Here is a 72,089-nt window from a genome sequence, read left to right as displayed (position 1 = left end):
CACGAGGAAAATCACGGTGTGGAGTCCAAAACAGTAACTAAGCATTTTCAGCCCTATTTACTTCAAGAATTGCCGCGTTCTAGAGACTTAAATTATTCTAACACTTTACCATTAGTTAGAGTTAAATTAATCAAATTAGTACTAACAAGTAGACTTACTAATTTTTATCCGTGTCATTTCTAGCACTGTAAGTACCATACTTAATTAACAACACATTCTCCACGATAATCACTATCGGAGCGCTTTTCAACCAATAATTTGCATTTTAACTTAGACATCACATGAGCACTAATACTTTTCATCCGCGACCATAACCATACGCATTTAGACTACAACTAGCAAATCATCGTGACTACGAGTTTAACCAAAACCATCTAACAAGTCTCCTAACCTGTTATTATCGCAATCCGAGACACAATATGTATATAACAATCACTTAACGTAATCGACTCTTTCTTAACAAATGTTGGCCAACACAGTATAAAACTTAGCAACTATTTTAGACATCTCAACTCAAAAACATGGGTTGGAGCAGATTAATCAGCTTTTACTAATCATTACTCAACTTAAATTTGTTAACACACAAGTCACCTAAAATAGCACATTTTTGGGGGTCTAACATAGAGGCATTAACACATGGCGTAAAACTCCATAAGACTACATTTGCTACTGAAGGACCTAAAGCATTTATGTGCATATGTTATCGGATTGTTCTTCAATTTTAACAAGGACCAACTTATGAACGCTACTCGCCTCCAATAATTATTGGGCCGCGATAACGCTCATATAAGACCTCTAATCAACCAACAAAATATTTATTTATCCAATAGAAATGGAATGCAATAATTGACAAAGCAAGACATCGATCTTATCATGCACATAAAAGCATCACAAGCATATTTACGGAACCTATCGGTTAACTTGATCGACACACTACACATGTTCTTCGCCCTTCAAAATTTATCGCACAACCGAATTCATCACACTTGCTAATGACACCAACAATACCTACTGATATATTATTCACATCATGAGCACAGCTACACGCCGCATACTAGTTTCTAACATAATCCTCATATAACTCGTAATTCAAACTACTCACTAACAATAAATCACGCACGACAGCTACCACATCGACAGGTTAATTTATTTGGACACCGCCTGCCTAGCGTACCACTAGTACCCCGCATTTTGACTCGACTTATAAACATAGAGGAAGCGATGACTACTTCGGCATGTCACCACCTCTCTATTCAAGCAAAGACAATTTCTACCTGCAACGATCGAACATTCATATCGAGCACACCTTATTTTACCTTGTCTCACATACAACCATATTGTGGCGTGTACTCGAGACATTACCGTTTAACTTAACGCCATCACTACTATAACGCATTTTGGCACACACAATCATCCACCGATTCGCCCTCCGCATAAATGAGACAGACATTTTTAATTCTCGTCGCCAAATCAGACAAGCACAACTCGACCGCCCTCCAGTTTTTCCTATGCAACCATGCCACCTTTTTCTCGTACATTCTTCTCTCATGAAAACTCCAATCTACACATGTTCATATCCACACACATAATTACAAGCGCATCCTAGGCATCGATCTCCTCCTTAAACTTTAAATCGAAAGACATGCACACATGTACATACACGATACCGACCAATTTTTTTACAAGTAGAACAAACCAAAAGGAAAATAACCTGAGCGAAAGGGGACTAGTCGCAGGGGGGCTGTCCACATGGCTCGACATTTCGCCGAACGGACCAGCGAAGCGCGACATCGACGGTTGCTGTGATAACGCAAGAGTTCATGAATTTGGCATTTCGTCGAACACCACGAATGCAAAAACAACAAGGATAGCGGGGTGTCTCACCGGGGGTCGACGACGTCGCGAGCGGGGCTACGCACAACACATTGTTTCCCACGGGTATTCCATTGAATAGCCAATGGGCATTGAGGAGAACAGAAAGGGGCGCCTTGCGCTGGCTGCTGCTGCGTTCTAGGTGCTGAAACATGGATGACGGCGAGCTCGCTGCGGCTACTGTTTTGTGGGGAAGAGAGGAGCAGGGAACTAGAGCTGGGCGGCATTGCTCCTACTGCTAGATCGAGAGGAACAGGGAATACGCAGGGGCGAACGCCGGTGGTGCCCTGTGCGCGAGGAGGAAGAAGGCCAGCAGAGAGTTCCGTGACGAGCAGCACCTATGGAAAGTGGAGGTCCGAGTGGGGGGGAAGAAAGGAGAGGGGCGGCTGGAGCCAAGGAAGGAGACGAAGGGGACCCAGACGCCATGACTGCTGGCCAGAGCAGAGGCGTCGGTCTGTAATGGATGGGTGCCGAGCCAGAGAAAAGCAGAGGTCCGGCCATGGCTGCTTCTGCCCCTGCGCAAGGGAGGCCAGGGAGGAGGGCGCCAGGGGAGGTGCTTGCTGCTCGCCATTGACAACAAAGAGAGGGAGGAAGGGCGCCATGAGAGGGAGGAAGGTTCCTGCGCCATGAACAGAGAGGAGGAGAGCTGTGCGTGAGGCTATCCGCAGCGGTTCCCTCTAAATTTCTCCCCCTATATCACTTTTTTGGGTCACATCATCAATAGTTTATCCCCTACTTTTTTTATCTCCCGCAGTGGTTCCCCCTAAATACTCCCCCTATACCCCACTACAACTATAAAATATCATTTTCTATACCTACTTTTCATCTACTATAAATTTTTCTTCTACTAATAATTGGAGACGGGCCCATAGCTACAGTGGAAGGGGAGAAGCCGGACGCGCGCTAAACCTGGAGGGAGAGAGAAGGGGAGCGCGCCGTGGGGAGCGCCGTAGGGGGCCACGCTGCAGGCTGCCGCGTGCCCCTGTAGCCGCCATGCAAGGGGAGGGGGCGCGACATGCGGCAGCCGCTGCGGTAGTCTGAAAGAGAAAAAAGGAGAAGATAGAGTGGCGGCTAGGGGGGTAGATGGAAAATTTCCAAATTTGCAAGGGAGAAGGTGTGGGGGATAGATATCCCCCGGGTCCACTAAAGAGTAAAAAACCTCACGGAAGGCCCAAGGGCCCAATAAATCATAAGGTCATCCTTTTGTGGGCCTGGGGAGAGACAACCAGCAGAGCAGATCGACATGAGGCCGGATTGATGTAAACCCAGAAGACCCATGATGTCGAGCGAGTGACCACAACAAAGATACGACTTTCCCGCGCTGGAGCCCCCATGCAACGGAGCCACGCGAAGATAAGTCGGCGAGAGTTACGCGGAGATAAACTCAAGAGGTTCACTATCTTTTAGCTACTTGTTGCTATCATATCCACATGTATTGCCCCACGGTCAAGTATATAAGGCCTAGGGGGCACCCCTTCAGAACGATCGACCCTATTACCTAGCCACCCACGCCAACTCTCTGTATTCTCAATCCAGGGAGCTCTCTTGTAACCGCATTCACCAAGCATACTCACCAGGACGTAGGGTGTTACGCATTTCTAAGCGGCCCGAACCTGTAAACCTTGTCCACTGTTCCTCGTGCAATCGGCACGAACCATTTTGCTATAGTCGTCGACACCGTCCTACTCCTAAAAACACCTTGAGGGGCAACCCCGGGTGTGCGGTCGGACCCAAAACACCGACAGCTGGCGCGCCAGGTAGGGGGTGTGTCGACGATCCAAGCTAGCTCAATGGCCGTCACCTTCTACAGCAAGATCTCCCTGCGCCCTGGATCCGTATTCTGCTTCGGAACAATCTCATCTGTAGCGGATGAAGAGGGAATTCTACACCGTATCGCGGATCCGCCGGAAAAGAAGTCTCCTCCAACAAACTCCGAAAATGCCAGAGAAGCGCAACCTCCAGCTCTCCGGAAAAAGATCGTCTCCGGATAGTCGGGGGCCGAGAGCTCGCTGACCCGGAGAACTCCACTGTCTACTTCTCCGACAACAGATTGGACACAGATCACGAGGAAGAAGGAAACCAGGGAGAAGCAAGTTGTTCTTTCCGTTCCTCCGCCCTCAAAGGAGAACGGAAAGAAGATCGCCACGATAGCAGCACCATTCTATCCCGACGTCCTCTTCATCGGGAGGGTGGAGTCACCTACCGTCTCCGACGACGAGCCGACTGCACCCGGAGAAGAACCGCCTCAACGAGAATCCCGCCGACGGAGGAACCGGCGCAGGAACGTTCGACGACATCACGCAGCCAGAGAACGGGATCCGGAGCAACCTGTCTCGCGAGACAAGGTCTCGGAGATAGGAGAAACTCCGGAAGAGCGCGTCTTCAGAGAACGAAGGAATTCCCGACGACGTGATCGCCGCCGGGCTCATGAACAAGCCGAGCAGAATGCAAGGCAACGCCGGGAGAATCCATTCTTCGGGCGCAACCTGAACCCTGACTTCGCCCGAGCCATGAACACGCCGAGCGAAGTCGGAGGAGTACTAGCTCGGATAGCTGATGGACTTCCTCGGACTCCTGACGCTGAGGGCTACCGACGACTGTTCACTCAGGCGGCCAACCATCTTCTACCGCTTGCTCACCCGCCGAACGATCTATGACACGCCATCAACAGTCGCCGAGACGCGCGAAGCTCCATCAATGCTTCGCGCGAACGGCGACATGAGAACGAGATTCGCCGCCGGGAGGAGTACGACAGGGATCATGGCATCCCGGCTCAGAGCCAGGCCACCAGAACTGAGTCGGCAACGGCTTCAACTGGCGGTACCACCCGGGGACGGCCGAGGAACCACAACTCCCCTCCCCGGGATAGACATCGTCCCCGACGACAGGAGGACACGTGCGGAGTGTCCGCTCTTACTCCGCGCCTTAGGGCCATTCAATGGCCTCCCAACTTCAAGGTATCCAATGTCGACAAATATGAACCTAAGCAGGATCCAGGGGGTTGGCTAGCCGTCTACACCACCGCTGCTCGAGCTACCGGGGCGTCCGAGGACGTGATGACCGCGTATTTACCCATCGTCCTTGGGCAAGACGCGCTGCAGTGGCTGCGACATCTACCCCGACACTGCATCGACGACTGGGGGGACTTCAGTCGACGCTTCACCGCCAACTTCCAGTCCCTCTCCGACAAGCCGGCGCAACCGTGGGACCTCAAATCCATCAAGCGCCGGGGGGATGAGACTCTCCGGTCGTACCTCAAAAGGTTCCAGACCATGAGAAACCGTATCCCCGAGGTCACGGAGGCGGCCGTGATCGAGGACTTCTACAGAGGATCCAACGACTCGGCTTTCGTCCGAGCCATACTACAGAAGGCGCCGACTACCTCCGAGGAGCTATTCCGGGAAGCCGACCTCTACATCACCGCCGACGAGCGGGCCTAGGACCTCATCGGAGGAACGAAGCCCGCACCGGCAGCACCACGACGCGACGTGAACCAGCAACCCGACAAACGATGGGAGAAGAGGCCTCGCGAAGAAGTACACGCCGCCGGACCACCTGCCTCTCGCGCCCGAGGAGGACCTCGCGGAGGCGAACGCACGCTGGACGACATCCTCGACACCCAGTGCCCGTACCACAAAGACATGCGCCACACTCTTCGTAACTGCCGGGACTTCAAGCACTCCATCGGGCACGACCGACCCTTCCAACCTCTACCTCCTCCTCCGCCGAGGGGAGGACCAGATGAACCACGACAACCCCATCAGCAGAAGGAGGGAGGAGGAGGAGGAGCTTTCCCGCGCGTGGACAGAGAGGTCAACGTCATCTTCGGCGGACACGAATCGCAGGAGAACAAACGACAACAAAAGCTCAACGACCGCCAAATACTGGTGGCGACCACCGGTCCTCTCGCCCCATACCGGTGGTCGGAGCACCCGATCACTTTCACTCGTGAGGATCAATGGCTTAACTTCGACCATCCAGGCAAATACCCGCTCCTCGTCGATCCGGTGATCCGAGAGAGCCGGGTGAAGAAGGTGCTAGTGGACGGGGGGAGCAGCATCAACGTCACCTTCCCCCCGAACATTCCAAGGCTTGGGAGTTCACCTCAAAGAGCTCCACGAGTCGGGCACTCCTTTCTTCGGCATCGTGCCGACGGAAGGGGAATACCCGCTGGGCCACATCTACATGCCGGTCACCTTCGGAACTCCGGAGAACTACAAAACCGAGTTCCTGAGGTTCGAAGTAGCGAACTTCGACTGCGGGTACAACGCCATCATCGGGAGGCCGGGGCTGGCCAAATTCATGGCCATCCCCCATTACACGTACATGGTACTGAAGATGCCAGGACCGCAAGGAATCATAACTGTGCGCGCTGACTTCCAAGGCGCCGCAGAATGTTTCCGAGTGGCCATCCAAGCAGCCCTCACCACCAAGCCGTCGGCGGTCTCCTCGACGCTGGCGAGCTCCAAGCCTGAAGAGGACCTCGCAGTACCGGCAAACGAAGCTCAGGCCGCGACCTCTATGCGGCCGACTGAAGAAACCAAAAGGATCAACCTAGGGTTCGCTGATGAGCGCAAGACTGCCATCATCAGCTCCAGCTTGGACGACAAATAGGAAAGCGCGCTCGTCTAGTTTCTGCAAGATAACCGAGATGTATTCGCATGGCAACCTGCGGATATGCCGGGAGTCCCAAGAGAACTGGCCGATCACAAACTGAAGGTCTATCCCCAGGCGAGGCCGATTCGGCAAAAGCTACGTCGCTTCACGCCCGACAAGAGAGAGGCCATTCGCGCCGAGTTAGCTCGCTTGGTCGCGGCTGGATTTATTAGAGAAGTATTACACCCTGAGTGGTTAGCCAACCCTGTTCTTGTACTCAAAAAGAATAAAGTGGATTGGCGCATGTGCGTCGACTATACTGACCTCAACAAACACTGTCCGAAGGATCCCTTTGGGCTCCCAAGGATAGATCAGGTGGTGGACTCCACCGCTGGATGTTCCGTGCTGTCTTTCTTAGATTGCTATTCCGGGTATCATCAGATTAGTTTGGCGAAGGAAGACGAGGAAAAAACGGCGTTCATCACTCCGTTTGGTGCTTTCTGTTATACCTCCATGTCGTTCGGCCTCAAAAACGCTGGAGCGACTTATCAGAGAGCCATTCAAACATGCTTAGCCGATCACTGGGGCAAGCGTGTGGAGGCCTACGTAGATGATGTGGTAATCAAAACGGAGAATTCGGAAGACTTCATCGAAGACTTACAGCTGGTTTTCAACAGTCTGAGACGGTATAGATGGAAGCTTAATCCCGAAAAATGTGTTTTCGGGGTACCAGCAGGAAAGTTGCTCGGGTTTATTGTCAGCCACCGAGGAATTGAGGCTAATCCGGATAAAATTGAAGCTATCATGAAGATGGAAGCTCCTCGATCACAAAAGAAGGTTCAGCGACTTACTGGATGTATGGCAGCTTTGAGCAGATTTATATCCAGGCTGGGGGAAAAAGGTTTGCCATTTTACAAGCTACTCAAGAAGGTGGATAAGTTTCAATGGACTTCAGAAGCACAAGAAGCTCTAGATGCGCTGAAAAAATTCTTGACAACACCACTAGTACTGAAGCCACCCCGGCGAGCTACGTCAACTCAACCGGCTGAAGATTTGCTACTGTATATCTCTTGCACGACTCACGTGGTAAGTACCGCGTTGGTAGTCGAGCGAGTAGAGGAAGGACATGCCTATCCAGTACAACATCCTGTTTACTTCATCAGTGAAGTTCTAGGCCCCTCAAAGAAAAAGTATCGTCAAGTTCAGAAGCTATTATACGCAGTACTTCTAACTGCCCGCAAGCTGCGTCACTACTTTGATGACCACAAAGTCATAGTAGTAACTGGTTTTCCAATAGGGGATATTCTTCACAACAAGGAAGCCATTGGCCGAATAGCCAAGTGGGCTTGCGAGCTGGGATCTCATGACATCGAGTTCCGACCTCGCACTGCCATCAAAACTCAAGCACCGGTTGATTTCGTATCAGAGTGGACTGAACAGCAAGTACCAGATAACCTAGAGACTGCAGAAGTATGGCGAATGTATTTTGATGGCTCGCTGAAGCTGCAGGGAGCAGGAGCAGGGATTCTCTTCACCGCACCTGGAGGCGAACACCTCAAGTACGCCCTCCAGTTGCTGTTCCCGGCCTCCAACAATGCAGCCGAGTATGAAGCTTTGAACCATGGATTGAACATTGCCATATCGTTGGGCGTCAAGAGATTGATGGTATATGGAGACTCTCTGGTAGTCATCAGCCAGATAAACAAGGAGTGGGATTGTTCAAGCGATTCGATGGGAAAATACTGCGCTGCCGTCCGAAAGCTGGAAGATAAATTCGAGGGTCTGGAATTTCATCATGTAGAAAGAGATCGGAACACAGCAGCCGATGTACTGTCCAAGCTAGGATCCAGTCGAATTCAGGTCCCACCCGGAGTCTTCGTGCAAGAAATTCTATAGCCGAGTATCTCAATGGATCAAACAGAAGAGTGCAACATCATAGATCAACTCGAGTCAGACTCTGATGACTGGAGAAGGCCGATCATTAAGTATATAAAGAATGAAGAAGAACCAGACGACAAGAACTCGGCAGAGCGCATCGCCAGACAGTCGGCTCACTATACACTCATTGGGGAGATATTATACAGAAGGGGTGCATCAGGCGTCCTCATGAAGTGCATTCTCTCGTCCACTGGAAAACAACTTCTGGAGGAGGTCCATGCTGGGCAATGTGGAATACATGCAGCCTCCAGAACACTAGTCGGGAAGGTCTTCAGGTCAGGATTCTATTGGCCAACAGCAAAGAATGATGCGGCCGAGTTAGTTCAGAGGTGCGAAGCTTGCCAATACTTGTCAAAGCAACAACATCTGCCAGCACAGCAACTGCAGACCATACCAGTAACTTGGCCTTTCGCATGATGAGGATTGGATATGATTGGACCTTTCAAGAAAGCTCAAGGGGGATACACTCATGTATTGGTGGCGATCGACAAATTCACTAAATGGATAGAGTTCAAGCCCATTGCTTCTTTAACCTCTGCTAAGGCCGTGGAATTCATACAAGGCATAATATTCAGATTCGGGATACCAAACAACATCATAACTGACTTAGGATCCAACTTCACAAGTTCAGAATTCTTCAACTTCTGCGAGCAAAAGAGCATTCAGATCAAGTATGCATCTGTAGCACATCCAAGAGCCAACGGGCAGGTGGAGCGAGCCAACGGGATGATATTGGAGGCACTCAGGAAAAAGGTCTTCGATAAGAATGAAAAATTCGCAGGAAAGTGGATAAGGGAATTGCCCTACGTCGTTTGGAGCCTAAGAACCCAACCTAGCCGAGCCCTGCATGGAAACACTCCTTTCTTCATGGTCTATGGGTCGGAGGCAGTGCTGCCCGCTGATCTCAAGTTTGGGGCGCCAAGGTTGATCTTCGAAAGCATAGCAGAAGCTGAGGCCACCAGGCTGGAGGACATTGATGTACTTGAAGAAGAACGGCTAAACGCGGTAATCAAATCAGCACGGTACCAGCAGACTCTAAGGCGCTATCACGACAAGGCTGTACGACAACGATTCTTCTCAGCAGGAGATCTCGTCCTCCACCGAATTCTAACGGGGGAGGGACGGCACAAGTTATCACCCTTATGGGAAGGACCCTTCATAGTAGCAGAAGTCACTCGGCCCGGATTGTATCGTCTCACTCAGATGGATGGCACAGAAGTTGGGAACTCCTGGAACATAGAACACCTCAGAAAGTTTTATCCCTAGCTGTATTTCAAAACTGCTGGGACGACAATGTACTCTGTAAAGCAGAAATATATCATCAATAAAAAAGAGGTTTCAAAGATACTCAGTTCATTTACGATTGACTTGCATTCTTACTTAACTCGGGGTGACCACTATGCCCTACTAACGGAGCAATCGACTTAAGTCGGCAACGACTTAAGGCGGTGCAACATGCTCACGCTTACTTAACTCGGGGTGACCACTATGCCGTACTAACGGAGCAATCGGCTTAAGTCGGCAACGACTTAAGGCGGTGCAACATGCTCACGCTTACTTAACTCGGGGTGACCACTATGCCCTACTAACGGAGCAATCGGCTTAAGTCGGCAACGACTTAAGGCGGTGCAACATGCTCACGCTTACTTAACTCGGGGTGACCACTATGCCCTACTAACGGAGCAATCGACTTAAGTCGGCAACGACTTAAGGCGGTGCAACATGCTCACGCTTACTTAACTCGAGGTGACCACTATGCCCTACTAATGGAGCAATCGGCTAAAGTCAGTGGCGACTTAAGCCGGTGCAACATGCTCATGCCTATGCAATTCAGGGGATGACTTCTATATCCCGCAAACAAATTTCATAATCATCGTGCGTCATTTCATTACTGCAGATTTACGAACTGATGAATTCTGATACAATAAAAGAGCAATTATATCATTCGAATGCTAAACTGATGTCCTCTAACAAATACTCGATCATGCTAACCGCGCGCTCAAAGCACGCAAAATGTCTCTCTATTTCGCAATGTCTTTTTCAGGAGCAACCGACGAAGAAGGGCGACTCGAGGAATCAGGGGCAGCATTCACATCAGCCCTTATGTCTTCAGGAACAACCACGCCGGGTCTTCTCATCAAGATTCGTCCCGCCCGAATAGCTTTGTCCATGGCTCTGTCGCGCTGGGCTTTGAGGGTAACAGAAGTTTCTTCGGCAACTTTAGCAGCCAGTCGAGCAGTCTCTAACTCCTGGACAACGGACTTCTTGGAAGCTCGGAGTTCCTTGATGGTGACATCCTTTGCTGATATCAGCTGCTTGAGGCGGATCATTTCGTCCGCGGATTCCTGCAGCTTACAACGTTGATTGTCCAATTCCTCCATTGTAAAGCGGTGACTCCTCTCCAAAATTGTCAGCGAGTTGCTAGAATCACGATACAATCTGTCAAGATTGTCACGAGAAGCAGCAAGGATACGCTTTTCTTCCTACGAGCAAAAATCAACTCCTTCAAAAACCAAGCAAGTAATAGGAACACAGCAAGGCAAAGCACAGTTTTGTAAATTACCTTTTCAGAATCGAGCTGAGCATGAAGAGAAGAACTCAGTGCATTGGCGTCATCCAAGGCAGCAGAGACTTGACCCAGTTCAGTTTGGCTCTGAGAATACTTCTCCTCAAAGTCAGCACACCGCTGAACCAACTCAGCCTGATCTCGGGAATGTTTTTCCTCAAGAATTGAAATCTGCCGAGTCATTCCTAGCAAGAGATAATCAAACAAAACGGGGTCAGAAGGTAAAGCAGTCCACAGCGAAGGCAAAGAGAAGCAAAAAGGCACTAACCAGCGTTGGTTGCCTCCAATTCAGAGACGCGATGTTGAAGTGACACTGGATTCCAACACGCAAGAGACGAAGCCACTTCTGGGACGGAAGCACCCTGCAATCTCAGCTGGCTAGCCATCCCATCCACCAAAGCCTGATGAGGAGAACAGATGAGTGTAATGACAGCAGTTCAGGCAATGTAAAAATCAAGCTAAAATACATCACCATACCTGGAGGTTGGAAAAGAACGAAGGGATCCCCAAATCAGGAGAGATCAGTTGATAACCAGGTGTAAGGCCACCACCCGAAGCAGCTTGCAACGAACCAGTAAGAATCAGCTCGGTGCCTTCAACAGAGCCAAACACCTGATCAGTGGGGACGCTGCCCTCTAAAGCGACTCCCTGGTCCAAGGTTTGAGCTACCACCATACAGCCAGAGTGTGGAGGAGACCCCGCATGAACGTCCATGGAAGTACAGGAAGGAGATCCTGCTCGGGCACCCTCGGGGGCTGGGTCATAGTTGGCACTGCCCGCTTGAGCCGGATCATCCCCGACAGCACCCTCGGGGGCTGGGCAGTGGCTTACACTCTTCACCCGAGCTAAGTCATCCCCGGCGACACCCTCGGGGGCTGGGCATGTGTCAGCACCATTCTTGAGAACCAAGCTCTCTGCAGTAACCACCTCTAGGGTTGACGGGCCCTCAGCTACTTCCATAGGACTAGGATGAACCAAGTCAGTCTCCCAGCCCTCGAGATCGCGCTCTAAGGTCGACGAGGCACGGGATGACCTCAACCCAGCATCGGGCACGTCAGCGCAAGCCTCCATTGCACCATCATCCACTGGCTCCGATAACAAGTCCTCTGGGACCATATCCTCCAGAGTCTGATCAAAGTTGGTCAGGGACAGTTCTTGCAGACCAATGAGGGCAGACAAAGCAGGAGAGGGAACTCCACTACTTTCACCACTAGCGATGAACTGCCGACTGTTTTTCCGAGTCAAAGGAATCTCATTTTCCTCTTCCTCATCATCCACATTGGCAACACAAACAGCAGCACCCCCATTGGGATCAGCAACAGATGGGGCACCCACTATGGGATCAACAGCGGATTGGGTACACCCATTGGGGTCAGCGTCAGTAAAACCAGTCGCAGGCACTTCTTCAATAGCAGGAACTGAGGTACCAGCGTCCTGATCAAAACTGGATACTCGCCGGAGGCGTCTTCTTTTCTTCTTCTGCTCATCAACAGAAGGATCAGGCTGATTGGTTCGGCAAGGGCGCCTCGGGCGAGCACTGACAGGCTTCTGAACATCCAAAGTCGTATCAGCCTCTGGGAGGGGCGCCACTACCAACGTCCCAGCAGGAGCAGCATCGGATGAATCCTCAGCTAGCAAATCAAGCATAGCGCTTATCTCTGCATCACTAGGGTTCAGGAGCACCTCAAAATGAACCTGCCGTTCGTCATCAGGAATCTCCCCAAGCGAAGCAACCAAAGCACTGACTTCTTCGGTAGAGGGTCGCACTCTAAGGCCCAAACTACCATCAGTAATGGGTGGATTCGACACGAAAAGGGTGAAGGCTTTGGGAGGAGGCAAGTTCCAGGCCGAGTACGCCACTGGAGCACCAACATTTGACACCTTGCCCCTGAGGATCATTTCAAGTCGACTCACCAAGTCTGCAGAAGGAATTCTCCTGTTGGTAACCCGAGTTGAGTCAGCTAGCCCTCGATACAGATAAGCTGGATAGGCCCTGTCTTTCAGTGGCTGAATATTCTTGAAAACAAAGTCAGTAACCATAGCTTCAGCAGTCAGACCCCTCTCTTTCAACAGTCCAACTTCAGCTAGCAACACACCTGCCTCAGCTACCTCCTGATCTGTGGGAGACTCGGTCCAGCTTGGAGTGCGAACATCCGGCTGTCTTCCCGACCGGGAGGGGAGAGAATTCCCATAATTCTCAACTATGAACCACTCTAGGCGCCATCCCTTAATGCTATCCTTGAGGGGGATCTCGAGATATTCAGTTTTCCTCCCGCGGCGCATCTCCAAGCTGGCACCCCCGACCAACTGATGTTGTCCCCCGGCCATCCCAGGGCGACAATGATACAAGTATTTCCACAAACCGAAATGTGGCAGCACACCAAGAAAGGCCTCGCATAAGTGAACGAAAATGGAGATTTGCAGAATTGAATTGGGGTTCAGATGGGTCAAGTTAATATGATAGAAATCAAGGAGGCCGCGGAAAAAGGGAGAAATGGGAAGGCCAAGGCCGCGGAGAAGGAAAGGGGCGTAAACAACGGACTCATGGGTATCCTCTGTCGGAACAGTAAACCCATGGCAAATCCGCCAAGAACAAAGTTCCCGCGGAGGAAGAACCCCGATGGATATGAGGTGGAGAAGTTCAGTTTCTGAAATGATGGACATATGGTTACCTGCGAAAGGCAACTGGCTGTTGGGGTCGATTGGAGGAATCACCACAGCAGACGAGCTCGCGGTCTTCCTCTTGGGTGCCATCTCGATTCTACCAGCGAGCAGAGTGGGAGGCGAATGGCAGAGAGGATTCGGAAGCGGGAAAGCAAGAACTAGGGCACGGAAAGCAAAGGCGGCTAAAAGCGCAGCTCTTATGGGATATTCTCGAGCCAGATACCGTTTCAAAAAGTGCCCAGTCATCACTCGGCGGTTATTTCCAAAACCCCAGCATGCCACGTGGAAACCCGTCAGTTATCTCCGGAACACCGGTGCGCCACCTCATCACTCGGCCATCGTCCTCAAAGTGGCTCGCGTGGCCTGCTATCACTCGGCGTCGCCTCCAAAACGCCGAGTTCGTGTTCAGTCGCTCGGCATTACCTCTAAAATACCGACGTCGCCTTCCAGTCGGTCGGCGTTGCCTCCAAAACACCAATTTCGCGTTCAGTCGCTCAACATTACCTCTAAAATGCTGACGTCGCTTTATAATCACTCAGCGTTGCCTCTAAAATGCTGATATAGTGTTCAGTCGCTCGGCGTTGCCTCTAAAACGCCGACATCACCTTTCAGTCGCTCGACATTAACTCTAAAATGCTGACGTCGCTTTCTAATCACTCGGCGTTGCCTCTAAAACGCTGATATAGTGTTCAGTCGCTCGGCGTTGCCTCTAAAACGCCGACATCGCCTTTCAGTCGCTCGGCATTAACTCTAAAATGCCGACGTCGCTTTCCAATCACTCGACGTTGCTTCTAACACACTGATACAGTCTTCAGTTGCTCGGTGTTACCTCTAAAACGCCGACACCGTCTACAAGTTACTCGGCAGCTATTTCTGAAAACATCAGTTTGATCCCCAAGTTATTCATCTACTGTCTCAAAGGAATCAGTTTTACAAACAAGCAAGACGAGTCATCAAGGAGAAGCCAACGTCATTCTTTAATTAAAAGGGAAGATAACAAACTTACAAATCAACTCTTTGCGAGTTGATACTTCCCTACTATTACTACATTACATTACTACTACTACTACACTATGCTATACTACTCTACATTACTATTACATTATTCTAACTATACTATACTAATATCTAAAAGACCAGTGACATCTAGCCACTGACCCTGTTGCTGCCGCCGTCGCCGCCCCTGGTGCTGCCCCTGCTGCTGCCGCCCTGGTTGTTGCCCCTGCTGCTGCCGCCCTGGTTGCTGCCCCTGCTGCCGCCGTCGTCACCGACCTTGCTGCCGCCGCCGCAGCCCCTGCCCCTGCCGCTGCCGTCACCGTCACCGTCGCCATCGTCGTCGTCGTCGCCGTCCTCGTCCTCGCCGCCGCCGTCCGAGTCCTCCTCATCCGAGGAGTACTCCGACTCATCCGAGCCCTCGAGCCCGGAGCGCTCGACGGCCCGGATGTACGTCCAGACCTCCGCCGCAAGCCCCTAGGAGTCGTCTGAGTCGTCAGACGACTCACGCAGGGGGACGGGAGCCGGAGACCCCTCAGACTCAGAGGAGAACTCCTCCTCTGAATACTCCGAGTCACCAAACTCCTCCGATGGAGGAGTCGGCTCACGCTTGCGCTTGTTGTTTTTGCCCATGGTGGAAGCAGAAGGGAAAGAAGAGAGGGAAGCAGAAGAAGAACAGCGAAGGATGTGGAAAAGCCAAAGGGACAACGACGTTATTTATAGAAGGAGAAGGTAACCGCTCACCTCCAACCGCAGTCACTGAACAGTCGCAAAGCATTCAATAAGCACTTCAACCCGTCTGAAGACACGTCAGGCGGCTGACGCCGTTTCACGCAACACAACACCCATTGGGACTCCAGTCAACAGCATGGAGGATATGATTACACTCGCCGTCACATCACATTACTACTCAGAAGCATCCGGCTAAAACACTCAGCGTACCAAGCCATCCCTTGCCCACACCCATTGGGGGGACGCCCAGGAATTATCAGTATATTTTTCAAAACGGTCACATCTGTGCAGGGCACACAGTGAATACCTCAAGACAAAAATGAGATATCAGTAAGGATCATAGGAAAGCCAAATATAGCCAGCGAAGTACAAAATATGGCCAACAGAAGCGACGCGAAGACTAGACAGAGAACGTCCATCAGATGTCCCATCAGTCGCAGTGCAAATAAATTGCACTACCCAGCAAGATATGGATGGATCGCGAACTCGGGTGCTAAAGACAAAATATATGCTGACCTCTGAAGCAAAATATTGATGACATAATGCTGACCTCCAAAGCATAATGCAAATAGCTTCATGCTAATTTCTACAAACGAAAAGGATAATTTTCAGCAAAGAGGCACGAAAGGAAGACCTTCGAATGGATTATCCTTAAAAATCCATTTGAAGGTCGGGGGCTACACCCATTGTGTGCACCTCCGGTGCACCCCATGGATTATCATTCCAAGCCAAGATAGTGCCGACTTCTAAGGCGTGGGACAAGATTAAAAGGCCAGCCCTCAACCAAAATGCAGGAGCACAAGTGGAAATAATTTCTGGGGAAGACCTTCGAGTAGATTATTTTCTAAAATCTACTCGAAGCTCGGGGGCAATGAAGTTCAGAATCCTACAAATTGAAATGCCGACCTCTAAGGCACGAGCACGAAACTAAGCTTCGGTCAACGAGTGATCGAAGCAGGAGAAGACAACAGGAAGTCATTTTCTTCAAATCACCTGCAAGCTGGACCTGGGATCTTTGGGCTGATTACCTCTAAATTAACCCAAAGATCGGGGGCTTGTGGGGGATAGATATCCCCCGGGTCCACTAAAGAGTAAAAAACCTCACGGAAGGCCCAAGGGCCCAATAAATCATAAGGTCATCCTTTTGTGGGCCTGGGGAGAGACAACCAGCAGAGCAAATCGACATGAGGCCGGATTGATGTAAACCCGGAAGACCCATGACGTCGAGCGAGTGACCACAACAAAGATACGACTTTCCCGCGCTGGAGCCCCCATGCAACGGAGCCACGCGAAGATAAGTCGGCGAGAGTTACGCGGAGATAAACTCAAGAGGTTCACTATCTTTTAGCTACTCGTTGCTATCATATCCACATGTATTGCCCCACGGTCGAGTATATAAGGCCTAGGGGGCACCCCTTCAGAACGATCGACCCTATTACCTAGCCACCCACGCCAACTCTCTGTATTCTCAATCCAGGGAGCTCTCTTGTAACCGCATTCACCAAGCATACTCAGCAGGACGTAGGGTGTTACGCATTTCTAAGCGGCCCGAACCTGTAAACCTTGTCCACTTTTCCTCGTGCAATCGGCACGAACCATTTTGCTACAGTCGTCGACACCGTCCTACTCCTAAAAACACCTTGAGGGGCAACCCCGGATGTGCGGTCGGACCCAAAACACCGACAGAAGGCTCCTATTTATAGAAGAAATCCTAGGGTTAGGGTTTCAAATGGGCCAAATAGGCTGGGTTGGGCTGGCCCAAAACACTACATCAGGCCGCACTAAATTATTTCCAGAGTAAAAATGCTCCTGCGGAATTCGTCTATGCAAAGACAGCGAGCTGGTACCTGGTCGGACAGAACGAAGGATTATCCGTACTAAAATTTTGATTTGTTTAGTGCCGCTCGGAAAATAATTCCTCGCACCCAATTAGGAACAAAATGAATTGAGACCGATTGGTTTCAGATTCGTGATCGAGATCAATCGGGTCGGGTTAATAAAAAATCATTGTTGGTGTTGATTTTTGAATTTCGGATCAAACGCAAAGGTATTAAGCCGAGTCGGATAAGAATTTATTTGAGGACAACGCATTGGAGATTCCGCTTTGAAATTTTCTCGCGCACTATTTTACAAACAAATGTTTCTCTCAAACTTTTGATCGGCTTTGGATTTTTAGTCGGAGAAGGCGAATCGTGACATTTTAAAAAGCACTTGTCGATGCAGGTTTTGGGTTTGGTTCGGACATAGAGATATTTGGCTGAGTCGGACGATAACTAATTAGATACCGACACAATAGAGCATTTCGTTTGAGAGTACGGACTCGGATTAATTCTTTTTGACATAGATCGAACATCGAAAATTGGATTCGGACACAGCTCGACTAGCAACTGTCGAGCGTTTGATTAAATGAGCTCTAGACGAGATTTATAAATCGAGATTGATTATCGAGTTTGCATTCGTGCCGAGAAATAAGAGTTTTAACAGGCTCCAAATTTGGCCTTTCTAGAGATCGAATAAAATCAGAAATCGGTGAAACCTTCACAAGTAACTTGATAAATGGAGATAAACGCGGTCGAGAAATAGAAATTTTTACTGAGCATCCGAGATTTGGACAAATCTCCCGACATAACACGAAATAGACACCTGGGGTGTCACACGCTCCGACGACAAATTCCGTTGTTGTGTCACTGTCGCGAGCGCGAGCGGGTCTCGGATGCGCACCCCTGGTCAATCGTCGATGCACCGAGCACCTTCCCCGAGGTTGACACGACGACCAGATGAGGATGGCGAGTGGCGGTATCCCGGGTGCCGCCGCAATCGCCAGTTGGTTACGAGCTCGGTGGTGAGGTTGTAGATGGTTGCGAGCGCGGAGGAGGAAGGAAAAAGTGTGTGGCTCCATTTGTAACCAGGCCGGGGTGGCGGCCAGGTCAACCCACGACCGTGAGCTTCGTGGCGACGCGGCTGCGTCAGCCGGTTTTCGCGACGGAAGGGAGAAACAGAAAGCGCAGCGACTGGCAGTGGGTCCCGCACGCTAGAGAGAGAGAGAGAAGAACGTGTGCCACAGCAGGGAGCGCCTGACGAGGGGCCCCCACCCGTCAGCGAGCTGGGGCGCGCGGGAAGCCAGCACGTGCGAGTCAGGAGTTGGGCCGCACTATGTGGGCCGATCCCTGGGTCACTTTGGGCCCAAGCGTATTTCCTGATTCTCTTCTTCCTTTATCTTTTCTCATTTCTTTTCTTTTGACTTTTAGATGTCAGATTTGAATTCAAACTGTTGTGGTGAATTTTTAATCAAATTTCTGAATATATTATTTGAATAAATTATTGTGGAATAAATTTATTTATTTATAAATTTATTTTTGTATTGTGTAGTATTTTCTCTTTCCTTTTCTATTTTCAAACCCTAATTCTCACTTTAGGATTCAAACTTCATCTCAAGTCATTGTGTTATTTCTACTAGTATTATTGTTGTTATTATTTCAATGCACAAGCAAACAAAACTCCAACATGATGCATGATTTATTTGAGTGTTCTTTTGTTAATTATTTATCTGTGTGAGTGAGGTGTCCACATGAAATGATAGATAGAGATGACACACACATATATAAAGGAAAATAATTTCTCCTTTTAGATTTTTTTTATTTTTTTACAAAGTCATTATTACAACTGGCAGAAGAAGATGATTGGAGGGTTGATTGCGCAGTTTGGGTCATGCACATTTACTCCGAGGATCAGGAAGACTTCGGGCGAGGTGGTTGAGATTGTGCCGTACACCAAAAAAAGTGGGGTAATTGGTGAGACTTCTGGTTCTACGTGGCGCCAGAGGACATTGAGGGGGGTGCCTGGCTGCCCCATCTATTTTGTGCTCACATTACTATGTGGTGTTTTCGCAGTATAAGGTGAAGAAAGGAGATAGGAGTGAAGAGGCCCTTCGGCACGCAGCTAGGATGAGTAGTGACCGTGATTTGGTTGAGGAATTCATTGCGTGCGGCGTGTGGCCGCTGGCTCATGGCTAGGATCTGGGTGAAGTCAAGCTTCACCTGATGCCTGTTGGGGACTTGTTCTCAAATGCTATGAATTAAGAACAAGGCAACACAGAAATAAGTTAATGGTTAACGCCCTTCGTCCCTCAAAGCATTATTTCCCTTAGGATATAACGATCTTCGGACGAAGGTCATGAAGGACATACCTTCATGATCACAATTTACATTGATAAATGGAGAAGCATATGAAACATGAGAGAATAACATGAATAATCACATAACATTGTTTACATATTTTTATTATACACTAGGTATATGCCCGTGCGTTGCTACGGTGATGCATAAGAAAATGGTGTTCTGTTTTAGTAGTTACCGTTGGAGAATGACGCGTACAAGTTTTCGCATCCTGTCTTTAGGATCCTAATATCGTCAGAGAACACAAGATGATTCTCGGAGTCGACACCCCATAAGAAAGGGACGCTGCTATTAGCGTCCTACATTTAAACATGGCATTGTATTTGTGCAGCTGGATGGTGGCTAGTATCTAGGTCAGCTTAAGCAGCACCCACTCCATTCATCCACTGGCTTGCAAGTTCAGGGAACAGATCGGGTTGTAGCATAGTACTTCCACAGCTCTGTGTTCCATCTTTTGACATCGTAAAACAGGGAATAACACTAGTACCATTTCATCTTGGTTTCTACCCCAAGACATGCATATATACATTACATGCACCTTTAGTCTTGCTTGGTCATCCACTAGAATGCTACACATAGGTACATTGCGTGAACATCTACCTGATCGAGACCAACTCGGTTCTGGATAGACATGGATGGGAATTAGGACCAGTCTTCAAGCGTGCGCCAGCTCCCTAGCAATCAGGCTTCATACTAATGCACATTGCCATTTACTTTTGTTCTGGTTTCATAGATTGGATGACAATGCAACAATATGTGAAGTAGGGTGAAAATCTTTGAAAAGGATAAAGCAAGTAGCGACATATGTTGACGTTGTGAAAACTGTAGACACAATCAAGGCAGTTGAGAAACCCCATACTTTGCGGATCGCCTTTGCAAAGATGTATGAGAAACCCCATACATGTTACTGTTTCTCTCAACAAAATGAAGCAAACAAATATGATAACCCATGTATTTCAAATGTGAGTTTGCTAATAAGTCATGGAGTAACTTATATATGATATTAACTACTCAGTCAACAATCCCCATTCGCACAGAAGAAGTCAACGGAAAGAAAAGTTGAAGAAATAGTATTTCGCTATGACATGGCCTTATTAAGTCATCCTGCCAAATGCATATGCAATTGTTAATACACATATGAAAATGTATGCCATGGAACAAATGTACAACAACAATAGAATATCCAAATATGTAAAGAGTATAGTTTCCCATGGTGACCAGAATAATCATGTTGCCACCATGAAGACAAGGATACTTGAACAAGAAAGAACCGTGTAATAAGTAGACCTGACCAAGTACCAAATGCTTGAGCGCCGACGAGTAGGCCAAGAAGTCAAACTTAGTGCCTGTCAGATTTGCTACAACTGTAACCAAGTTCAAGCTACTAAAGAAACACCCACTCTAATAAAAACCATCAGATTTGCCATTATATTGCATGATCACATCCTTTTCTCTGCCAGTGTAAAGCTCCTAGCTTGTATATGTATTTCAGGGTTGTGCTTATAGTTCTTGCCCCCACAAACCAAACAACAACAATATGTCTACGAAGGTTGCGATGACTTGCTCTTGACATAAGACATAAGAAAATGTTATTTTTTATTATGTCTATGAAGGTTGCTACACTCTACGAAGAATCTCTACATCCTGCACACAAAGACATAAGAGAATGTTATTTTTTATTATGTAACTGAATAGTGTGCAGAAACAATAGTTTGCATAATCATACATCCGCTATGTGGTTCAGTGTGCAGAAATAATAGTTTGCTGAAAAATTCAGGCATTCACAACGTTACGCTCTTCTCAAGCTTGACTTGGCACGTGAGCAGAGATTTCAGATATCAAACCTCACAAGGTATGTTGAACTCTTTTGAAACCCTCTCAACAACTTTCATCACAGGAAGATCAGTCTGAGATCCCATTATAATAGCAACACGAGGTCTAACTGCTGCAAAGATGACATCATTTCAACATCTCCATAAACCAGATGAAATGAAAAATAAAGTTTTGTTTCAAATAAAGATGTGAAATCAGGTTAAAAGCGTGAATAGTTTCATAGTGACAGGTGGAAATTATAAATAAATTAGCGTGTCCATCACGACCATCAACAAAAAGCAATAGTAGTGAAACAAGATCCATGACCATGAACGATAGTAGCTAACTTCTTAATTTTGTCAGATACCTCAGCAGGAGTTTCAACAACATGGCATATGTTTTCCCTGAAGGATCACAAACATTCTTTGTATTTTCAAAATTTAAAAGTACAGAGAAAATTGTAATTTAAAAAGAAACAAGAATAAATAACAAATTATCATAACAAAAAATAGTCTTACTTATGAATTGTTTCCACAACAAGATAGCAGATAATAGAGTTGTCTCTGCCCCTTGCCACAATTATAAAAAGCTCCTAAATACAAAAAGATATAAAATACAATAAAATGTAACTGTAATTAAAATAAGTACCTATAAAGTCCTCATAATATAACGAAAATTGTTGTCGGCTATGAACCATGATTAAGGCATTACACCACATTCACAACGCTATCATAGAATGACAATTTAGTTTCATCTTCGTATTTCTTGAATCTTACTCGCATACATGGAGTAATTGTTGAGTGCCTTGTAGGGATATGAGCAATACTGCTCCTTAGCTTGAAGTGGTGGCTCATTATAACTGGAAAATTGTTAAGAGAAGTAAGAGCATTATGCAGCTTCCTTACTAAAAGTGTCAAGAGCAAGTCACCGCAACCTTGGCCCATTCTTGAGAAAGACATATGAGAAAACGACTAAAATCTTTTCACCATAGCCAAAAAATGGCCAGAACTGCAATTCATAGCCTTTTAAATTTCTACAAATATCAGTTAACCCCATTTCATAGGTTGCCTTCACATGCCTGGCAAAAGTAAAAAATACTGTCATTCCCAATCCTACAAGTCCTTTTTCGGCAGCTTCAGATCTATAGGCATCAAATGCATAGCAGAAACATGTAGTCTTATTTCTTATGACAGTTTTGAGTCTCTAGTTGTTGCATGTTATCAGGCATATGGGTGGATTTTGAATAGTCCTCTTGATTAAGAAGCGCCTCAACTGCATTGACGACACCTTCCTTGATAAAGAAGCCAAGGTATACAATACGAAGCTTTTGCATGAGAATCTCGATTATCTTTAGTAGTGAGATCAACACATGATGATCCTTTGTAAATAATAAATCAGCCAAGAAGCTACCATGGGTAATAAAAACAATATGTCCATTCAGAATCAATAGTTTTGGTATTATTTACATGTAAGATCTAACTTGCCAATGCCTGTATTCAAGGAATGTAATAACACAATCCTTTCACAGCTTATTTTATACCTTTTTTGTTTCCTTGGGCACATCTTGAAGTATTTCTGGTTTACTGAAATAACAAATATTGTTAGCAATTGAAGCACATCCATAGCAAATGTACGAATTGGCACCAGAGTTCACCGCTGCACAATTTGTACAGTAAGCTCACTTCCATATTTCATAACACAAACATTGTTATGAGTTGTTAGTTTGTAATGCTGCTAAGGTACATAGAGAATTGACATAAGAACCTTGCTTCAAGAGAATTGACACAAGAACCTTGCTTCATTCGTAATTATTTTTTCTGTCGCTAGTATGATCTGGGTGTCTTCAACGTCCCTTACTACTGAAGGAATCAACTGGTTTGACAACCTGGACGGCCGTGGGGGCTTGTACATCCTCCATGTCCTCAGCGTCCATCTTGGTGGTGGTGAGTGGCACTTGCACCAGTGGCCTCCATCCCCTAAATTCTGTGCAGGAGCGCCTGGCTCTGGCTGCAGCGCCGTGGCAGGGCGAGGCACGTGTGGCGGCTACCGAGGTGCTTAGGCGTGATGTCTAGGTGGTGGCAAGGATGAGCAGGAGGGCCTTAGCGCCGTCAAAGCAGGGGTCTCCGCCTCGGGGGCGATCACGATGCGTGGGAGAGGGAGCCGCAGCGCGCGGATCTGGGTCGCGGGGCGCGCGCCCCAGCAGCGCGGCCATAGCGCGCCCTGCGCGATCTGCAGCGACGCCGCCGTGATGGGCAAGTCGAAGGCGGACCGCAGCCCGTCCGGGAACCCGAGCCTCGACGACAGGCCCGCGGCGAGGACGTCGCGGAGGTTGGGCGGGAACGCGAACCCCATCTCGGCCTCGCGGGCGCCAGCTCCAGCTCCGTCAGGCCCGGGAGCACGGCCACCCCGGAGGCCCGGAGGTGGCGCAACAAGCATGTAGACGCTGAGCTGAGGCCTGCACGGCATGGCGAGCCCCGACGCCACCCCCATACTTCTCGGGCGCGTCGTCGCGGTGCCTCAGCGGCGCCGATGAGGTGGACAATGAGGAGGCGCTGCAGTGGGTCATGATGGAGCGACTACCGTCCTTCGAGCGCCTGCGCACGGGCCTCGTGCGGCCGGCGGACGCTTCCGACGGCGGCAACGCCAGCGACCGCGGCCGGAGGCGCCGGCACACGCACGAGGAGGTGGACGTGCGCGCGATGGGGCTCGCGCAGCGCCAGGCTTTTGTGGAGCGCGTGTTACGGGTCACCGATGAGGACAACGAGCGCTTCCTCAGGAAGCTCCGCCCGCGCATCGACCGCGCCAACATCCAGATCCCCACGGTGGAGGTGAGGTTCCGGGGCGTCAACGTGCAGGCGGAGTGCCACGTCGGCACCCGCGCTCTGCCCACGCTGGCGAACGTCTCGCTGGACGTGGCCGAATCGTTGCTGGGACGCGTCGGGGTCAAGCTCGGCAAGAGGAAGACGCTCCACATCCTCAAGGACGGCTCCGGCGTCGTGCGCCCGTCCAGGATGACGCTGCTTCTCGGCCCACCGTCGTCCGGCAAGACGACGCTCCTGCTGGCCCTGGTCGGCAAGCTGGACCCCACTCTTGAGGTCAGCAGGGAGGTGACCTACAACGGCTATGGGCTGGACGAGTTCGTGCCGGAAGAAGGCGGCATACATCTGCCGACACGTCCACGAAGAAGGTCGGCGGAGACGGAGACGGCGAGACGGCGCGGAGGCGGGTGGTGGCAGTGGCGGGCTGTTGGCGGTGGATCAGCCTCGTGGGCGACGCCACCGAAGGCTGAGCGGGGTGGTGCCTGCACGGCGATGGGTGGCGGCGGGGTGGTTGCCAAAGGCAGGGACGGCTGCGACGGGGGAGGGGGCGGGGGCGGAGCACGGTCGGATCGCTCTGGATGAAGCGAACGGTCCAGATTCACGGATGACAGAACCAGAAAAGGCAGGCTACCCTTAGAGCCTTAATAAGTAGTATAGAATCCTTGATAAATAAGAATAATATTGAATTACATTTTTACCTTCGGCTTGATAGAAGGTAAAAATACAAGCGTGACGCACGAGCGAGTATAAGTCAGTGTGAACAGTACATGGGTACTGTTCATCTATTTATAGGCACAGGACGCAGCCTGTGTAAAATTACATTCATGCCCTTCATATTTAGTATTAACTTAAGAACAATCTATCGAGGACTAAATAGTCTTTTCCTCCTCAAGTCGGTTCCTTTTTCTGCTATTGAGTCGAAGCTTCCTTGCGCACAACTTCGGCACTGGTTGAACCTTTGTTCTGGCCCTGCTTTCCATATTATGTACAACTTCATCCCATGTCCGAAGATTCCTGCACATATGTTATGCTTTGGGAAACATTGTTAGTCATGTTTTTGAGGACCTTCGGAAGACGAAGGCCCCCCAACAGTAGCCCCTCACAGTATTAATTTGTTATAATAACGAATTCAGACTGCGACATGAATGAAGACTTTAAGCCGAAGGTCCGAAAAAACACCTTCCCTTTGCTAGAATAGCAACAATCAATGACAGATGGGGCCCTTCAAGCTACAGCGTGCTAAGCGTATAAATATGAACTCACACCTGCTGTATTTTACATGCCATCTCTGTCGTTTGCAATATTTTCTCGAACTTTTTAGTTCTTGCTCACTAGCTCTCGCTAGATTTTCAATCTTTTTGAGCTTCAGCTCAAAGACGTGTTTTCACCATGTCTAGAGAAAAAATGATTGAGGAGACGAAGCTGACTGAAGAGACGAAGCTGTTCGAGGAGAAGAAGGCCGCAGATCCTTATATTGCTGGATTCATTGAGTCGATGGCAAAAACAAACACAAAGAAGGTTACTAAAGAGATACTGGAAGGTTTATCTGAAGATACTGGTGACATCGATAGCTATGACGTGGAAAGTGGGGATGAAGATTCTGAAGATCGGTCCTGGCGGCCAAGCCATGCTGTCTTTGGAAAATCGACCATTAAACAGAGTCATCTTGAGAACATGAGAGGAAGGTACTTTCGGGATATGTCTATTGTGAGGGCTAGCGGAGACAACAACGTCCCTGCCCCTGAGGAAAACGAAGTTGTTATTTACCGAAGCTTCTTCAAGGCTGGGCTTCGGTTCCCTTTGAGCAAATTTGTAGTTGAAGTGCTGAAAATCTACCAGATCTTCCTCCATCAGATCACCCCCGAAGCTATAATGAGGATGTGTTTTTTGTCTGGGCAGTAAGGAGTCAAGGGCTAGAGCCAAGCGCGAAGTGCTTCTGCAATATGCACGAACTTTTATATGAGACGAAGGCTATTGGTAAAGAACAGTACCACAACAACTTCGGTTGCTATGGTTTTATCGCTCACCCCAAAGCAAGCCACCCTGTGCCAACATTTCGGAAGAGATGGTCCGGAGCCTGGATGGAAGAATGGTTTTATGTGAAGAATGATTTAAAGGCAAGGGAGGACATGAAAGAAATCATCATGCGCCCCATTTGGTCCCGCTTCGGCCTCTGAAGGCCGAAGGTGGAAATTGATGACGCTGTTGAAGCGTGTCAGAAGGCTTTTAGCACCGTTTGCTCCTTCATTGGTACAAGAGATTTGATTCAAGAACATATAGCCTTCAGAGTATGGCCGCTTGTGGAAAGCTGGGAAATGCCGAAGGAGACCATCTCTGGCTCCGATGAGGGTAATTTAGTCCGATTGAAGTATACCTTCAGGTTTGAAGATAAGTTTGATGAGCCAAATGATGACTGGCTAAAATGCATTGAAGCTACTAGTGACTAGCTACTTGGGGCATACTCCAAGAACGAGGACAATGCCTTGTCCGTAGCTTTCGAGGGTCGGAGTAAGAAAAGATCGAACATGGTATTTGATGCTATTGGCTTCATATACCCTGACTATTGCTACCGGGAAAGGTTGCTGCTTGGGCCATTACAACTGAGCCGAAGGGCAAGAAGATGAAGGTTCTAACTCACCGGCCACGTTATATTGAACCAGCCGTGATACCGGAATTTGGCGAAGGTATTTCTTCAGCTGCCAAAGCAAAAGAAATTGCTCCAATTATGCAGAGCACTGAAGAGGCGACCATGATGCCGAAGATGTCCATAGCCGAACCAGTAAAAAATAAGGCAGATAAGGTTGAAGAATCAAAGGCTGAAAAAATAATACAATTTCCAAACATTTTGAGCCTTCCGACAGAGGCAACACTGCCGAAGGTACAAAAGGCTTCTGCTGCAACTCCCAAGAGGAGAAGGATGGCGAATGTGCTAGATGTTGTGCTAGAAACGACAAAAGCCTTGAGTCCTGCTCCTACAAGGAAAGTTGCCAAAGCTGCCAAAGCGCAACCCGAAACTGATGCTAAGCAGGCAGAAGTCGAAGCTACAAAAACTCAGGCTAAAACCGAAGCTGGGCCTTCAACGCCCGCCGCGATGAAGCCTATCGTATGTGAGGAAGAGATGACAGGACAGACTGCACCTAAAAAGGTCGAAGCTCCTGCTCCCGAAGCTTCGAACAAAAACATTGACTACATTATTCGTCATGCTTCGGGAAAAGAACTATCCCAAGAAGAAATGCTAGAAGCACGACACTACGCCCAAAAATTGAAATATCCAAAGGGGGCGTTAGTGTTTAATGGTAGTGATGAAGAAGATTTTTTGTATTGTCTCCCGGATAACAAAGAAATATCCGTTTGTCGGGAGATAGGTAAAAGCATCGGATTCCCGAAGCTGGAAGACGACCTTTCGATTTTATCGAAGGATGAACTTGCTGACATCCTAGCATATAATAGCATAAAGGTATAAAAGTTAACTTTGAATTTGAAAATGTGGTATTTCATTTGGTATACTCAATTTTTCCCTCCTCTTCCAGAGCTTGATTCTTAGTAATGCCCTTAGGGCGTAGAAAAATATTGAAGACGAAGGCTATACGATGGCTCTGAACAACCTTCGTTGAGAGGTGATCGAATTGAGAAACGAAGGTCTTGAAAAAGACAAAATCTTAATTTCTCTGCTTAACAAAGTGAAAGAATACGAAGCTAGCTTCAAAATTCAAGCCGAAACCCAAAAGATTGAAATTGAAGACCTTCGGAGGCAACTGGCCGAGGTTAAAGAAAAATGCGCACTCGAAGAAGCTAACCAAGAAATCAGCGAATATTGGAAAAAATCATTTAGAGAAAAATGTTGAAGAACTTCGCATATCCAAGGAAAGATGCTTCGAAAAATCTTTGGACTGTGTGAAGAAAATAAAAGCTAGTTTACCCAAAGTGGGTGCCTATTCTACCGAAGAAAACTTCATACGAGGCGACCCCGAAGGCGTTATTGAATGGATAAGTGGAGAGGACGAGACCTTCGAAGAAATTTTAAGTGATCGTGGGGTTGTTTGCGTGTTTTCCGGTGCGTGAGGAATTTCAGCTATCTTGGAGAAGGCGGGATGTGATCATATCAAGACCATGGCCCAGGCCGAAGCTGCCTTCTCCGTAGACGATACGAAGGATCCTTCAGCAGAAGCAACCTTGATGGACGGAAGATTTTACAATGATGTTTGGGTGAATGGTGGCCGCGAGATGGCTCACGAAATTATAAAGAAAAGTGAAAAGGACACTCATGAAGCCCGAGCAGAAGCAAGGCGAGCTGAAGAAGCTGCAGAGCGCGAAAAACGTATAGGTATTGCTCTCTGGCTTTTAGCTTCGGCAATTGATTTTGTGGCTTCGGACTGATTAATTTTTCCTACTTCAGTTGAACTATCTCCGCCGCCGGAACTGGTCGACCCCCTGTCGGATCCAGAAATGAAGGAAGCGCTAGACATTATAAACATGGCTGAATCCATTGTTGATGAAGTTGTTAACAGATTACTTCATAAAGTTGCAGAGAAAGTCCTTAAAGAGGAGTAGCACTTATTGTAAAAACATTTTGAGATGGTCAATGTATGAGACACTAGAATGGACACTGTACTGATATTTTAACAAGACTGTAATATTTGTTGTATGTAGCTTTGAATCGAATATGTAAATTATCGTAATTCATTTCTTTGCGATGCATGAAACTTTACATACATACCGTTTTTGAGCCTTCCCTTCTTTTCATGCTTCGTAAAGAAAAAGATCCATATTTCATAACAATATACATGCTTCGTAAAAATAGATCCCTTCTTTTATGACAAGGCCGATGAAGTTGTATTTCCCGAAACTTACTTCGTGCCTTAGCACATTTTCATTTTTACGAAGCATTCGCCGAAGATCAACTCCGTGTTCAATTGTCGCGTCATTGATGCGATATGATGTATGATGTGATGCTATGCGGAATGATGTGATGATGTGATGCAAAATGATGCTGATGCCGAAGACACATACCCACACGCCCACACTGAAACACCAACTCTGCATCCCCTTAGGAACGACTTTGGAGCCTTCTTCACCGTTTATTTTTCGGTGTTCACCGTTTATTTTTCGGTGTAAGTTCTGCATCCCCTTAGGAATGTCTTTTGAACTTTTTCGCCTTCTATTTCAGCGGTATAAGTTCTGCATCCCCTTAGGAACGACTTTTGAACTTCTTCGCCTTATATTTCGGCGGTACTTGGCCCTGCATTCCCTTTGGAACGACTTTTGAGCAGAAAACTTACGCTGCGCTCCCTTAGGAACGACTTTTTGTAGCTTCGGCAATTTTAGCTCTGCATTCCCTTAGGAACGACTTTTGAGCTTCGTAACTTTTGAGCTTCGTAAGTATGTGAAAAAGATATATTCCATTCTGATAGAAGCAAAATCATCACAAGAAATCAAAACTAAATTTACATTGCTTGTTCCTTATTAAAAAACAAAATGACATAGAACATAAAAGTAATTCAGAGGCAGGATATCACTCAATGAATGTGCTTTGATTCTGGCACAGTATTGTTGACTGTACGATCTTCAGATTCCTCCCTGAACTCACGTTGCTGTTGAGAGTGCTGGCGCCCTTCTGGCTGCTGGCTTCGGGAATAGGTAGGTTGCAGTGGTGGTGGCGGTGGGAGCTGAGGCCAAGAAGCCTATGAATGGCTAGACAAAGCAACAGAAGCTGCAGGATGATTGCCCACATATTCTGGTATGTAGGGAGAGTGGCACAAAGCAGTGTGCAAGACCTGCTTCGGCTGATTCTGCCGAGCTTCGGCTTCTGCGATCTCCTTTTGCTTCAGAATAGTTATTTGGCACATTCTTGTAGTATGACCCTTGTCCTCACCATAGAATAAGCAATAGATTTTCTTGGGCTGATCCCCATATCTTCCTCCGAAGCCCCTAGCGCCTCTACCTCTTGGAGCTGGCGGCCTGAAGGAGCTTTGCTGCTGCCCCGAAGGCTGTGAAGTGTACTGTGGCTTCTGAAGCTGGCTTCCTTTATCATCATTCTGACTGGAGCTGTGGATTGATCTGACATGCCTAGGGTCGATTCTTCCTCCAAAACCCCTGGTCATCTCAGAGAATCTGTAAGCTTCCTCCCTTCTTTGGCGAAAGTCGTTGTTAGTCCGGATGTACTCATCCATATTCTGAAGTAGCTTTTCCAGAGTCTGGGGGGCTTCCTGGCGAAGTATTGAATCGTAGGTCCTGGCCGAAGACCCTTGATCATGGCCTCAATGACAATTTCATTGGGCACTGTGGGCGCTTGTGCTCTCAGTCGCAAGAACCTTCGGACATACGCCTGAAGGTATTCCTCATGGTCTTGCGTGCACTGGAACAAGGCCTGAGCTGTGACTGGCTTCGTTTGAAAGCCTTGGAAATTGGTAACTAGCATGTCCTTGAGCTTCTGCCATGACGTGATTGTCCCTGGCCGAAGGGAAGAATACCATGTCTGGGATACGTTCCGGACTGCCATGACGAAGGACTTTGCCATGACAGCTGCATTGCCTCCATATGAGGATATTGTTGCCTCATAGCTCATCAAGAATTACTTTGGGTCCGAGTGCCCATCGTACATGGGTAGCTGGGGTGGCTTGTAGGATTGTGGCCATGGGATAGCCTGCAATTCTGCTGCCAAGGGAGAAGCATCATCAAAAGTAAAGGTATCATGATTAAAATCATCGTACCATCCATCTTCGTTGAACAAGCCCTCTTGACGAAGCTCCCTGTGTTGGGGCCTTCAGTCTTGATCATCTTGAGCAAGATGACGCACTTCCTTAGTAGCTTCATTGATCTTCCTTTGAAGATCGGTCAGCCGAGCCATCTTCTCCTTTTTCCTTTGCACCTGTTGGTGGATGATTTCCATGTCCCTGATCTCCTGATCCAACTCCTCCTCCTGGAATGTTGGACTAGTGGTCTTTCTCTTCTGGCTTCGAGCCTCTCGGAGAGAGAGAGTCTCCTGGTTTGTGTCCAGTGGCTGCAGTGCAGCCCCTGGCGCTGTTATCTTCTTCGGCGGCATGACGAAGGTCGATGCTTTGCCGATGGTTGTGGAAGTGAGTACACCAGAGGCAAGAACCACTAAATTCAGAGTTGCAGATATAATGTTACGATTTTCCAAAGGTTTAGGTGTTAGACATAGAACAAATTAAGTGCCTGATTTTAACCATAGGTTTCATCCTGTCAGCACCGTTTTCACCTCAAACACCCGTCTTTGAGCCATGGACCTTCGCTGTTAGCCCCGTCTTCACCGCAACCGCTGCTAACCCCGGCGCGCACGCACATCGAGAAGCCCGACACGTCGCGCCCCACGTCCCCCAGCTCCTTTTTGAGCCCCGCACGCACCCGCCCTCTCTCCTCTGCCTCATTTCACTCGCTCCCAACCCCTCTCGTGCACAGCCGCCTGTCGGGGACCATAATTAGGGGTACCCCCAAGACTCCTAATCTCAGCTGGTAACCCCCATCAGCACAAAGCTACAAAGGCCTGATGGGTGCGATTAAGGTCAAGGCTCAGTCCACTCAAGGGACACGATCTCGCCTCGCCCGAGCCCAGCCTCGGGCAAGGGCAGCCGACCCCGGAGGATTCACGTCTCGCCCGAGGGCCCCCTCAAGCAACGGGCACACCATCGGCTCGCCTGAGGCCTTGTCTTCGCCGAGAAGCAACCTTGGCCAGATCGCCACGCCGACCAACCGTATCGCAGGAGCATTTAATGCAAGGATGGCCTGACACCTTATCCTGACACGCGCTCTTCAGTCGACAGAGCCGAAGTGACCGCAGTCACTTCGCAGCTCCACCGACCAACCTGACAAGAAGACAGCGCCACCTGCGTCGCTCCGACTGCTGTGCCACTCGACAGAGTGAGGCTGATAGCAGCCAAAGTCCAGCCTCGGGCGCCATAGGAAGCTCCACCTCACCCGACCCCAGGGCTCGGCCCCCGTCTCGGCCTCGGACGATGGACTCCGCCTCGCCCGACCCTAGGGCTCAGACTCAGCCTCGGCTCCGGAAGACGACGAACTCCGCCTCGCCCGACCCCAGGGCTCGGACTCACCCTCGGCTCCGGAAGACGACGAACTCCGCCTCGCCCGACCCCAGGACTCGGAATCAGCCTCGGCTCCGGAAGACGACGAACACCGCCTCGCCCGAGCCTAGGGCTCGGACTCAGCCTTGGCCTCGGACGACGGTCTCCGCCTCGCCCGACCCGAGGCTCGAACTCGACCTCGACCTCGGAAGACAGACTCGACCTCGACCTCGGAGGAGCCTCCGCCTCACCCGACCCAGGGCTTGGACCGACCACGTCACAGGGGGGCCATCATTACCCTACCCCTAGCTAGCTCAGGCTACGGGGAACAAGACCGGCGTCCCATCTGGCTCGCCCCGGTAAACAAATAATGATGGCGCCCCGCGTGCTCCATGACGACGGCGGCTCTCAGCCCCTTACGGAAGCAAGGAGACGTCAGCAAGGACTCGACAGCCCCGACAGCTGTCCTTCCGCAAGGCTCCAGCGCTCCTCCGACGGCCACGACATCACATGAACAGGGTGCCGAAACCTCTCCGATTGCCACAACGGCATGTACTTAGGGCTCTAGCTCCTCTCTGCTAGACACGTTAGCACACTGCTACACCCCCCATTGTACACCTGGACCCTCTCCTTACGCCTATAAAAGGAAGGTCCAGGGCTCTCGTATGAGAAGGTTGGCCGCGCAGGAGAACGGGCCAACGCGTAAAGTCTCTCTCTCTCCCACGCGGATGCTTGTAACCCCCTACTGCAAGCGCACCCGACCTGGGCACAGGACAACACGAAGGCCGCGGGTTCCCCTTTTGCCTGTCTCCTTTCTCCCCCCTTCGTGCTCCGTCTCGCGATGACCCATCTAGGCTAGGACACGCGGCGACAATTTACTCGTCGGTCCAGGGACCCCCCGGGGTCGAAACGCCGACAGTTGGCGTGCCAGGTAGGGGCCTGCTGCGTGTTGACGAATAGCTTCCCGTCAAGCTCTAGATGGGTAGTCTCTAGCAACCTCTCCAACCCGGGACGATTCTCCGTTTCGGGAGTCTTGAGTTCATGTCCCTCGACGGCGGCTACGACATGATACTCCTTCCTTCGCCGCGCGACAGCGACAATGGCGGCTGTCAGCCCGCCCGCCGGTGGCGGAATCAACGACGTCTTCCCCACGTGGCGGAAGAACAACATTCGTGTTTGTCCCGTCACCTCCCCCGCCGATGGAGGAGGAGGCGGGGCAACCATGGCCAAGCAGGAAGCGGCACCTCGTCGGCTGTCGAGCGAGTCGACGGCGCCGGCGCCCCAGCGGGGGACACGTCGGGCTTCGACCTTGCGTCTGAGATGAAGACGGGCGCCGTTTCCCCGCAACACGCCAACTCCAAGCGAACGAACGATGCTAGCACGCTCGTGAGGGACTTGCTGGGCGTCACCCTCGTACCTGAGACGACGGTGCAGTCCGCCCCTGACGCGACTTCGTCACCGCCTGTCGACCAAGAGGTACCGACCGATTCCCATCTCATGCCTTTTGGATTCAGCCTCGACCCACCAAGCGACTTCGCTTCGGTGGAAGCCTTCATAGAGGCATGTCCAAACCCTCCGGGGTACCGTATGCGGTCGCCCTGGGACAGACTGATGGCCGTCTCGACCTACGGACCCTCGGGTTCCGAGGAAGATGACGAGCCCGACCTTTGTTGGGATTTCTCTGGGCTCGGCAACCCCAGTGCCATGCAGGACTTCATGACCGCATGCGACTACTGCCTCTCCGATTGTTCCGATGGTAGCCGCAGCTTCAGTGACGAGGACTGCGACCCAAGTCGTGAATGCTTCCACGTCGATCTAGGGGGTCCCGGCGAAGGCAACCATCTTGGTATACCGGAAAACGGTGATCCCCCTAGGCCTGCGCCTCGCGTTGACATCCTTCGGGAACTAGCTGTGGTCCCAGTCCCTGCGGGGGGTCAGGACGCACAGCTCAAGCAAATCCGCGAGATGCAGGCCAGGCTCGACGAGGGAGCAGGAACACTTGAGCCGTTCCGGCGGAAAATCGGGCAGGAATGGGCAGACCGAGCTCCGGCCGAAGAAGCGCGTCATCTACCCCAGGACATCCAGCACCGCATTGCCGATGACGTCAGGGCAAGGCCGCCACCGGCTTCCAGTGGGGTTGGCCAGAACCTGGCTGCAGCAACAATACTTCTCCGCGCGATGCCGGAACCATCGACCACCGAAGGGCCGCGTATCCAGGGAGAGCTCAAGAATCTCCTGGAGGATGCCGCGGTCCGACGGGCCGAAAGCTCTGCCTCCCGAAGGCAGGGGTACCCCTCGGAGCATCGCGCCGCGACTTCCCGATTCATGCGGGAAGCCTCGGTCCACACCAGGCGCACGCGCAACACGGCGCCTGTGGCCCCGGGTCGCCTCGGCAACGAGCACCACCACCGCAACCGTCGAGCCCACCTCGACGAGAGGGTGCGCCGAGGCTACCACCCCAGGCATGGGGGATGCTACGACAGCGGGGAGGATCGGAGTCCCTCGCCCGAACCACCCGGTCCGCAGGCTTTCAGCCGGGCCATACGACGGGCGCCGTTCCCGACCCGGTTCCGAACCCCGACTACCATCACAAAGTACTCGGGGGAGACGAGGCCGGAACTGTGGCTCGCAGACTACCGACTGGCCTGCCAGCTGGGTGGAACGGACGATGACAACCTCATCATCCGCAACCTCCCCCTGTTCCTCTCCGACACCGCTCGAGCCTAGCTGGAGCATCTGCCTCCGGGGCAGATCTCCAACTGGGACGACCTGGTCCAAGCCTTCGCCGACAACTTTCAGGGCACGTACGTGCGCCCTGGGAACTCCTGGGATCTCCGAAGCTGCCGTGAGTAGCCGGGAAAGTCTCTCCGGGACTACATCCGGCGATTCTCGAAGTAGCGCACCGAGCTGCCCAACGTCACCGACTCGGATGTCATCGGCGCGTTCCTCGCTGGCACCACCTACCGCGACCCGGTGAGCAAGCTGGGTCGCAAGACCCCCACCAGGGCGAGCGAGCTGATGGACATCGCCACCAAGTTCGCCTCTGGCCAAGAGGCGGTTGAGGCCATCTTCCGGAAGGACAAGCAGCCCCAGGGCCGCCAGCCGAAAGATGTCCCCGAGGCATCCACTCAGCGCGGCCCCAAGAAGAAGGGCAAGAAGAAGTCGCAAGCGAAACGCGACGGGGCCGACGCGGACCTTGTTGCCGCCGCTGAGTACAAGAACCCTCGGAAACCTCCCGGAGGTGCCAATCTCTTCGACAAGATGCTCAAGGAGCCGTGCCCCTATCATCAGGGGCCCGTCAAGCACACCCTTGAGGAGTGCGTCATGCTTCGGCGCCACTTTCACAAGGCCGGGCCACCTGCGGAAGGTGGCAGGGCCCACAACAACGACAAGAAGGAGGATCACAAGGTAGAGGAGTTCTCGAGGTCCACGACTGCTTCATGATCTACGGTGGGCCAGTGGCAAACGCCTCGGCTTGGCACCGCAAACAAGAGTGCCGGGAGGTCTGCTCGGCAAAGGTGGCGGCACCAGTCTACCTAGACTGGTCCGAAAAGCCCATCACCTTCGACCAGGGCGACCACTGTGGGGGATAGATATCCCCTGGGTCCACTAAAGAAGTAAAAGGCCACACGAAAGGCCCAAGGGCCCAATAATTCGTAAGGTCGTTCTTTCGTGGGCCTGGGGGGGAACAACCAGCAAGGGAGAACGACATGAGGCCAGGTTGGTGCAAACCCGGATGGCCCACATCGTCGAGCAAGCGGCTGCAACGGAGACCCGACTTTCCCGCGCTGGAGCTCCCATGCAACGAAGCCGTGTGAGGATAAGTCGGGGAGGATCACGCAAGATAAACTCGAGAGGTTCTCTATCTTTTAGTTACTTGTTGTTATCATATCCAAGTGTATTGCCCCACGGTCGAGTATATAAGGCCTAGGGGGCACCCCTTCAGAACGATCGACTCTATTCTTAGCCACCCACGTAAACTCTCTGCGCCCTCAATCCAGAGAGTCCTCTTGTAACCACGCTCATATACTCACCAGGACGTAGGGTGTTACGCACTTCTAAGCGGCCCGAACCTGTAAATCTTGTCCATTGTCCCTCGTGCGACAGGCACGAACCATTTTGCTACAGTCGTTGACACCGTCCTACTCCTAAAAACACCTTGAGGGGCAACCCCGGGTGTGCGGTCGGACCCAAAACACCGACAGCTGGCGCGCCAGGTAGGGGGTGTGTCGACGATCCAAGCTAGCTCAATGGCCGTCACCTTCCGCAGCAAGATCACCGTGCGTCCCGGATCTGTATTCTGCTTCGGGACAATCTCATCTGTAGCGGATGAAGAGGGAACTCTACACCGCATCGCGGATCTGCCGGAAAAGAAGTTTCCTCCAACAAACTCCGAAAATGCTGGAAAGACGCTACCTCCGGCTCTTCGGAAAAAGATCGTCTCCAGGGAGGCTGGAGCTAGAAGCTCGCTGACCCACAAGCCCCCGAGTACTACTTCCCCGACGAAAGAGTGGACACGGGTCGCGAGAAAGGAGGAGACCAGGGAGAGGCAAGTCGTTCTTCCCGTTCCTCCGACCTCAAAGGAGAACAGAAAGAAAGACGCCACGACAGCAGTACCGTTCTACCCCGACGTCCTCTTCATCGGGAGAGTGGAGTCGCCCGCCATCTCTGATGACGAACCGACCGCGCCTGGAGAAGAACCACCTCAACGAGAATCCCGTCGACGGAGGAACCGACGCAGGAACGTTCGACGACATCACGCGGCCGGAGAACGGGATCCGGAGCAGCCTGTCTCGCGAGATGAGGTCTCAGAGATAGGGGAAACTCCGGAAGAACGCGTCTTCAGGGAACGAAGGAACTCCCGACGACGTGATCGCCGACGGACTCAGGAGCAAGCCGAGCAAGATGCAAGGCAACGCCGGGAGAATCCGCTCTTCGGGCGCAACCTGAACCCCGACTTCGCCCGAGCTATGAACACGCCGAGCGAGGTCGGAGGCGTTCTAGCTCGGATAGCTGACGGACTTCCTCGGACCCCCGACGCCGAGGGATACCGACGCCTGTTCACTCAGGCGGCCAACCATTTTCTACCGCTCGCTCACCCGCCGAACGATTTGCGACATGCCATCAACAGTCGCCGAGACGCGCGAAGCTCCATCAATGCTTCGCGCGAACGGCGGCATGAGAACGAAATTCGTCGTCGGGAGGAGTATGACCGAGATCATGGCTTCCCGACTCAAAGCCAGGCCACCAGGACTGAGTCGGCAACAGCTTCAACTGGCGGCACTACCCGGGGACGGTCGAGGAACCACCACCACCACTCCCCTCCCTGGGACAGGCGTCATCCCCGACGACAGGAGGATACGTGCGGAGTATCCGCTCTTACTCCGCGCCTTAGGGCCATCCAATGGCCTCCCAACTTCAAGGTATCCAATGTCGACAAATATGAACCTAAGCAGGATCCAGGGGGTTGGTTAGCCGTCTACACCACCGCTGCTTGGGCTGCCGGAGCATCCGAAGACGTCATGACCGCGTATCTGCCCATCGTCCTTGGGCAAGACGCGCTGCAGTGGCTACGACATCTACCCCGACACTGCATCGACGACTGGGGAGACTTCAGTCGACGTTTCACCGCCAACTTCCAGTCTCTCTCCGACAAGCCAGCGCAACCATGGGACCTCAAATCCATCAAGCACCGGGGGGATGAGACTCTCCGGTCATACCTCAAAAGGTTCCAGACCATGAGAAACCGCATCCCCGAGGTCACGGAGGCGGCCGTGATCGAGGACTTCTACAGAGGATCCAATGACTCGGCTTTCGTCCGAGCCATACTACAAAAGGCGCCGATTACCTCCGAGGAGCTGTTCCGGGAAGCCGACCTCTACATCACCGCCGACGAGCGGGCCCAGGATCTCATCGGAGGAGCAAAGCCTGCACCGGCAGCACCACGACGTGACGCGAACCAGCCATCCGACAAACGCTGGGAGAAGAGGCCTCGAGAAGAAGTACACGCCGCCGGACCACCCGCCTCTCGCGCCCGAGGAGGACCTCGTGGAGGCGAGCGCGCGCTGGACGACATCCTCGACGCCCAGTGCCCGTACCACAAGGACATGCGCCACACTCTTCGAAACTGCCGGGACTTCAAGCACTCCGTCGGGCACGGCCGACCCTTCCAACCTCTACCGCCTCCTCCGCCGAGGGGAGGACCAGATGAACCACAACAGCCCCATCGGCAGGAGGAGGGGGGAGGAGGAGCTTTCCCACGCGTTGACAGGGAGGTCAACGTCATCTTCGGCGGACATGGCTCGCAGGAGAACAAAAGACAACAAAAGCTCAACGACCACCAGATACTGGTGGCAACCACCGGTCCTCCCGCCCCATACCGGTGGTCGGAGCACCCGATCACTTTCACTCGGGAGGATCAGTGGCTCAACTTCGACCATCGAGGCAAATACCCGCTCCTCGTCGATCCGGTGATCCGAGAGAGCCGGGTAAAGAAGGTGCTAGTGGACGGGGGGAGCAGCATCAACGTCACCTTCCCCCGTACGCTCCAAGGCTTGGGAGTTCACCTCAAAGAGCTCCACGAGTCGGACACTCCTTTCTTCGGCATCGTGCCGACGGAAGGGGAATACCCGCTGGGCCACATCTACATGCCGGTCACCTTCGGAACTCCGGAGAACTACAGAACCGAGTTCCTGAGGTTCGAGGTGGCGAACTTTGACTACGGGTACAACGCCATCATCGGGAGGCCGGGACTGGCCAAATTCATGGCCATTCCGCACTATACATACATGATACTGAAGATGCCGGGACCACGAGGAATCATAACTGTGTGCGCTGACTTCCAAGGCGCCGCAGAGTGTTTCCGAGTGGCCATCCAAGCAGCCCTCACCACCAAGCCGTCGACGGTTCCTTCTACATCGGCGAACTCTAAGCCTGAGGAGGACCCCACGGTACCGGCGAATGAAGCTCAGGCCGCGACCTCTATGCGGCCGACTGAAGAAACTAAAAGAATCAACCTGGGGTTCGCTGACGAGCGCAAGACGGCTATCATCAGCTCCAGCTTGGACGACAAATAGGAAAGCGCGCTCGTCCAGTTTCTGCAAGATAACCGGGACGTATTCGCATGGCAACCTGCGGATATGCCGGGAGTCCCAAGAGAACTGGTCGAGCACAAACTGAAAGTCTACCCCCAGGCGAGGCCGATTCGACAAAAGCTACGTCGCTTCACGCCCGACAAGAGAGAGGCCATTCGTGCCGAATTAGCTCGCCTGGTCGTGGCTGGATTTATTAGAGAAGTATTACACCCTGAGTGGTTAGCCAATCCTGTTCTTGTACTCAAAAAGAATAAAGTGGATTGGCGCATGTGCGTCGACTATACCGATCTCAACAAACACTGTCCGAAGGATCCCTTCGGGCTCCCGAGGATAGATCAGGTGGTGGATTCCACCGCTGGATGTTCTGTGTTGTCTTTCTTAGATTGCTATTCCGGGTATCACCAGATTAGTCTGGCAAAAGAAGATGAGGAAAAAACAGCGTTCATCACTCCGTTTGGTGCTTTCTGTTATACCTCCATGCCGTTCGGCCTCAAAAACGCTGGAGCGACTTATCAGAGAGCCATTCAAACATGCCTAGCCGATCACTGGGGCAAGCGTGTGGAGGCTTACGTTGATGACGTGGTGATCAAAACTGAGAATTCGGAAAACTTCATCGAAGATTTACAGCTGGTTTTCAACAGCCTAAGAAGATATAGATGGAAGCTCAATCCTGAAAAATGCGTTTTCGGGGTACCAGCAGGAAAGTTGCTCGGATTTATCGTCAGCCACCGGGGAATTGAGGCTAATCCAGATAAGATTGAAGCTATCATGAAGATGGAAGCTCCTCGGTCACAAAAGAAGGTTCAGCGACTCACCGGATGTATGGCAGCTCTAAGCAGATTTATATCCAGGCTGGGGGAGAAAGGCTTGCCGTTTTACAAGCTGCTTAAGAAGGTGGATAAGTTTCAATGGACTTCAGAAGCACAAGAAGCTCTAGATGCATTGAAAAAAATTCTTGACAACACCACCAGTACTGAAACCACCTCGGCGAGCTACATCAACTCAACCGGCTGAAGATTTGCTGTTGTACATCTCTTGCACGACTCACGTGGTAAGCACCGCGTTGGTAGTCGAGCGAGTAGAAGAAGGGCATGCCTATCCGGTACAACACCCTGTTTACTTCATCAGTGAAGTTCTAGGTCCCTCGAAGAAAAAATATCCTCAGGTTCAGAAGCTATTATATGCAGTACTTCTAACTGCCCGTAAGCTGCGACACTAATTTGACGACCACAAAGTCATAGTAGTCACTGGTTTTCCAATAGGGGACATTCTTCGCAACAAGGAAGCCATTGGCCGAATAGCCAAGTGGGCTTGCGAGTTGGGATCACACGACATCGAGTTCCGACCTCGCACCGCCATCAAAACCCAAGCACTAGTCGATTTCGTATCAGAATGGACCGAACATCAAGTACCGGATAATCCAGAGACTGCAGAAGTATGGCGAATGTATTTTGATGGCTCGCTGAAGTTGCAGGGAGCAGGGGCAGGGATTCTCTTCACTGCACCTGGAGGCGAACACCTCAAGTACGCCCTCCAGTTGCTATTCCCGGCCTCCAACAATGCAGCCGAGTATGAAGCTCTGATCCATGGATTAAACATTGCCATATCACTGGGCGTCAAGAGATTGATGGTATACGGAGATTCTCTGGTAGTTATCAGCCAGATAAACAAGGAGTGGGATTGCTCAAGTGATTCAATGGGAAAATACTGCGCTGCCGTCCGAAAGCTGGAAGATAAATTCGAAGGTCTGGAATTTCATCATGTAGAAAGAGATCGGAACACGACAGCCGATGTACTGTCCAAACTCGGATCCGGTCGAAATCAGGTCCCACCCGGAGTTTTCATGCAAGAAATTATGCAGCCAAGTATCTCAATGGATCAAACAGAAGAGTGCAACATCGTAGATCAACCCGAGTCAGACTCTGATGACTGGAGAAGGCCAATCATTAAGTATATAAAGAACGAAGAAGAACCAGACGACAAGAACTTGGCAGAGCGTATTGCCAGGCAGTCGGGTCACTACACACTCATTGGGGAGATATTATACAGAAGGGGAGCATCATGAGTTCTCATGAAGTGCGTTCTTCCGTCCACCGGGAAACAACTTCTGGAGGAAGTCCATGCAGGGCAATGTGGAATACATGCAGCATCCAGAACACTAGTCGGGAAGGTCTTCAGGTCAGGATTCTATTGGCCAACAGCAAAGAATGATGCAGCCGAGCTAGTTCAGAGGTGTGAAGCTTGCCAATACTTGTCAAAGCAACAGCATATGCCTGCACAACAACTGCAAACCATACCAGTAACCTGGCCTTTCGCATGCTGGGGACTGGATATGATTGGACCTTTCAAGAAAGCTCAAGGGGGATATACTCATGTACTGGTGGCGATTGACAAATTCACTAAATGGATAGAGTTCAAGCCCATTGCTTCTTTAACCTCTGCTAAGGCCGTGGAATTCATACAGGATATAATATTCAGATTCGGGATACCAAACAGCATCATCACTGACTTAGGATCCAACTTCACCAGCTCAGAATTCTTTGACTTCTGCGAGCAAAAAAGCATTCAGATCAAGTACGCATCTGTAGCACATCCAAGAGCCAACGGGCAGGTTGAGCGAGCCAACGGAATGATACTGGAGGCACTCAGGAAAAGAGTCTTCGATAAGAATGAAAAATTCGCAGGAAAGTGGATAAGAGAGCTGCCTTATGTTGTTTGGAGCCTGAGAACTCAACCTAGCCGAGCCCTGCATGGAAACACTCCTTTCTTCATGGTCTATGGGTCGGAGGCAGTGCTGCCTGCTGATCTCAAATTCGGGGCGCCAAGATTGATCTTCGAAAGCATAGCAGAAGCCGAGGCCACCAGGCTGGAGGATATTGATGTACTTGAGGAAGAACGACTGAATGCAGTGATCCAATCTGCACGGTACCAGCAGACTCTGAGGCGCTATCACGACAAGGCTGTGCGGCAACGTTCCTTTTCGATAGGGGACCTCGTCCTCCGCCGAATTCTAACGGGGGAGGGACGACACAAGTTGTCACCCTTATGGGAAGGGCCTTTCATAGTATCAGAGGTCACTCGGCCCGGATCGTATCGTCTCACTCAGATGGATGGCACAGAAGTTGGGAACTCCTGGAATATAGAACACCTCAGAAAGTTTTATCCCTAGCTGTATCTCAAAACTGCTGGGGCAACGATGTAATCTGTAAAGTGGAAATATGTCATCAATAAAAAAGAGGTTTTCAAAGATACTCAGTTCATCTACGATTGACTTGCATTCTTACTTAACTCGGGGTGACCACTATGCCCTGCTAACGGAGCAATCGACTTAAGTCGGCAACGACTTAAGGCGGTGCAACATGCTCACGCTCACTTAACTCGGGGTGACCACTATGCCCTGCTAACGGAGCAATCGACTTAAGTCGGCAACGACTTAAGGCGGTGCAACATGCTCACGCTCACTTAACTCGGGGTGACCACTATGCCCTGCTAACGGAGCAATCGACTTAAGTCGGCAACGACTTAAGGCGGTGCAACATGCTCACGCTCACTTAACCCGGGGTGACCACTATGCCCTGCTAACGGAGCAATCGACTTAAGTCGGCGACGACTTAAGGCGGTGCAACATGCTCACGCTTACTTAACCCGGGGTGACCACTATGCCCTGCTAACGGAGCAATCGACTTAAGTCGGCAACGACTTAAGGCGGTGCAACATGCTCACGCTAACTTAATTCGGGGTGACCACTATGCCCTACAAACGGAGTTATCGGCTAAAGTCATTGATGGCTTAAGTCGGTACAGCATATTTGCGCTCATACAATTCAGGGGATGACTTCCATATCCCACAAACAAACTTCATAATCATCGTGCGTCGTTTCATTACTACAAAATTACGAACTAATGAATTCTGATACAATAAAAGAGCAGTTATATCATCTGAATACCAAACTGAGGCCCTCTAACTCGACCATACTAATACGCGCTCAAAGCGCGCAAAAGGTTTTCTATTTGGCAATGTCTTTCTCAGGAGCGACCGACGAAGAAGGGTGACTCGAGGAATCAGGGGCAGCGATCACGTCCGCCCTTATGTCATCAGGAACAACCACGCCGGGTCTCCTCATCAAGATTCGTCCTGCCCGAATAGCCTTGTCCATGGCTTTGTCGCGCTGGGCTTTGAGAGTAACAGTAGTTTCTTCGGCAACCCTAGTAGCCAGCTGAGCAGCTTCTAACTCCTGAGCAATGGATTTCTTAGAAGCTCGGAGTTCCTTGATGGTGGCATCCTTTGCTGATAGCAACTGCGTAAGGCGGGTCACTTCGTCCGAAGATTCCTGCAGCTTGCAACGCTGATTGTCCAGTTCTTCCATTGTAAAACGGTGGCTTCTCTCCAAGATGGTCAGCGAATTGCTAGAATCTCGGTACAATCTATCCAGATTATCGCGAGAAGCAGCGAGGATACGTTTTTCTTCCTGCAAACAAAAATCAACCCCTTCAGAAACTAAACAAGTGATAAGAGCACAGCAAGGCAAGGCACAGTTTTGTAAGTCACCTTTTCAGAGTCAAGCCGAGCATGGAGAGAAGAACTCAGAGCATTGGCGTCATCCAAGGCAGCAGAGACCTGATTCAACTCAGTTTGGCTCAAAAAGTACTTCTCCTCGAAGTCAGCGCACCGTCGAGCCATCTCAGCTTGATCTCGGGAATGTTTTTCCTTAAGAGCTGCAATCTGCCGAGTCATTCCTATCAAGAGGTAATCAAACGAAATGAGGTTAGAAGGTAAAACATTCCACGAACAAAGGCAAGGAAGAAGAAGAAAGGACGCTAACCAGCATTAGTTGCCTCCAACTCGGATACACGACGATGAAGCAACACCGGATTCCAACGCTCAAGAGATGAAGCCACTTCTGGGATGGAAGCACCATGTGACTTCAGCTGGCTGACCATTCCATCCACCAAAGCCTGATAAGAAGAGCGGATGAACATAATGACAACAATTCATGCAACATAAAGATCAAACTAAAGCACAGCACAGCACCTGGAGGTTGGAAAAGAGCGAAGGGATTCCCAATTCAGGAGAAATCAGCTGATAACCAGGTGCCAGACCACCACCCGAAGCAGCTTGCAGCAGACCAGCAGGAACGAGCTCAGTACGTTCAGCAGAGCTTAATGCCAGGCCAGTGGGGATGCTGCCCTCTAAAGCGACCCCCTGATCCAAAGTTTGGGCTACCACCATGCAGCCAGAGTGTGGAGGAGATCCTGCGTGAACGTCCATGGAAGTACAGGAAGGAGACCCTGCTCGGACACCCTCGGGGGCTGGGTCATAGTTGGCGCTGCCCACTTGAGCCGGATCATCCCCGGCAGTACCCTCGGGGGCTGGGCAGTGGCTTATGCTCTTCATCCGAGCTAAGTCATCCCCGGCGACATCCTCGGGGGCTGAGCATGCGTCGGCACTATTCTTGGGGTCCAGGCTCTCTGCAGTAACCACTTCTAAGGTTGATGGGCCTTCGATTACTTCCATGGGACCAGGACGATCCAAATCAGTCTCCCGACCCTCGAGATCGCGCTCTAAGGTCGACGAGGCACGGGATGACCTCAACCCAGCATCAGGCACGGCAGCACAAGCCCCTGTCGCATCATCATCCACAGGCTCTGACAACAAGTCCTCTGGGACCATATCCTCTAGAGTTTGATCAAAGTTGGCCAGGGACAGTTCTTGCAGACCAATAAGGGCAGACAATGCAGGAGAAGGAACTCCACTACTCTCACCGCCGGCGATGAGCTGCCGACTGTTTTTCCGAGTCAAAGGAACTTCATCCTCTTCCTCCTCATCCTCCACAGTGACAACGCAAGCAGCACCCCCATTGGGATCAGTAGTAGTTTGGGCACATCCATTGGGTTCAGTGTCAGTAAGGCCAGTTGCAGTCACTTCTTCAGCAGCAGGAGCTAAGGTACCAACGTCTTCATCAAAGCTGGATACTCGCCGGAGGCATCTTCTCTTCTTCTTTTGCTCATCAGCAGAAGGCTCGGGCTGACTAGTCCGGCTAGGACGCCTCGGACGGGTGCTGACAGGTTTCGGGACATCCAAAGTTGTATCAATCTCTGGAAGGGGCACCACTGCCAAGGTACCATCAGGAGCAGCATCGGACGAATCCTCGGCTAATAGATCAAGCATGTCATTTATGTCAGCATCACTGGGGTTCAGAGGCACTTCGAAATAAACCTGCCGTTCATCATCAGGAATTGCCCCGAGCGAAGCAACCAAAGTACTGACTTCCTCAGCAGAGGGTCGCACTCTAAGGCCCAAATTGCTGTCGGTCGCAGGCGGATTTGACGCAAAAAGGGTGAAAGCTTCAGGAGGAGGCAGGTTCCAGGCCGAGTATGCCACTGGAGCACCAACATTGGACACCTTGCCCCTAAGGATCATTTCTAGACGGCTCACCAAGTCTGCTGAAGGGATTCTCTTGTTGGTAACCCGAGTTGAGTCGGCTAACCCTTGATACAGATATGCTGGATAGGCCCTGTCTTTCAGTGGCTGAATGTTCTTGAAAACAAAATCAGTGACCACGGCTTCGGCAGTCAAACCTCTCTCTTTCAGTAATCCGACTTCAGTAAGCAACACGCCTGCCTCGGCAACTTCCTAATCTGTGGGAGACTCAGTCCAACTCGGAGTGCGAACGTCTGGCTGTCTTCCCGACCGGGAGGGGAGAGAATTTCCATAATTGTCAACTATAAACCACTCCAGGCGCCACCCTTTAATGCTATCTTTGAGGGGAATCTCAAGATACTCGATCTTCCGCCCACGGCGCATCTCCAAACTAGCACCTCCGACCAGCTGATGTTGCCCCCCAGCCATTCCAGGGCGACAATGATACAGATACTTCCATAAACCAAAATGCGGCAGCACACCGAGGTAGGCTTCGCATAGGTGAACGAAAATGGAGATTTGGAGAATGGAATTAGGGTTCAGATGGGTCAAGTTGATATGATAAAAGTCAAGAAGGCCACGGAAAAAAGGACAGATTGGAAGGCCGAGGCCGCGGAGAAGAAAAGGAGCATAAACTACTGACTCGTGGGTATCTTCGGTTGGGACAGTAGTCCCGTGGCAGATCCGCCAAGAACAGAGTTCCCGCGGAGGAAGAACCCCGATGGAGACAAGACGGAGAAGCTCAGTTTCGGAAATAACGGACATGTGGTTACCTGCGAAAGGTAACTGACTGTTGGGGTCGATTGCGGGGATCACCGCAGCTGACGAGTTCGCAGTTTTTCTCTTGGGCGCCATCTTGCTTCTCACTGGTGGACAGAGTAGGAGGCGAGGGGCAGAGGAGATTCAGATGCGGGAATGCAAGAACTAGGGCACGGAAAGCAAAGGCGGCTAAAAGCGCAACTCTTATGAGATATTCTTGAGCCAGATACCCATTCAAAAAGTGCCCAGTCATCACCCGGCGGTTATTTCCGAAATCCTAGCATGCCACGTGGACATCCGACAGTTATTTCCAAGAAAGCCGACGTACCACTTCATCACTCGGTTATTATCCTCAAAATAACTCGTGAGGCTGGCTATCACTCGGCGTTGCCTCTAAAACGCTGACCTCGTGTTCAATCGCTCGGCATTACTTCTAAAATGCCGGCGTCAACCTTCAATCACTCGACGATGCTTCTAAAACGCCGACCTCGAATTCTGTTGCTCGGCGTTACTTCTAAAATGCCGACGCCGACCTCCAATCACTCGGCGTGGCCTCTAACACACCGACCACGTGCTCACTCGCTCGGTGTTACTTCTAAAATACCGATGTAGACCTTTAAACACTCGGCGTTGCCTCTAAAACGCCAAACTCGTATTCTGTCGCTCGGCATTACTTCTAAAAATGCCGACGCCGACCTTCTATCATTCGGCGTTGCCTCTAAAACGCTGGTCTTGTGTTCGATTGTTTGGTGTTACTTCTAAAAACGCTGATGTCGACCTTCACATCGCTCGGCGTTGTTTCTACTATATCAAAAGAAACAGTTCAACAGTCAGAAAAAGCAACGCCAAGTCATCAAAAAGGGGGGTCAACGACAGTTCTTCATTAAGGGGAAGTTAATGAAATTACAAACCAACTCTTTGCGAGTTGGTGCTTCCCTGCTACTACTCTACATTACTACTACTACTAAATTACACTATACTACTCTACATTACTGCTACTTTATTCTAACTACACTATACTAATATCTAAAGACCAGTGGCGTTTAGCCACTGGCCTTGCTGCTGCTGCCCTTGCCGCCGCCGCCCCTGGTGCTGCCCTTGCTGCTGCCGCCTCTGGTGCTGCCCGTGCTGCTGTCGCCTCTGGTGCCGCCCTTGCCGCCGCTGCCCCCGCCGCCGTTGCTGCCGTCGCCATCGCCATCATCGTCGTCGTCGCCGTCGTCGTCATCGTCAACTTTGTCCTCGCCGCCGTCCGAGTCCTCCTCGTCCGAGGAGAACGCAGACTCATCCGAGCCCTCGAGCCCGGATCGCTCGACGGCCCGGATGTACGTCCAGACCTCCGCGGCAATCCCCTGGGAGTCGTCTGAATCATCAGACGACGCCGGGGGAGAGACGGGAGCCGGAGATCCCTCGGACTCGGAGGAGAACTCCTCCTCCGAGTATTCCGAGTCGTCGAAATCCTCCGACGGAGGAGTCGGCTCACGCTTGCGTTTATTGTTCTTGCCCATGGTGGAAGCTTTGGGAGAGAAGAAAGGGAAGAAGCAGAGAACAGCAAAGGATGCGAAAAAACCAGGGGAGCAAGGGCGTTATTTATAGAAAGGAAAGGCAACCGCTCACCTCCAACCGCGGTCACTGAACAGTCGCAAAGCATTCAATAAGCACTTCCACCCATCTGAAGACACGTCAGGCGGCTGACGCCGTTTCATGCAACTCTACACCCATTGGGACTCCAGTCAACAGTGCAAAGGATATGATTACACTCGCCGTCCCGTCACTTTACTACTCAGAAGCGACCGGTAAAAACACTCAGCGTACCAAGACGTCCCTTGCCCACACCCATTGGGGGGGGGACGCCCAGGAATTATCAGTATATTTTTCAAAACGGTCACATCCGTGCAGGGCATGCAGTAAAAACCTTAAGACAAAAATGAGATATTAGTAAGGATCAGAGGAAAGCCAAATATAGCCAGCAAAGTACAAGATATGACCGACAGAAGCGACACAATGACTAGACAGAGAACGTCCATCAAACGTCCAATCAAGTCGCAGAAGCAAATAAATTGCATCACCGAGCAAGATATGGATGGATTGCAAACTCGGCTGCTAAAGACAAAATAGATGCTGACCTCTGCAGCAAAATATTGATGACATAATGCTGACCTCCAAAGCATAAAGCAAATAGCTTCATGTCAATTTTTACAAGCAAAAGGAAGACCTTCGAATGGATTATCCTTAAAAAATCCATTTGAAGGTCAGGGGCTACACCCATTGGGTGCACCTCCGGTGCACCCCATGGATTACCATTCCAAACCAAGAAAGTACCGACCTCTAAGGCGTGAGACAAGATTAAAAGGCCAACCCTCAACCAAAACGCAGGAGCACCAATGGAGATAATCTTTGAGGAAGACCTTCGAGTAGATTGTTTTCTAAAATCTACTCGAAGCTCGGGGGCTACACCCATTGGGTGCACCTCCGGTGCACCCAATGAAGTCCAGAATCTTACAATCCAAAATGCCGACCTCTAAGGCACAAGCACAAAGCTAAACTTTGGTCAGACGAGTGATCAGAGCAAGAGAAGACAGCAGGGAATCACTTCTTGGACCTTGGATCTTTGAGTTGATTACCTCTAAATCAACCCAAAGATCGGGGGCTTGTGGGGGATAGATATCCCCTGGGTCCACTAAAGAAGTAAAAGGCCACACGAAAGGCCCAAGGGCCCAATAATTCGTAAGGTCGTTCTTTCGTGGGCCTGGGGGGGAACAACCAGCAAGGGAGAACGACATGAGGCCAGGTTGGTGCAAACCCGGATGGCCCACATCGTCGAGCAAGCGGCTGCAACGGAGACCCGACTTTCCCGCGCTGGAGCTCCCATGCAACGAAGCCGTGTGAGGATAAGTCGGGGAGGATCACGCAGGATAAACTCGAGAGGTTCTCTATCTTTTAGTTACTTGTTGTTATCATATCCAAGTGTATTGCCCCACGGTCGAGTATATAAGGCCTAGGGGGCACCCCTTCAGAACGATCGACTCTATTCTTAGCCACCCACGTAAACTCTCTGCGCCCTCAATCCAGAGAGTCCTCTTGTAACCACGCTCATATACTCACCAGGACGTAGGGTGTTACACACTTCTAAGCGGCCCGAACCTGTAAATCTTGTCCATTGTCCCTCGTGCGACAGGCACGAACCATTTTGCTACAGTCGTTGACACCGTCCTACTCCTAAAAACACCTTGAGGGGCAACCCCGGGTGTGCGGTCGGACCCAAAACACCGACAACCACCCCGACCGCGTGCCGAGCCCGGGGAAATATCCGCTCGTTGTCGACCCCGTCATCAGCAACGTCAGGCTCACCAAGGTCCTCATGGACGGAGGCAGCAGCCTCAACATCATCTACGCCGAGACCCTCGGGCTCCTGCGGATCGATCTGTCCTCGGTCCGGGCAGGCGCGTCGCCTTTTCACGGGATCATCCCCGAGAAACGCGTCCAGCCCCTCGGACAACTCGATCTACCCGTCTGCTTCGGGACTCCCTCCAACTTCCGAAGGGAAACCCTCACGTTCGAGGTGGTCGGGTTCCGAGGAACCTACCACGCGGTGCTGGGGAGGCCGTGCTACACCAAGTTCATGGCCGTCCCCAACTACACCTACCTCAAGCTCAAGATGCCGGGCCCCAACGGGGTCATCACCGTCGGCCCCACGTACCAACACATGTACGAATGTGACGTGGAGTGCGTGGAGTACGCCGAGGCCCTCGCCGAATCCGAGGCCCTCATCGCCGACCTGGAGAGCCTCTCCAAGGAGGCTCCAGATGTGAAGCGCCATGCCGGCAACTTCGAGCCAGCAGAGATGGTCAAATCCGTCCCTCTCGACCCCAGCAACGATGCCTCCAAGCAGATCCGGATCGGCTCCGAGCTCGACCCCAAATAGGAAGCAGTGCTCGTCGACTTTCTCTGCGCAAACGCCGAAGTTTTCGCGTGGAGTCCCTCAGACATGCCTGGCATACCGAGGGATGTCGCCGAGCACTCGCTGGATATCCGAGCTGGAGCCCGACCCGTGAAGCAGCCTCTGTGCCGATTCGACGAAGAAAAGCGCAGAGCCATAGGCAAGGAGATCCACAAGCTGATGGCCGCAGGGTTCATCAAAGAGGTATTCCATCCCGAATGGCTTGCCAACCCTGTGCTTGTGAGAAAGAAAGGAGGGAAATGGCGGATGTGTGTAGACTACACTGGTCTAAACAAAGCATGTCCGAAGGTTCCCTACTCTTTGCCTCGCATCAATCAAATCATGGATTCCACTGCTAGGTGCGAAACCCTGTCTTTCCTCGATGCCTACTCAGGGTATCACCAAATCAGGATGAAAGAGTCTGACCAGCTCGTGACTTCTTTCATCACACCTTTTGGCATGTACTGCTACGTTACTATGCCATTTGGTTTGAGGAATGCGGGTGCGACGTACCAAAGGTGCATGAACCATGTGTTTGGCGAGCACATTGATCGAATGGTCGAGGCTTACGTCGATGACATCGTAGTCAAGACGAGGAAAGCCTCCGACCTCCTCTCCGACCTTGAAACGACATTCCGGTGTCTCAAGGCGAAAGGCGTGAAACTCAATCCCGAGAAGTGTGTCTTCGGAGTCCCCCGAGGCATGCTCTTGGGGTTCATCGTCTCCGAGCAGGGCATCGAGGCCAACTCGAAGAAAATCGCGGCCATCGCCAACATGGGGCCCATCAAGGACTTGAAAGGCGTACATAGGGTCATGGGATGTCTTGCGGCTCTGAGCCGCTTCATCTCACGCCTCGGCGAAAGAGGCCTACCTCTGTACCGCCTCTTAAGAAAGACCTAGTGCTTCACTTGGACCCCCGAGGCCGAGGAAGCCCTCGGGAACCTGAAGGCGCTCCTCACGAACGCGCCCCTCTTGGTGCCTCCCGCTGCCGGAGAAGCCCTCTTGATCTACATCGCCGCTACCACTCAGGTGGTCAGTGCCGCGATCGTGGTTGAGAGACGAGAAGAAGGGCATGCATTGCCCGTCCATATGCCAGTCTACTTCATCAGTGAGGTACTGTCCGAGACCAAGATCCGCTACCCACAAATTCAGAAGCTGCTGTACGCAGTGATTCTGACACGGCGGAAGTTGCGACACTACTTCGAGTCTCATCCGGTGACTGTGGTGTCATCCTTCCCCCTGGGGGAGATCATCTAGTGCCGAGAGGCCTCGGGTAGGATTGCGAAGTGGACGGTGGAAATCATGGGCGAGACAATCTCGTTCGCCCCTCAGAAGGCCATCAAGTCCCAAGTCTTGGCGGACTTTGTGGCTGAATGGGTCGACACCCAGCTCCCGGCGGCTCCGATCCAACCAGAACTCTGGACCATGTTTCTCGACGGGTCGCTGATGAAAACAGGGGTAGGCGCGGGCCTGCTCTTCATCTCGCCCCTCGGGAAGCACCTCCGCTACGTGCTGCGCCTCCATTTCCCAGCGTCCAACAACGTGGCTGAGTACGAGGCTCTGGTCAACGGGTTGCGCATCGCCATCGAGCTAGGGGTCCGACGCCTCGACGCTCACGGTGACTCGCAGCTTGTCATCGACCAAGTCATGAAGAACTCCCACTGCCGCGACCCAAAGATGGAAGCCTACTGCGATGAGGTTCGGCGCCTAGAAGACAAGTTCTACGGGCTCGAGCTCAACCACATCGCCCGACGATACAACGAGACTGCAGACGAGCTGGCTAAGATAGCCTCGGGGCGGACAATGGTTCTGAAAGTTGCCTAGAGGGGGGGTGAATAGGCAAGTTAAAACTTTTTCAACAAAAACTAGAAGCAAACTGGGTAAAACTGAATTGATCTCGAATTTCACCCAGTTAACTTTGGAAATGAGATGTTCTAAATGATCCACAGGGTTCAAAGTAGTAGATCTGAGAAGGGCACTTCTCAAAATCCACACACCAAAAAGATATAAACAAATCTTCCACGCAATGGTGAGAGAACGAAGAACACAAACACACAATGAGCAAGAATACAAGAGACACAAGATTTATCCCGAGGTTCGGTCACACCACCAAGGTGCCCTACTTCCTCGTTGAGGCGCCCACAAAGAGCCGGGTCTCTTTCAACCCTAATCCTCCCTTTGCCGACCACAAAGGTCAAGCCCACACAATAATCTTTGCTCAAACGAGCGGGTAATACAAACTTTCTTGTGGTCTTCCACAAGATTTGGAGACTCACAAGAGACACCTAGTCGTCTAGGAGCTAGAAGCTCCAAGAGTAATGAATCCACAAAGAACTCGATGTAGTACCAAAGCTCGAATGAAGAAGAGCAAGAGAGATTTGGAGATGAAGCACAAAAACCGCAGCTCTCAAACTCACTCAAAGATTTCTCTCCAAAGATTTGAAATGGGAGAGGCAAGAGGTGTGTGTGAGAGTGGGAGGTGTTTCTCAGGTTAGAAATGGAGTCCAAGTCGTGCTCTTCTGTGGAGGAGAGAGGTGGGAGTGAGTATATATAGGTGGGGCTCCAAAACTAGCCGTTTTTGACTTTTCTGCCCCAAAACCGGTTGAACCGGTCCCAAAACCGGTTGAACCAGTTTTTCAAAAAGCTGCGCACAGCTTTTTGGCTGACACAGCAGACTGGCAGAAAAAAGTGAACAGTGAAAAAACCGGTTGAACCTGTTTTAAAACCGGTTGAACCTGTTTCCACCAGACAAAAACCGGTTGAGTGTCCGGTTGAGTGTCCGACTGAACTAGTATTTTCAAAAAAGGTGAACAGTGCAAAAACCGGTTGAACCTGTTTTTCCAAAAAGCAATTTTGGCCAAGATAGACTTAAAAAGGTTGTACTACATACTTTCACTAAGGATTAACAAGGGTAAAATGGAAGTTTTAGATCAAGGATTTTGAGCTTTAGTACCAACACCACCCTTCTTTATGGATCCCCCTTGATAGTACGACGATTCCTATACTCAAGTCAAATAAAATATAATTAAGTAAACTCCTTGAGTCATTGGTGTCTCAAGTGTGATTTCTCCATGATGTTGCTTCATAAGGATCACAAACATCTTTGTCTCACCTTTTGAAGCAAACACAAATCGAGCCTGTGACTTGTGCCATTTCACCATATATGAGTTCAAATCATGGCTTCAAGTCACCTTACTAATGCATCAACATGTTGTAACTCTTCATAGCTGATTAGTTCATCGACTTAGTGCAAGTACTCTCTTCTTCACCTTAGCCATGGTACCTCGGTCTACAAGCCGTCGCTTGGCCTTCACCTTCGCTTAGTTCCTCGAAGCCCTTTCCTTGCTATCTTCACCCTATCAAGCCATTCTTGAGTCACATCCTATTGAGCATCCATTGAGAGAATCATTTCTTCAATATTGTGAACCTTGCTTGAATGTCATCTAGATATAACTACTAAGATCAATCAAACTCTAGTTTGATTCTCATATATTCATATATGGACTAATAGTAATATGGTCAAGCCAATTCACGATTCCTCATATCTTATTCACTTTGGCTTGACCAATCCTCTTAATCACTTCAACCTCTATTATGATCATATTTATGCATAGTGATTTCTCAGGACTTGTCCATATATTCAAACCAATATAGAGACCATATTATATCCATTTGCATTGTCTCACTGGTTATTTGACCTTGTGTTGAACCTTGTTCACTGATCATTATACACTATTCAAGTATGTTCATCATACTGAATTTCCTGTTCAACACTTAGCAAACTTGTTAGACCTTTAAATGTGTTGTTATCCAAATCACCAAAACTCACAAAAGGGATGAATGCACTTTCAGGTTCCCCCAGACGTCTTCTCCCGAGACCTACGTCAACCCTCAGTCAAGGCCGACGACACGCCCGAGCCCGAGAAGGCCTCGGCCCAGCCCGAGGCACCCTCGGTTCAGCCCGAGGCACCCTTGGCTCAGCCTGAGGCGCCCTTGGCTCAGCCTGAGGCACCCTCGGCCCCCGAGGGTGAGGCACTGCGCGTCGAGGAAGAGCGGAATGGGGTCCTGCCTAATCGAGACTGGCAGACCCCATACCTGCAATATCTCCACCGAGGAGAGCTGCCCCTCGACCGAGCCGAAGCTCGGCGACTGGCGCGGCACGCCAAGTCGTTCGTCTTGCTGGGGGACGGGAAGGAGCTCTACCATCGCAGCCCCTCCGGCATCCTCCAGCGATGCATATCCATCGCTGAAGGCCAGGAGCTCTTACAAGAAATACACTCGGGGGCTTGCGATCATCACGTAGCGCCTCGAGCCCTTGTTGGAAACGCTTTCCGACAAGGTTTCTACTGGCCGACCGCGGTGGTCGACGCCACTAGAATTGTCCGCACCTGCCAAGGGTGTCAATTCTACGCGAGGCAGACCCACCTGCCCGCTCAGGCTCTACAGACAATACCCATCACCTGGCCGTTTGCTGTATGGGGCCTGGACCTCGTCGGTCCCTTGCAGAAGGCACCCGGGGGCTACATGCACCTACTGTTCGCCATCGACAAATTCTCCAAGTGGATCGAGGTCCGACCCCTAAACAACATCAGGTCCGAACAGGCGGTGGCGTTCTTCACCAACATCATCCATCGCTTTGGGGTCCCGAACTCCATCATCACCGACAACGGCACCCAGTTCACCGGCAGAAAGTTCCTGGACTTCTGCGAGGATCACCACATCCGGGTGGATTGGGCCACCGTGGCTCACCCCATGACGAATGGGCAGGTAGAACGTGCCAACGACATGATTCTGCAAGGACTCAAGCCGAGGATCTACAACGACCTCAACAAGTTCGGCAGGTGATGGATGAAGGAACTCCCCTCGGTGGTCTGGAGTCTGAGGACAACGCCGAGCCGAGCCACGGGCTTCACACCGTTCTTTCTAGTCTATGGGGCCGAGGCCATCTTGCCCACGGACTTAGAATACAGTTCCCCGAGGACGAGGGCGTACGACGACCAAAGCAATCGAACCAACTGAGAAGACTCACTGGACCAGCTGGAAGAGGCTCGGGACATGGCCTTACTACACTCGGCGCGGTATCACCAGTCCCTGCGACGCTACCACGCCCGAGGGGTTCGGTCCCGAGACCTCCAGGTGGGTGACTTGGTGCTTCGGCTGCAACAAGACGCCCGAGGGCGGCGCAAGCTCATGCCTCCCTGGGAAGGGCTGTTCGTCATCGCCAAGGTTCTGAAGCCCGGGACATACAAGCTGGCCAACAGTCAAGGCGAGGTCTACAGCAACGCTTGGAACATCCGACAGCTACATCGCTTCTACCCTTAAGATGCTTTCAAGTTGTTCGTACACCTCGTTCACATACAAAGTCTAACCATCAAGGAAGGGTCAGCCTTGCCTCGGCAAAGCCCGACCCTCCCTCGGGGGCTAGAAGGGGCGAACCCCCTCTGTGTCAAAATTTTCCTCGAAAAAGGTCTTTCTGCCAGAACATCTTTCGTGCTTTTTGACTACTTCGAAAGTGGGATCCTGAAAACGACGGAGTACACGTAAGCAGCCAAGGCCGACCGAGCCGAGGGACTCCTACGCCTCCGGGATACGGATACCTCACTCGTCACCTTTTGCGATAAGTAACTCACGCTCAGATAAGCGATTCCGCTAACCGAACAAGTCTTAACGCTCAGAAACTTTTCTGCCAAAACGATTTTTCGGGCCTTCTCAACTATATCGATAACAGAATCCTACGGACGAGTAAGAGTACACGTAAGCGACAAGGCCGACCGAGCCGAGGGACTCCTACGCCTCCGGGATACGGATACCTCACTCATCACCTTCCGTGAAAAGTAACTCTCGCTCGGACAAACAATTCTGTTACCGACAAACAAGTCCAGATACTCGAGACAAGAGGAAAAGAAACGCAGCTTTACAACACAACGACAGTATGTTTGGGCCTCGGCGGCCGCAGAAAACATACACACACTACAAGATGAACCGATCCTGCAGGCTCAAACGTCGATAGAGGGGGAGCAGCAGCACCCTCGGCGTCAACTCCACCTTCGGCGAAGTCCGACCGAGCCTCGGACAGCAACACGGGCGAAGGATCTCCGCTCCGAAGGACGACGTCAGCGCCATGCCCGGGCTATCGCCGCCAGGGTCTCCTCCAGGAATCCGGCCCGAGCAGACGGCTCGGCCGGCCGCCCCGAAGCCTCAGCCAGTTGTCCCCTGAGGACACCTGCCCGGCTCATGGCCTCGGCAACTCGACTCCGGCGCTGGTCCCGCCAGTGGACGGCCCGGCCAGGCTCCGGCCGACGAAGTCTTCTTTTCGAGCCAACCCTGCCTCTGTCCACACTGACACCGCTGCCTCTGGCTCCAGCTCATCGAAGAGCGACCGAGGGTTCCTTTAACTAAGCAAGAGAAGCCTCGGGCGGCAAGGCCGACCGAGCCGAGGGACTCCTACGCCTCCGGGATACGGATACCTCACTCGTCACCTTCGCACGAGGCAACTCGCACTTGGTTAAGCGGTTCAGTTAGCCGACAGGCGAGTCCCAGTGCTCGAAATGAGGAAAAAACACGGCTTCATGCCAAAAATACATACATGTTCAGGCCCCGACAGCCACAATGAACAGACACCATCACTCAAGGTGCCATTACAAACGGAACTCCGGTTCCACCTCCGCAGGTACGAACAACCCCCACGTTGGAGGGCCTGCGGAGCAACAGAACGCCGACGGATGGCTCGCTGACGCCCGCTCCGGCAGCAGCGACAACGACTTCCGCCCCGGGCGGCCAAACAGCAGCAGCGATGACCTCAGGGCAGACGCTGCTGCGACAAGGCCCTCGCCTGCGTCCCCGCCCAAGGGGCGAGGACATGCAGAAGGCCGTGGAGTTGGAGGTCAGTCCGCGGGTGGCGTCGGCTATCTCATCGGCGGAGAAACCTCTTCCGGCTGCCTCGGTGGGAGGTGGCACCGGAAGCAGCGCCAAAGCCACTCAGGCCGGAGAGCCGGACACGCGGCAGCTGCCAGCGCCACGAACGGCAAACGCCCTTCCCCCCGATCACTGAGGGAAGGAGTGGGCCGCTACCCGCGCGGAGACCGGCCCCAACTCGGCGCACTCCCCTCCCCAGCACTGATGATGAACATCCTTGAAGCTGAGGGAGGGGCAGAGGCCGCAGCCCGACTTGCTTCTCCCCACCCTGGAACTGGTGGTCACCGTCTTGGGTGACCACCGGCGAGGGGATGCAACCGGGCTGCCTGATGAAAATCCTTGAAGCCGAATGATGGCTGAAAGGTACCAACTTTCGCGAAGTTGCGTTCCTCCAACGACGACAAGGCGGAAGAACCGCGGGCGCTCCCCATCCGAGGGCTCGAAAGGTGGAAGGACGCGAGGCATGAAGGGAGTGCGAAGACATGGTTGCCTTCCAAGGGGGTCACCCTCCTTTTAAAGGCAACTCTCCCCACTTGCGTCCTCAGCCGTCGTGGACCAAGTCTTCTCCAACACGCTCCAAGGTCCTCCCCGTACGACACGGGGGCTGGGCCCCACGCGTCATGCAAGCTGGCCCAAGGCGGAAGAAGCCAAACCGCCGCGCGCGGTGCGCGTAACTGCCCAGCGGTTACAAGCGCTTCTCCACTTTCGCCCAGACCAGCGGGTGAAAGAGCGGACCGCCATGCAGGCGGCATGCAACCGCACCAAGGGGGCACACACTTTCGACTTCGACGCGTCCAGCATGGAGGCCCAGACCCACACGTCATGTAACCGGCGCGCCGGTTACTACGTGCGAGAAACTGCACCGTCACACGCGCCAGTACTGCGCCTTCTCGACTGTGGAACCAGTGCCGCGACTCGAGGCGACCCTGCGCATGACCCAACAGTGCCAACCGAGCACATCGGTCACGGGTCAGTCAGCCGCGAGAGAAGGCGTGACGGTCGATACAGCCAGAAATGGGCCAGCAGTAATGGCGGTGGCAGGCCTGCGGAAGAAGCGGTCAAGTCGTCAGCAAGCTCACGTCCCCTCCTGGGGCAGCGAGAGAGCCCTCTCCCATGGCGTGAAGACAACGCGCCCGTGTTCGGTTCCTCGAACGGCTCGCGCACGCACAACGGCTGCCCCGCGACCCACTCGTCCCGTCGCATTAACTCTGCGGCAGGACAGGCGACACCTTTGGCAGGCGAAGCAGGCGACACTTCACCTCCGCCATAATGACCGCATCAAAAAAGGTGTGCCACGTCATTCGATTTCGTATCCTTTTCCACTTCCTCTTTCTCTCTCTTGCCACAGGGACTGGGAAAGGGGATACTCCGAAGGGATCCTTCTCCGCGAAGGAAACGGGCCCTGAGCCCCCCTACTGATCAGAGGTTCGAAGGCTGGCCCCTCGGAAGGGTTCAACAGCCGCCTTAGAGCACTCGGGCTCCGCGCCCGCTACTGGTCAGAGGTTCGAAGGCTGGCCCCTCGGAAGGGTTCAACGGCCGCCTCAGGCCACTCGGGCTCCGCGCCCACTACTGATCAGGGGTTCGTAGGCTGGCCCCCGAAGGGTTCTGACAGCCGCCTCAGAGCACGCAGAGCGAGGGATGACCCTGGGTACGTTCGATACATAACCAAGGCTCGGGCTACGCTCCCGAGGTACCCTAGGACATTTCCGAGACCGACAGGAACGATTTTGTAACGGAATCCCACCAGAGGGAGGCATCGAGCCCTCGGACCCCGTCAAAAGGGGACCGGGTCCGGCAAATCACCCGCAGGTACTTTTGGAGCGTGCCTCCGGGCCACTAGCCGACCCCTAACGAATGGGGCACGTGCGTCCACTCGGATTACCCGTTAGCAACTCACTAGAAACACCATGTTCGGTGCCCTCCGAGGGCAACATGGCGCTTTCCCCCCTCCTCCTTGCGGAAAGGCGACGCAGGGGCGTATGTAAAAATGCCGAGTCTGTCCTTGACCGTCCTCTCGCTCTGTGCGGAGGCTCGGGGGCTGCTCTCGCAAACCCGGCTCCGGCCAAACTGTTGACAGCGTCAACATACCAGCCCGAGAACTTGGGACTCGACTATGCACCCGGGCTACGGCCAGTTCGCATGAGGGAACAACCAGACCGGCCAAAGCATTACGAAATGCACTAAGACCTCGAAGGAGTCAAACCACTCCTCCGAGGCCTCGGGGGCTACACCCGGCGGGTGTGCTCGCGCGCACCCACCGGAACGAAACGCAACCGAGAAAGGCCGGTCCCCTTGTAAAAAAGTGCGACAAAAGCCTCCAAGCGAGTATCAACACTCCCTTCGAGGCTCAGGGGCTACTGTCGGGGACCATAATTAGGGGTACCCCCAAGACTCCTAATCTCAGCTGGTAACCCCCATCAGCATAAAGCTGCAAAGGCGTGATGGGTGCGATTAAGGTCAAGGCTCAGTCCACTCAAGGGACACGATCTCGCCTCGCCCGAGCCCAACCTCAGGCAAGGGCAGCCGACCCCGGAGGATTCACGTCTCGCCCGAGGGCCCCCTCAAGCAACGGGCACACCATCGGCTCGCCCGAGGCCCTGTCTTCGTTGAGAAGCAACCTTGGCCAGATCGCCACGCCGACCGACTGTATCGCAGGAGCATTTAATGCAAGGATGGCCTGACACCTTATCATGACGCGCGCTCTTCAGTCGACAGAGCCGAAGTGACCGCAGTCACTTTGCCGCTCCACTGACCAACATGACAAGAAGACAGCACCGTCTGCGTCGCTCCGACTGCTGTGCCACTCGACAGAGTGAGGCTGACAGCAGCCAAAGTCCGGCCTCGGGCGCCATAGGAAGCTCCGCCTCGCCCGACCCTAGGGCTCGGCCCCCGTCTCGGCCTCGGATGATGGACTCCGCCTCGCCCGACCCCAGGGCTCGAACTCAGCCTCGGCTCCGGAAGACGACGAACTCCGTCTCGCCCGACCCCAGGGCTCGGACTCAGCCTCGGCTCCGGAAGACGACGAACTCCGCCTCGCCCGACCCTAGGGCTCGGACTCAGCCTCGGCTCCGGAAGACGACGAACTCCGCCTCGCCCGAGCCCAGGGCTCGGACTCAGCCTTGGCCTCGGACGACGGTCTCCGCCTCGCCCGACCCGAGGCTCGGACTCGACCTCGACCTCGGAAGACAGACTCGACCTCGACCTCGGAGGAGCCTCCGCCTCGCCCGACCCAGGGCTCGGACCAACCACGTCACAGGGGGGGCCATCATTACCCTACCCCTAGCTAGCTCAGGCTACGGGGAACAAGACCGGCGTCCCATCTGGCTCGCCCCGGTAAACAAATAATGATGGCGCCCCGCGTGCTCCATGACGACGGCGGCTCTCAGCCCCTTACGGAAGCAAGGAGACGTCAGCAAGGACTCGACAGCCCCGACAGTTGTCCTTCCGCAAGGCTCCAGCGCTCCTCCGACGGCCACGACATCACATGAACAGGGTTTCGAAACCTCTCCGACTGCCACGACGGCATGTACTTAGGGCTCTAGCTCCTCTCTGCTAGACACGTTAGCACACTGCTACACCCCCCCATTGTACACCTGGACCCTATCCTTATGCCTATAAAAGGAAGGTCCAGGGCTCTCGTATGAGAAGGTTGGCCGCGCGGGAGAACAGAACGACGCGTAAAGTCTCTCTCTCCCACACGGACGCTTGTAACCCCCTACTGCAAGCGCACCCGACCTGGGCGCAGGACAACACGAAGGCCACGGGTTTCCCCTTTTGCCTGTCTCCTTTCTCCCCCTTCGTGCTCCGTCTCGCGCCGACTCATCTGGGCTGGGACACGCGGCGACAATTTACTCGTCGGTCCAGGGACCCCCCGGGGTCGAAACACCGACACCGCCGCCGCCGCCCGAGCTCGCTAGATAAGTGCGCCCGCCGTGCCGACTGCCCGGAGCCCAGATGCTGTGTCAAGCCCCCCCAAGCGCCGTCCCGAGGTAAGGAATCGCCTCCCGCACGCTGTTTTCCCCGATTCCACCTCGCCGTAGCGAATTAGCGCTCGCCGGAGCTACGACACGTTGATTACGAGTTGAGGTCTCACAACCCGATGAACGACGAACTGTTCGATGACAGATTTGGTCTAAGCAAAATCCAAACCCTAATGTGGCGGCGACTGCTGTTAAAATAGAGATTAGGGGCGTGCACAACCCCTGGATATACCCCTAATGGGCTCCAACACGATACACAGCCCAACAACCCAACAGACGGTGTCGCAGCACCAAAACAGAATTTAAGCGATGACTTGTTTCGATGATTCCCGTTAACTCCGAATGAATTTTAAGATGAGACCAGTTGGGTTGGTTAGATAATCTTCTTATCTTTCCAACCATATCAAGGTCGTTACAATCGGAGTCTGGATGCGTCCTAGGCGTTCATTTTAGTGCAGACTGGTTCTAGAACTCGAGATGGAATCGCAGCTGAGTCGGACTTGATCTCCTTCCTATTGTGGACGTCCTTGCTGCTCCTCCTCGACACCTTAGCCTTTTTCAAGTCCTTGATGGTCCTCTCTAAAGTTTCTAATCATTAAAACATCCATGGCACCAAGCGTAAGCTCTAAAACACAATTGGATAGGTTAGAACGAACCAGGAGATTCAATTTTCGTGCACGTGCTCATGTTGTCGGTCCATACATTGTTTGTAGGGAGCGATATCCTCATAAAGATGTAAGTGTGTATATATTTTTTTAGTAGGGTGATGTAAATGTGTGTGTTTTATTTGTTTATAGGGAACATATCTAGTGTACTTGAAACTTTGGTGCACATATGGTACACATGAATTAACAAAGTTCATAATTTTTTAAAAAAATCATACATATGCTATCCATCTTACTCTAATTATATACAAAATTTTAAGTTCAAATTCATTATACGTTAGATGTAATAAAAAGAAAAAAATCTGACAAGTTTAAATTAGACAATCGACTAAAATGTTATCTTTTTTATTACATTAAAACTATAACGGATTTTAACTTGAAATTCTGTATATAATAGGATTAGGATAGAAAGAATATATATGATTTTTTTATAATTTTTTATAAACTTTGTTAGTTTATGTGCGTCATATATGTATCTGATGTGCATCCAGTATTTTCTCTTGTTTATAAGCACGAACGAGTATTAAGGGCATATTTGAAAATATAGTATTTTGTTAGACCAAGACAATACCATAATATTTAAGCATAGCATGATATTTTAGACTAAAATGCGTTTGGTAGCATATCTAAAAATTTTGTATTTTAAACCATAGTTTGACCAATATCTTAGTACCTTTAGGATAAAAAATTTTAGATAGTGTTTGGTTGAGGAGCCAAGTAGAACGGAGCCGTTCCATCCATGATTCTAAGAATAGAGCCGCTCTGTTCTCATGTTATGTGTTTGGTAATCTGGAACGGAGCGGCTCTGTTTTTTGTTTGGTTGCAGGGTGAACGGAACAGAGCGTGACTGTGAGAGCGGGATGGGAACGGAGCGGCTCCGCCCGGTTGATTTTTTGGAGCGGAATGGTTCCGGATCTGAGAAGAATATTCCCTAATTGGAGTCATTCCGTTCTAATTACTTTGTAACCAAACAGCAACAAAACTGGGACAAAATGACTCCGTTCTACTTGGCTCTTCAACCAAACACTACCTTAGTCTTTAGTTTTTTGTTTGCATACAACTATATTCTTTTTTTCTCCTATACTATAGCCGAAACTGTGTCTCCAAACAAACGAGGATTGAACTAATGTGAAATATATTATAGATACTCCCTCCGTTTCGTTTTAGTTGTCGCTGTATAGTATAACATTAAATTATCCAGCGACAACTAAAAAGAAACGGAGAGAGTATATCATAGTGACTGTGATATTATAAACAGAGTTCTTAAACAGGAATACTATTGCTTAACCGGCGGCAAGTTGTATCGGCCAGCTTTTATGCGGATCTCAGTATGCTGTATGCCGGCCGGGCCGACTTCACCTGGCGTAGACATATGCATGCCCCCAAAACAGAAAAGGCCACGGACTGGTAGGCCGACACGACGACGCCGAGACCTCGACCCTGCTGGGGAACGCTAGCGCGCCAACCAAATTGTGGCGGGGCCGCGCGGTGGGGGCATCCCGTCCCGCATCGCCAACGCAACCAGGCGAAACACGGGGCACAGACAGGGCTACAGCCTACACGAGCACGGGGACCGGGGAGGAGAGGAGGAACCGAAGCGGAAAAGAAGATCAAAAAATCGGGGAGAAACCAGAACTGGAGAGAAGAAAATAAATAAATTTATGGCCAAACCCTAGCCGAGACCCGCCCCGCTTGCGCTCTCCGCCGAGCGCCCCACCCCCTCTCCGTCCGCGATGCGCCGGGCGAAGCCGCCGCCGCAGCAGCCCTCGCCGTCGCCGGAGATTCGGTACCGCGGCGTGCGGAGGCGGCCGTCGGGGCGCTACGCCGCCGAGATCCGGGACCCGGCCAAGAAGACCCCGATCTGGCTCGGCACCTACGACTGCGCCGAGGCCGCCGCGCACGCCTACGACGCCGCTGCCCGATCTCTCCGCGGGCCCACCGCCCGCACCAACTTCCCCAGCGCTGCGGTCCGTGCGCCGCGGCACAGGGCTCCCTCCGCCTCCGCCGCAGCTCCCACGGCGCCGGCGGCCGCGGCCACGTCCAGCCACAGCAGCACCGTCGAGTCGTGGAGCGGCGGCGCACCCCGCGCCGCCGCCCTGCCGCGGAGCGCCGTGCCCATGGAGGAGGACGATGACGAGGACTGCCACAGCTACTGCGGATCCTCGTCGTCCGTCCTCTGCGACGACGCATGCGGCGACGACGCGGTGGCGTCCCGCGCGCCCCTGCCGTTCGACCTGAACCTGCCGCCGCCTCTTGACGCGGCCGCTGAGACCCATCAGATGGGTGCCCGCTACGACACACTACTCCGCCTCTAGCTCCCGAGAACGGCCAGGAATCAGAGGAAGGATCGACATTCGACACCGCTTGTTCTTCTTCGGCTGCTGACCCGGTGGTGCTCTCTCGCTAGATGGGATAATTCTTGCCTCTTTCCCCTTTCTTTTTTTCTTTTCTTACCACCACGACGATGGTGAAGATTCCACATTATGTGAATAATTCAGTTACGTCCATGTAATTTGTGAGGAAGGAAATCTGAGCTTTTCTTTATCTCTCTCTTGTGTTTCTAGTGATAATGCTGCTGCTGCCCTTTCACTTGTTGGCAGGGGCGGAGCTAGAGCTGACACCAATAGAGAAACATCATGGTATAATGCTTTACAGTTTAGATGATCGTACCTTCTAGTAACGATGACACCAGCGATATTTTTGTCTGGCTTTGCCCTTGCTTGTTGGAAAGATAATGGAAGACTGGTCTGAAATTTATATAATCTAGTAACTAGTAATAATATCCGTGCTAACACTGTTAGGTAGTGTTTGGTTTTGAAGTATAATGTGATAAAGCCACTGTTCTCAATTTGTAATTAATTAGATTGATTCTATATATAAAAAATTGTTTAAAAAGGAAAATTATACTAAATGTTGAACGGTGCCTAAAAATTTTCGAGACGGGTCGCTCCATCTAAATTGGCTTGGAAATTAAACACTACCTTAAAACCAATCAAACAAACAAAAATTTTTAGGAGTCCAATAATAATCAGTTATTAATGTTTTATTATAAACCATACCTACATATAAGCATGCAGGATAACAAAAGTTAAATAATTATGTAAGGTAAACAAGATTTGTAAAAGTGTGGCATTACATACTAACTAGTTAGTTGTCCGTACGTTGCTACGGTTTCTATATATATCATAGAGCTAAATCTTGTTTAAACATAGTTCTATGCAGACAGAAAACGATTAATTAAGTCTGTTCAGACACGGGATTCACACATAGAAATCTCTCCACATACAAGAGACAATACAAGTTGAGACATGTAGGTAAGGTTCACTCATTTACAGAACTACAATAGATGTAGGATAATAAAGAGCACTATAGAGAACATCTAATAACATAATGAGGCAACACATCATGACATATTTAATAGATGATTATAAACAATTTCGCTAAATGAGTTCACGCAAGACAAACGTCTCACCCTATACGCAAAAAATACTGCTTGAAGAGGCAATGTTTCCTTCATCATCGTTGTCGGTACCCTGAAACAGGGGTACCCCTTACTACAGTATGAAGGCGCGGAGTCCATACGACTATCTCTAGTCACGCGGCAAACAGCGCCCGACCCCACCACGTGGCCGGTTTCGGGGCCGCTGAAAGTCGCCTAGAGGTGGGGTGAATAGGGCGAATCTAAAATTTATAAACTTAAGCACAACTACAAGCCGGGTTAGCGTTAGAAATATGAGAGAGTCCGAGAGAAAGGGTGAAAAACAAATCGCGGGCAAATAAAGAGTGAGACACGATGATTTGTTTTACCGAGGTTCGGTTCTTGCAAACCTACTCCCCATTGAGGTGGTCACAAAGACCGGGTCTCTTTCAACCCTTTGCCTCTCTCAAACGGTCACTTAGACCGAGTGAGCTTCTCTTCTCAATCAAACGGGACACAAAGTCCCCGCAAGGACCACCACACAATTGGTGTCTCTTGCCTTGGTTACAATTGAGTTGATCACAAGAAGGAATGAGAAAAAGAAGCAATCCAAGCGCAAGAGCTCAAATGAACACAAGTCACTCTCTCACTAGTCACTTATTTGATTGGGAATGATCTATGGACTTGTGAGAGGATTTGATCTCTTTGGTGTGTCTTGTATTGAATGTTATAGCTCTTGTAAGGTGTGAGAAGTCAGAAAACTTGGATGCAATGAATGGTGGGTGGTTGGGGTATTTATAGCCCCAACCACCAAACTAGCCGTTTGGTGAAGGCTGCTGTCGCATGGCGCACCGGACACTGTCCGGTGCGCCTGCCACGTCACCCGGCCGTTGGATTCTGACCGTTGGAGCTTCTGTCTTCTGGGCCACTGGACAGTCCGGTGGTGCACCGGACAGGTCCTGTAGACTGTCCGGTGCGCCTTCTGGCGCGTGCCTGACTTGTGCGCGCACTGTAGCGCATTCAATGCGGTTGCAGGCGACCGTTGGCGCTGAAGTAGCCGTTGCTCCGCTGGCACACCGGACAGTCCGGTGGTGCTACACCGGACAGTCCGGTGAATTATAGCGGAGCGGCTTCCAGAATTCCCGAAGGTGAGCAGTTCGGAGTTGGAGTCCCTGGTGCACCGGACACTGTCCGGTGGTGCACCGGACACTGTCCGGTGGTGCACCGGACAGTCCGGTGCGCCAGACCAGGGCACACTTCGGCTGACTTTTGCTCTCTATATTTGAATCCTTTCTTGGTCTTTTTATTGGTTTGTTGTGAACCTTTGACACCTGTAGAACTCATGATCTAGAGCAAACTAGTTAGTCTAATTTTTTGTGTTGGGTAATTCAACCACCAAAATCAATCTAGGAAAAGGTGTAAGCCTATTTCCCTTTCAATCTCCCCCTTTTTGGTGATTGATGCCAACACAAACCAAAGAAAATATAGAGGTGCGTAATTGAACTAGTTTGCATAGTGTAAGTGCAAAGGTTACTTAGAATTGAACCAATAAATAATCATAAGATATGCATGGATTGATTTCTATATATTTAACATTTTGGACCACGCTTGCACCACATGTTTTGTTTTTGCAAATACTTTTGTAAATTCTTTTCAAAGTCCTTTTGCAAATAGTCAAAGGTAAATGAGTAAGATTTTGAGAAGCATTTTCAAGATTTGAAATTTTCTCCCCCTGTTTCAATTGCTTTTCCTTTGACTAAACTCCCCCTTAATGAAATCCTCCTCTTAGTGTTCAAGAGGGTTTTAGATATTAGTTTTGAAAGAGGGTGTATCAATCAAAAATAAGATACCAATTTGAAAATTCACCATTTGAAAAATATTTTCTTAACATAACCCTTTTTTTTAAATTGGTGGTGGTGCGGTCCTTTTGCTTTGGGCTATTACTTTCTCCCCCTTTGGCATGAATCGCCAAAAACGGATACTTGAGTGAAATATAAGCCCTTTTCTCTCCCTATGGTGAATAACATATGAGTGAAGATTATACCAAAGTTGGAGAGTGGCGTGGAGCGACGGCGAAGGGTGAGTAATTTGATGGAGTGGAGTGGAAGCCTTTGTCTTCGCCGAAGACTCCAATTTCCTTTCAATCTATGACTTGGTTTGAAATACACTTGAAAACACATTAGTCATAGCATATAAAAGAGATATGATCAAAGTTATATTAATGAGCTACGTGTGCAAAACATCAAAAGAAATTCCTAGAATCAAGAATATTTAGCTCATGCCTAAGTTTGTTAAATGTTTGTTCATCTAGTGGCTTGGTAAAGATATCAACTAATTGTTCTTTGGTGTTAATATATGCAATCTCGATATCCCCTTTTGTTAGTGATCCCTTAAGAAATGATACCGAATGGCTATGTGTTTAGTGCGGCTATGTTCAACGGGATTATCCGCCATGCGGATTGCACTCTCATTATCACATAGAAGAGGAACTTTGGTTAATTTGTAACCATAGTCCCTAAGGGTTTGCCTCATCCAAAGCAATTGCGCGCAACAATGGCCTGCGGCAATATACTCGGCTTCGGCGGTAGAAAGAGCTACGGAATTTCGCTTCTTTGAAGCCCAAGACACCAGAGATCTTCCCAAGAACTGGCAAGTCCGTGATGTGCTCTTTCTATTAATTTTACACCCTACCCAATCGGCATCCGAATAACCAATTAAATCAAATGTGGATCCCCTGGGGTACCAAAGGCCAAACTTAGGAGTATAAACTAAATATCTCAAGATTCGTTTTACGGCCCTAAGGTGAGCTTCCTTAGGATCGGCTTGGAATCTTGCACACATGCATACATAAAGCATTATATCCGGTCGTGAAGCACATAAATAGAGTAAAGAACCTATCATCGACCGGTATACCTTTTGATCTACGGATTTACCTTCTGTGTTGAGGTCGAGATGCCCATTGGTTCCCATGGGTGTCTTGATGGGCTTGGCATCCTTCATCTCAAACTTGTTGAATATATCTTGAATGTACTTCGTTTGGCTAATGAAGGTGCCCTCTTGGAGTTGCTTTACTTGAAATCCTAAGAAGTATTTTAACTCCCCCATCATAGACATCTCGAATTTTTGTGTCATGATCCTACTAAATTCCTCACATGTGGATTCGTTAGTAGACCCAAATATAATATCATCAATATAAATTTGGCATACAAACAGATCATTTTCAAGAGTTTTAGTAAATAAAGTAGGATCGGCCTTTCCGACTTTGAAGCCATTAGTGATAAGAAAATCTCTTAGGCATTCATACCATGCTCTTGGGGCTTGCTTTAGCCCATAAAGCGCCTTAGAGAGTTTATATACGTGATTAGGATACTCACTATCTTTAAAACCGGGAGGTTGCTCAACATAGACCTCTTCCTTGATTGGTCCATTGAGGAAGGCACTCTTCACGTCCATTTGGTAAAGCTTGAAGCCATGGTAAGTAGCATAGGCAAGTAAAATGCGAATTGATTCTAGCCTAGCTACGGGTGCATAGGTTTCACCGAAATCCAAACCTTCGACTTGTGAATATCCCTTGGCCACAAGTCAGGCTTTGTTCCTTGTCACCACACCATGCTCATCTTGCTTGTTGCGGAAAACCCACTTGGTTCCTACAACATTTTGGTTAGGACGTGGAACTAAATGCCATACCTCATTCCTAGTGAAGTTGTTGAGCTCCTCTTGCATCGCCACCACCTAATCCGAATCTTGAAGTGCTTCCTCTATCCTGTGTGGCTAAATAGAGGAAACAAAAGAGTAATGTTCACAAAAATGAGCAACACGAGATCGAGTAGTTACCCCCTTTCGAATATCGCCGAGGATGGTGTTCACGGGGTGATCTCGTTGGATTGCTTGGTGGACTCTTGGGTGTGGCGGTCTTGGAACTTGTTCATCTTCCTCATCTTGATCATGGGCATCTCCCCCTTGATCATTGCTCTCCTCTTGAGGTGGCTCATCTTCTTGATCTTCTCCTTCATCATCTTGAACCTTATCCCCATCTTGAGTTGGTGGAGATGCTTGCATGAAGGAAGATGTTTGATCTTGTGCTTGTGGAGGCTCTTCGGATTCCTTAGGACACACATCCCCAATGGACATGTTCCTTAGCGCGACGCACGGAGCCTCTTCAATATCTAGCTCATCAAGATCAACTTGCTCTACTTGAGAGCCGTTAGTCTCATCAAACACAATGTCACAAGAAACTTGAACTAGTCCAGAGGACTTGTTAAAGACTCTATATGCCCTTGTGTTTGAATCATATCCTAGTAAAAAGCCTTCTACAACCTTAGGAGCAAATTTGGATTTTCTACCTCTTTTAACAAGAATAAAGCATTTGCTACCAAAGACTCTAAAATATGAAACATTGGGCTTTTTACCAGTTAGGAGTTCGTATGATGTCTTCTTGAGGATTCGGTGTAGATACAACCGGTTGATGGCGTAGCAGGCGGTGTTGACCGCCTCGGCCCAAAACCGATCCGAGGTCTTGTACTCATCAAGCATAGTCCTTGCCATGTACAATAGAGTTCTATTTTTCCTCTCCACTACACCATTTTGTTGTGGCGTGTAGGGAGAAGAGAACTCATGCTTGATGCCCTCCTCCTCAAGAAAGCCTTCAATTTGAGAGTTCTTGAACTCTGTCCCGTTGTCGCTTCTAATTTTCTTGATCCTTAAGCCGAACTCGTTTTGAGCCCGTCTCAAGAATCCTTTTAAGGTCTCTTGGGTATGGGATTTTTCCTGCAAAAAGAACACCCAAGTGAAGCGAGAATAATCATCCACAATAACTAGACAGTACTTACTCCCGCCGATGCTTATGTAAGCTATCGTGCCGAAAAGATCCATGTGTAGGAGCTCGAGTGGCCTGTCAGTCGTCATGATATTCTTGTGTGGATGATGAACACCAACTTGCTTCCCTGCCTGACATGCGCTGCAAATCCTATGTTTCTCAAAATGAACATTTGTTAGTCCCAAAATGTGTTCTCCCTTTAGAAGCTTGTGAAAATTCTTCATTCCAACATGTGCTAGTCGGCGATGCCAGAGCCAGCCCATGTTAGTCTTAGCAATTAAGCAAGTGTCGAGTTCAGCTCTATCAAAATCTACTAAGTATAGCTGACCCTCTAACACTCCCTTAAATGCTACTGAATCACCACTTGTTCTAAAGACAGTAACACCTACATCCGTAAAAAGACAGTTGTAACCCATTTTACATAATTGCGAAACTGAAAGCAAGTTGTAATCTAAAGAATCTATAAGAAAAACATTGGAAATGAAATGGTCAGGTGATATAGCTATTTTACCCAATCCTTTGACCAAACCTTGATTCCCATCCCCGAATGTGATAGCTCGTTGGGGATCTTGGTTTTTCTCGTAGGAGGAGAACATCTTCTTCTCCCCTGTCATATGGTTTGTGCACCCGCTGTCGATGATCCAACTTGAGCCCCCGGATGCATAAACCTACAAAACAAATTTAGTTCTTGATTTTAGGTACCCAAACGGTTTTGGGTCCTTTGACATTAGATACAAGAACTTTGGGTACCCAAACACAAGTCTTTGACCCCTTGTGCTTTCCCCCAACATATTTGGCAACTATTTTGCCGGATTTGTTAGTCAAAACATAAGATGCATCAAAAGTTTTAACTGAAATGTTAGAGTCATTTGATGTAATAGGGGTTTTCTTCTTAGGTAATTTTGCACGGGTTGATTGCCTAGAGCTAGATGTCTCACCCTTATACATAAAAGCATGATTAGGGCTAGAGTGAGACTTCCTAGAGTGAATTCTCCTAATTTTGTGCTCGGGATAACCGGCAGGGTACAAAATGTAACCCTCGTTATCCTGAGGCATGGGAGCCTCACCCTTAACAAAGTTAGACAATCTTTTAGGAGGGGCATTAAGTTTGACATTGTCTCCCTTTTGGAAGCCAATGCCATCCTTGATGCCAGGGCGTCTCCCACTATAGAGCATGCTTCTAGCAAATTTAAATTTTTCATTTTCTAAGTCATGCTCATTAATTTTGGCATTAAGTTGAGCTATGTGATCATTTTGTTTCTTAATTAAAGCTAGGTGATCATGAATAGCATCAACATTAATGTCTCTACATCTAGTGCAAATGGAAACATGCTCAACAGTAGATGTAGAGGGTTTGCAAGATTTTAGTTCAACAATCTTAGCATGTAAAATGTCATTTTCCCTTCTAAGATTGGAAATGGTAACATTGCAAACATCTAAGTCCTTAGCCTTAGCAATTAATTTTTCATTCTCGTTTCTAAGGCTAGCAAGAGAGATATTTAATTCTTCAATCTTAGCAAGTAAACTAACATTATCATATCTAAGATTGGAAATTGAATCATCACATACATTTGAATCATTCTTAGCAATTATTTTAGCATTCTCATTTTTAAGGTTGGCAATAATATCATGGCAATTGCTTAGCTCACTAGATAGTTTTCACATTTTTCTACTTCTAGAGCGTAAGCATTTTTAACCTTAACATGCTTCTTATTTTCCTTAATTAGGAAGTCCTCTTGGGAGTCCAAGAGTTCATCCTTCTCATGAATAGCACTAATTAATTCATTTAATTTTTCCTTTTGTTGCATGTTTAGGTTGGCAAAAAGGGTGCGCAAATTATCCTCCTCATCACTAGAATTATCCTCATCACTAGAGGTTG

At 50.6% G+C, this 72,089-nt stretch overlaps 2 protein-coding genes and 1 long non-coding RNA gene across 3 annotated transcripts; 1 reads left to right on the top strand and 2 right to left on the bottom strand.

Moving 5' to 3' along the window:
* Positions 1-20,595: 20,595 nt before the first annotated feature.
* Positions 20,596-21,853, bottom strand: LOC109939919 (uncharacterized). Its single transcript, XR_004849422.1, has 2 exons — positions 21,381-21,853; positions 20,596-21,180 (listed from the first exon to the last, which is right to left on the bottom strand). It is a non-coding gene; the product is annotated as an uncharacterized lncRNA (long non-coding RNA).
* A 1,164-nt stretch (positions 21,854-23,017) lies between these two features.
* On the bottom strand, positions 23,018-24,709 carry LOC100383783 (uncharacterized). Its single transcript, NM_001176418.1, has one exon. The coding sequence runs from the start codon at positions 24,320-24,322 to the stop codon at positions 23,732-23,734; it is 591 nt and encodes a 196-aa protein (NP_001169889.1). The 5' UTR covers positions 24,323-24,709; the 3' UTR covers positions 23,018-23,731.
* Positions 24,710-63,566: 38,857 nt separating this feature from the next.
* Positions 63,567-64,520, top strand: LOC100280796 (uncharacterized). Its single transcript, NM_001153716.1, has one exon. It carries the CDS (start codon positions 63,710-63,712, stop codon positions 64,289-64,291), a length of 582 nt encoding a protein of 193 aa, NP_001147188.1. The 5' UTR covers positions 63,567-63,709; the 3' UTR covers positions 64,292-64,520.
* The last annotated feature ends 7,569 nt before the right edge of the window (positions 64,521-72,089 follow it).

Source organism: Zea mays, chromosome 5 (genome assembly GCF_902167145.1).
Source record: "Zea mays cultivar B73 chromosome 5, Zm-B73-REFERENCE-NAM-5.0, whole genome shotgun sequence".
Taxonomy (NCBI): domain Eukaryota; kingdom Viridiplantae; phylum Streptophyta; class Magnoliopsida; order Poales; family Poaceae; genus Zea; species Zea mays.
The sequence above is the reverse complement of the archived record's forward strand: the minus strand, read 5'-3'. Positions and strand labels throughout refer to the sequence as shown.

Coding starts and splice junctions, on each gene's coding strand:
- LOC100383783 (NM_001176418.1), bottom strand. CDS start 24,322: ATGTGGAGCGTCTTCCTCTTGCCGAGCTTGACCCCGACGCGTCCCAGC.
- LOC100280796 (NM_001153716.1), top strand. CDS start 63,710: ATGCGCCGGGCGAAGCCGCCGCCGCAGCAGCCCTCGCCGTCGCCGGAG.